At 45.3% G+C, this 72,089-nt stretch overlaps 1 protein-coding gene across 1 annotated transcript; it reads right to left on the reverse strand.

Annotated features, from left to right (window-relative positions):
- Positions 1–2,499: 2,499 nt before the first annotated feature.
- RYBP (RING1 and YY1 binding protein) lies at positions 2,500–44,413 on the reverse strand. The gene is made up of 5 exons (XM_030458702.1): positions 44,221–44,413; positions 43,124–43,249; positions 10,405–10,581; positions 10,199–10,297; positions 2,500–6,565 (listed from the first exon to the last, which is right to left on the reverse strand). Exons 1-5 carry the CDS (start codon positions 44,250–44,252, stop codon positions 6,313–6,315), a joined length of 687 nt encoding a protein of 228 aa, XP_030314562.1. The 5' UTR covers positions 44,253–44,413; the 3' UTR covers positions 2,500–6,312.
- Between the last annotated feature and the right edge of the window lie 27,676 nt (positions 44,414–72,089).

The following is a 72,089-nucleotide window of genomic DNA, read 5'->3' on the forward strand; positions in this document are numbered from 1 at the left end:
GTATTTTTTCCAGCATTTGAGAGCATCTGAGAGCAGCTTAAACACTTCAGACCTCCTCCATCCAGCTCCAGGAGCTGTGGGCCAATTAATACTCCCTAAAAGCTTTTGATGTGCTCTTTCCAAGTGTGGAATTTCATGGTCTTTCAGTGAATGGTATCAGAGCTCCAGGCTTTGAACACCTTGGCATCACCTGCTGGCAGGAGGATTGCCAAAGCAGGGCAGGCAGAGCAACAAGGGGAGATACTCACCCCATAACATCCTAGGAGTTACTACTGTGCAGTTTTAAGTCCTTCCCAGAATCGTTTTGGAGAGGAGGTGATGTGCATGCTGGAACAGACTCTCCAGTGTCAAGTTGGAAGAGCTTTGAGGATTCCTAATGCTGGAAAAAAAAGTTGGAAAAAATTAGAAATGTTAGAAAGTCATGAAAATTTCAGGATCCTGAGAATAATAAATAAGTCACTGTGGAGAGCAATTTCTCTCTTTTATTTTTGGGTATGAGGTTTTCTCTTTTTTTTTTTTTTTTATATGGAGACATAGAGAACAAAGAAGTGTTTGTTTCTTGATTCCTCATCTAGGAAGCACAACGGGCTCGTGCCTTCCTGCAGAGCCAAGGCTGCCAGATCATTTACAGCTCTGCACAGAACTAACCCCATTTGAGGAGCAACAGGGGACTTCAGGCAAATACTGCAAGACTTGCAGTGCAACAAGACCTGCAAAAAAATCCCCTCTTTCTACCTTCAATATTAATACCAAGAGAAGACCAGAGTTAGCTATGGGGTGTTCTTCACTGCTCCAGGCTCCCATGCTGAGCCATAGGACTCATTCCTGACTTCAGGAATTTCTGAAGTCTTTTGATGCTATTGGAGGTTTGTGCATTCTGCTTTCTTTGAGGAGACACCTAAACCAGCACTGAGAAAACCCTGCAGAAGTTTCTGTTGCCTTCCTATTAGGCAGCTCCAGCTGGGATCAGCCTGAGCCTCAACACTGCTGGGAAAAGGCTCCATCCAAATACCAACCCTCAGCATTGCCAAGGGCAGGCTGGGTGGGCTCCAGAGCTGCTCTGGGAATTCCCTGGCTCCATCCAAGGCTCCAGCAGGGGATGAGAGAGGTGGATGCTGATGGAGATGCAGTCAGTCACACCCCAGGCAGCTGTGGCTGGTGGCAGATGGAGCTCAGGGCCTGCAAAATCTTCAAGGCCAGGACTCTTTCTCTCCTCACTCATCCCACATGCCAAGCAAATGCTCTTCAGGTCTGTAGAACAACCACTGCCTTTCCTGTTTCTTCTTATTCTTGGCACAAAGAACTTTGAATTGTTTCCAGCCAAGGTTAAAAGCATTGCAGACTCTGTTTGCACAGTCAGTTTGGGTTGTTTTTTTTTTTTTTAAAACGATCTCCAGCTGTATCACCCCTTCCCCCCAATATGGAAAAATATCAAAACGGCCTTTTAGTAGCTGTCCTCAAATTCCTGAGGAAAAATTCAAGAGATTTAAGGTCTTTTTCTCCCCCCTTTGCATTTTACCTGTTGCTTGATTTTCAAATTCCAACTTAATATTTATCCCAACAGGTACATCCTGTCACCCATCTCAGGTGGGGGACAAAAATAAGAAATAGAAAGACCAAAATAATTTGTATCACCTTGTTTACTAGGCTGAGGATCAAAATACTGCTTACAAACTACCCGTATTTTTATGCTGCAAAAATATGATTAGGCTCTCAATTAAATTTTATTAATTTGACTCGTGGGAGTTTGCTGGCACAAGGCAGCTGAAGGAACTCCCAAGGGGTCTTGCTAAAATCCTCTGCATTAAACCCCACCATTCCTCCAGCTACAGAAAGGAGAAAAAAGCTTCTTTGGAAGTACCAGAACCCAAATTCTGCAGACATCCACCAAAAACCTCCTGTGTGTCTTTAGTCCCTGGAAACAAACTGGATTAACTCACTGGACTGAAGCTTTCCCTCTGCATCCCCATGTGCTTGCAGAAGTGGGGTGCTTGTGGGCAAGACATCCAGGCTGGCAAACCAACTTCTTCACCGGGCTGGTGAAGGGACTCCAGCACAGATCCTATGAGGAGAGGCTGAGGGAGCTGGGGGTGTTGAGGCTGGAGAAGGAGGCTCAGGGGAGACCTCATCACTCTCTACAACTCCCTGAAAGGAGGTTGGAGCCAGCGGGGGGTTGGGCTCTTTTCCCAGGCAACTCTCAGCAAGACAAGAGGGCAGGGTCGCAAGTTGTGCCAGGGGAGGTTTAGGTTGGATATTAGAAAGAATTTCTTTACGGAGAGGGTGATCAGACATTGGAATGGGCTGCCCAGGGAAGGAGTGGATTCTCCGTGTCTGGAGATATTTAAAAAGAGACTGGATGTGGCACTCAGTGCCATGGTCTAGCAACCGCAACGGTGGTTCAAGGGTTGGACTTGATGATCTCTGAGGTCCCTTCCAACCCAGCCAATTCTATGATTCTGAACCCTGCCACCTCCCAAAAAAGAGGGCTTTCAGATTGAATTAAATTTTACTATTTTATTTGTGAAAAAACTACAAGCAGAATTCATAAATAGACATTTCTATTTAAAGCAGGAAAATGATAAAGTGGCTTCTAATAACAGTCGTGCACATGCCAGTAACAGGAATATATTAACATCTTTTATTTGCTAGACAAAGAGCAGTGTCCAATATAAATTTCCCGAAAACATTTAAGACCTGTGAATTTCTGACCAGTTCACAAAACCACCATTGACACTTTAGCATGAAGATTAAAACAAACCTAACAGGACTGTCAGCTCTAAAGACTTTACAGAGCGGAAAAACTTTCCAAAGCGTTATACAAGCTGTCTTTCTGGGCAAATGAAAAATATAGCTCGTATAATACATTAACATAAAAATCCACAAGATAAGATTATGTTTTGACATACTTAAACAAGCATTCTATATTTGTCTCCAACAAACAAAGCTAAGGAAATAATGTAACCATCTTTACACAGTAAATTAAGGTTACAAGTCATACACAAGAACAGAACTGCTTGCGCATTAAAAACTGTTCAGCTCCATTGTCATACTCTAAATGTTGGCTCTTAAAACCATTCGGTTACATACAAGCAAAGGTTATTATATAGTCAGCAATTAATAAATTTTCAATAATTTAAGTTTATGGTAGAGCTTAAAAAAGTAGACTGAGAATGATCTTGGTAAGGCAGGTGAAAACATCTCAGTGGAAAAAGGAAAAAAAACAAACAAACACAAACCTGACGGAAGCTGCTGCCGAATTTTTAGATCTGTCCAATTTGGAAACAAGCAAAGTGTTCCAATTAAAAAATAAATAGCCTGGCTGTGTAAAACGCTGTCGTTTTTCCTTTGCAAAACTACCTCAAACTGAGCAAGTCAGGCAAGCTGTGTCGGTGTCTGTGTGTGTGTGTCTGTGTAAGAGTCGAAACTTTGCAAACGTTAACACTGTGCTTTACTTACCTGCTTTCTGTGCCACTGAACACCACGAATCTGCTCCTTCCCCTACAGCAGTGTTTTGCTTGGTTTGGTTTTTAAACACCCTCCCCAACCACAGCAGGATCACCCCGAGGGCATTGAGCCCGGGGAATCCCACCCATGGGGATACCAACTGGAGAAACTCAAGTGTAAAAGCAATCGCTAGCCTGGAGTCACAACACAACAGCTACGTGAGGCTGGGGGAGGTTCAGCACTGAGCTAGCAATTCCTAGTGAATGCAGAATTAACAGGTCATTTGTTCCAAAGAAATTTTGGTTTTTTTCCCCACTTCTTTATAGCAAGCTACTTCATCGAGGAGGCACGCCCAAAGAGACAAGATGTTACTGACTTCACCAGTAGCCATGAGTAGCTGGTTATGGCATTAAAGCTTTTTCAACTGACCATTTTCACTTTTTTTTTTTTTTTTCTTTTTTTGCACAAATTCCCAGATTCAGCCAAGAAGGTGAGCATGTGGTTTGACTTGAAGCACCAGAATTAGCCCCAGAGAGGGCAGAGGGACTCACCCCACACTCGCTCACACTCTTCACTGGATCACGGCCGAGATGCATGCAAGCCTAATTGATAATGGATCATTTATAAAGCAGTGCAAAATATACAAGTTCAGGGGCATCTTCAAAAAATCTCTCTTAAAAAATTATTCCAATACATTTCAGTAAAATAAATAAATATGGCTGACCAGTTTACCCTCCCTGAGACCCTTAAAGGAATAGTAAAAACTGGAAAAGGAATGTCTTTGCAATATCCCACTAATGTTAAAATGTGGACTGAGAAATTCATAGTATTTAAAACTATGTATAATAAATTGTCTTGATGCTCATAGGAAGCATCTGGTTTCCTTTGGTTCTTTAAGAAATACTTTAAAAATGCTTAAAAAGGTAAACACAGCCTATACTGTGAATATAAGCAGAATTAAGTCAGGGTGCCCATCTTAACATCTTCAGAATAAAACCACTGCTGCAAAGGCACTGCCACTGCACACACTTTCAAGCAGGGGCTGTAACAGATCCCTCACTCACACATTTCTGTCACCAGTGTGAAAGGAACCTACATCTGCTACTCAAAACCACAAAAGAAATCTTAAAATCAGTTGCCTCCACAAAGAGAAATTCCTCTTGCTAAGCAAGTAATTCACAATAGAATAAGCTGGCATAAAGTTGTCAAAATGTGGCCCTCTTTCATCATGCCCAAAAGTCATGCATCTGATGTCAAATGAAGCCACAGCCTCTGCATCTGAAATTACTGCAAAGCACCCTAGGGCCACAAAATAAAGATGGAAAGCCAAAGAGGTTTGGGGTTGTGTTGTTGGGTTTTTGTTTTTTTTTTATTTTTTTAAAAAAAAGTTTGCTTCACCTCTTCAGCCTAGTGTTTTAGCAGGATAATGCATGGAAGGTAAACTGTAAAGCAACACTAACAGGCCAGGAAAAGAAATTACAGTCTCAATAGCTTTAGAATAAGAATGAAGGTCATGAGCTGGTCATGAGCATGAGCCACACACGTTGCTCACTTGCCAGCACAAAAGCTTTTTCCCTACTTTTGCTTCCACAGCAGGACACCCAGAAGCATCCAAACACTGACAAGGCCAATGTCATCACTGGACGAGATGCTGTTCAGAAAACCACCCTTGGAATATGGATGGATTTCAAGGAGAAGAACCACCCCAACAACAGGGATGGGCCAGAGGGGAGGGGGCTGCCAAGGACTGACCCATCCTCCAGCAGCTGGGACAAGCACCAGCTCACTGCCTCAACCCACCCTGCCTCCCAGCTGCCTTCCAACCCAAAGCAAAGCACTCCAGTTCTGAAGTTACCTCCATCACTGACCCAGGGGGATGAAATTCATGAAATCTACCACCAACACCCGTGGGATTGGCCACACAGGGCAATGCTCAGATGAACAAAACACACAAATCCACGGCACGCTGACATCAGGCTGGTGGGGAATGCTTGCACCCCAGCCAGGCACCCACTTCCACAGCACCAATCCAAGTCACCCTCGTGAAAACACAAGCTACCTGGAGCAATCTCTTCTCCTTTCAAGATCTCAAGCTATAAATATCAAAACCGTGTGTCCAGTCTGTTCTAGCCATTGCTTAAGGAAGAAATGGGGAAGGAACAATAGAGAGAACGGGTCCCATCCAGGTTCAAACCTTCAGGAATACTTTTCACCTAAGACCAGTTCCATTTCAGTTTCAGTACTTTCACAGAAGGGGACTGTCCCAGATCTTGAACTGTTCAATTATTATTTTTTTTTTTTCACTTCACAGTGTTTCAAGCACCAGCGTTTCCATGTATTGGTTTCAAATAACCCTTTATATATATTTATTTATATATATATTTATATATAATTTATATCAAAACTGATAGTACACAGTATAACTGGAAGAAGAACTGAACTTAAAAAGGATATGTTGAAAGAGGATGGAGTTTGTGAATGCAATAAATAAAGCCCCCTTCCCTCCCCACCCGCTCCCTACCCCAAAACAAAAAGTTGTAATGTTCATGGAAAATTGTGCACAGCAGATATTATAAAAAAGTAGATTCAGGAGCACATCCAATTATAAATGATTGTTAGGAAAATCATATAAAACAATGGAATACATAAAAGTGTCAAGAGTAATCGTTAGGGTGAGAAATTCCTTGGTGGCCAGATGCCCACGGCAAGCAGAAATTATCCTGGTTGCATCAGTTAGAGGTCGATGTCCCAAGAAAAGTGTGTGTTCAAGCACAGAAGAGGCTCTCCAGGATTTGAACAGCATGGGCAGGTGGAGTGTTTGAATTTCATACCCTGATTTCATAGTTTCCACAACTCCATGTGCAATTTTCAGAAAGATTCATCGTTGACTGCCGACATGTCCCCCTTCGGCGTGGAGGAGCGGGATGAGCCCTTGTCTGTGCTCTCAGAGCCCGAGCTGCTCTGATTCTGTTGTTCTGATCCTGCACTGGAGGTCACTGTAGAAGATGATGTGGAAGAGGAACGAGTCTTTTCTTTAAAGTCTGTGATAATTACTGTGACATTTCCCACTGTGACTGCCAGCTGCTGCGCGGTACTTCTGTCCACATTTTTCAGTCTGGGTCTAGAATAAATGAGAAAACGTTTATATTTTTTAAAAAAAAGGTGAAAAATAAATGAGAAAGGGACAGTTTATTAGGAAAAGAATCTGAGAACACTCAGTGTGACTTGTCCTCCCCTCACAGTTTATTAGAAAAAGCATCTGAGAACACTCAGTGTGACTTATCCTCCCCTCATCTGCACAGCTGGCAGCGAGGGAAATTTGGGCACCAGTGAGTGCTGCACAGCAGAGGACAAAGGTTTGACCTTCTGCTCCCTGCGACAGCCCAAGCAGCAAAAGCTGCAGCAGCACTCTCAGCCCCAGAGGAAAAAAAAAACCTGTCTTGCAGAGCTCTGCAAAGGGTGCTCTGCTGTAGATTTATCCCTAATCCAACCCTGCCAGAAAGGAGGACACTCCAACAGAGCCAAGCGGCCAGGAGCCAGGCAGAGTGAAGGATCTCCTCCCCAAGGGGCAGATGAAAGGGTTCTCTTATCTAAATTCACCATCTCATCATGTGCCCCGATGTTATGAGACAAGGCTGTGACTCTGCAATACAAAACCACATGAAAGCATTTGACCACAGCTCTTTCATTCCCATATTGGAACTCTGCAGCTGCAAACAACACAGGCACCGGGACAACTCGGCTGCTCTTTCAACTGCTTTGAGCTTATACAAATCAGATGCCAAGTCAGCCAATGTATAAAATTGTTCAAATTGTTCCCTCTGGAACTGAGGCTATTGTAAATAAAATCCAGAATGTATAATGGTATTTTCTTGTGGATAATTCTTTTGGTTAGGGGAGGAGAAAAAAGGAAAAAAAAAAAAAATCACCAGAAAAGAACACACTGGTATTTATAGTTCAGGATTATCTCAGTAATTTGCATGCTGTGCTATCATTCAATTAGTAATGTAGCTAATAAGGGTCTAGACTCTAGGAAGCTAACATTCACACACATTTCAGGGTCTGGTTCAATGCTCTGATACAACAAACCTTGGACACTCCTCCTGCTAGCAGCAAATTCCAAGTCAGCTGCAGAGACTGCTGCAATTTACAGCTTTTGCTCCTAATTAAGGGTCAGGTTTAAGCAGCAGAATATTCCCAATGGGGAAATTAAAGAGGAGAGTCTTTATACATCAGTGAAAAGTAGCTTGCTGAGAACTGCCTTGATTCCAAGGGATGGGAGGGAAGGTTAGTTTACTTTGGGATCAAGCTCCAGCTTTTAAACCCATCTGCCTTTCCTCCTCCTCGTCTGCAGAACACAAGGTAAATGCAGCCAAAACCAAAAATAAAAAAAAATGAGGAAATTTAGCCATGCATACTCAATGGCTTGCAGTGGTTAAGTCAACAAAGGGAAAGTTCTTAAATAGTAGTTATCCAAGGGGTATTCCAGAACTGGGTGGAATAGAAAAGAAACCCAAAAACTTTTAAGAACAGGTGGTACAAGCTTAAAATAGAACAATGGCATTCCTGCAAATTTCCTTAACCAAAAATGAAGCTACTGCATCGAAAATAGTATGTTAATTTCTAACCTAGGAGGTCGTTTCAATTTTTAACTCTGGTTAAATCATTTCTGAGAGAAAACAGATTTAAAATACTGCTGTGGTGGGTCACCAGTCAGTAAAAACCTTTTTTAAACAGCCTTGTCATTTAGTGACCAGGCTTGTCAAAGCCTCAGCTGTGCTCAGTGGATTCCCACAGCAGACACACACCCACGCCTGTGCTGTGTACGTACGTGCTTGCAGGAGTTGGCAAATCCAACACGTAACCACGGGCTAGATGAAATGATGTCACCTTGTTTGTGGCTAAGAAGCCAGGCCAGCTAGCTCAGCAAGTTTTGGGGTTTCTGTCAGCTTTCAGTGAGTGTCTCAGCAGATGCAGGCTGCCCCCAAAGCATCAGCAGCAAACGTTCCCGGAAGCGTCGTGCGTGTGCGTATTTTCCTCCCTAAGCCCCAAGTTCCTCTAGGAAACCCTGTTCTTCCTGTAATTTGCCTGGGTCATTTGTTTTCTCTTGTACTCAGAAAACAAGCAAAAAAATACTGGCCCAGCTACCAGAACAGACTTTTACTGACCCCACCTTTCTACAGGGTTGAACATGTGCTCCTGCTATTGCCCGTCAAAAGGCAGCTCTGAGAGTCATACTTAGAAAAAAAAACAACCAAAGGTTCATCTGGTTTAAGCTCCAGCTACCAGCAGATTTTGGGATAAGCACCAAGCACCTGAATGGAACTGCCCATCCATCTTTAAATGCCATGAGGAAGTAACATGGAAGGACTGGGGGGGAAGCAGAGTTGGGGTGGAGGATTCCTCAGTCCCGCTCACAAACATATTCCCAATGCCCATTTTAGAACTGAGCCCTCCAAGCAATTCTGCAGGAGGTTTTCAGGGTCTCCTCCGTGCAAAGAGCTGATGAAGCACAGATGGAAACCTCCAGACAATCTCTTCAGCACATGCATAGAATTTTTGCTTCCTACAGAAAGCAAAGGGATTATCCCACTCATGTTATTTTGCAAAATTAAACACCCTGATGCTTCATGTCTGTAGGTAGAAAGGCTTAGGGCCAAATGAGAAATGTGTTTCAAAACAATCAAAGTGCACAAGAAGGCATGGAATAAAATAACTTTTATCAGAAACAGGCATTGTATTCAGGAAGCTCAGAAAGTATTTCTTAAAAAGACAACTTACAAAAAAAGACTCAAGAAATCTGAGCAGAAAAAAAAATCTGAACAGGTAACTTGTGACTTTGTGAAAATCAGATGCTTTAAAAAGACTCTCGACAATACTCCTGAGGGCAGTGAATTGCAACACAAGTTCCACTAAACTAAACACTTAAAAAGACACTTTAAGAACCAAAGAAGATGATGCCTCCCTTAAAAATATCCAGCTAGACCTGATACTATTAAGGATTAATTAGGAATTACAAAAGCTTGCAACAGAACTAAGACTACAGCAGACAGAGTGACTCCTTCAAGGAGTAAAAACAATGATTTGATGTCATCTATCAATTTAATGTTACAAGTTCAATAATACAAAAAGTGTTACTTGCTGAAGTTTTGATTTAAGAAATAAAAGCACAAGCTTAAAGAAAACCAGCAGGGAATATGAGTACAGGCAAGACTAGGAATAAACCTCCCTCCATGGACAGCTACTCATTTGAAACTTAGACAAATATGAAACCAATCATTTGTGCTTTTTGTTGACAGCAAGATTCTAGCAAATCTGTTAATGCAGCCTTTTAATTCCCATATACTTGGAAAACTACCTTGACGATTACAGTGACTGAATTACAGATAAGGAAGTAAAAATGTAACCTTTGTTACTGCTATCAAGTGATGATAAGAATTTGATAAAAACCACTTCAACTGCTGGTTAATATTTTTCCCTTGCTGTGTTTCACAGCCAAAAGCATTACTGCCCTATTGACAATAGGATTAATTTAGAAAAGAAACAAAAATTGTGTGGCCAAGAGAACAAATGCACCCTCCCCAGCTGAGTGAGTGCTTGTACATGGCTTGTGGCCACTGATGGTCTTGCCATACTAATGCTGGCAGACCCTGTAGGTTAGACAGCATTCTGGCTCTGTCTATTAAAAAAAAATAAATGTGTTGACTATTTAACACACTTCTCCAACAGAGCTCTAACTTTAGTGTGAAGTTACCTTGAAGTGTGATTCGGGTCGCTGGTCTTTGTTGTAGTATTCCCAGACTGTATACTGTTTGCTTCACTAGGAGGGTCTTTCACAATATCTGACTTTGGTCTGTAGGAATTGAAGGGAAGAGAGAGAGTATGATGTTAATTAAACTGCACATTTAATCAGTGCTACTGAAGTCACCCCACATTTAACTGTGGATCCTGCAAACTTACTTAGTCTTCTTGTTAGTGTTCTTCTTTGTAACACTTGGACTAATTTCCTTCTCTTTGTCAGGCTTTTCTTTGTCTTGTTTTTCCACTTTCTCCTTTTTCTCCTTCTTAGGTGGTGGTGGGGTTGCATATTGCTGGGCAACTTGTTGTGCCACCAACTGAGAGTTTATTCTAGGTTTTCTATAATGACAATAAAGAAAGAAAGAAAAAAAAAAAGAGATCTATAGTTAATTTTACACAGTAAAAATTACTTCACCAAAAGCACTATGAAGATTTGTTTCAGCAACCAGGGAAGAACAGTCCATTTATTAACACCCAAATGGATGTACTTATTTAATGTAAAATACTCCTGCTGCTACCAAAAAAGAAATATTACAACTAAGAAATACCCCAAAATGCTGTTTCATCAGTTTTTAGCCTCATCTAGCATTCTTAAGTATAATGCACCCTTTCTTCCATTCATGTAATGAAAACACAGCCAACTTTGGGGAGACAATAGTGAGAAAGCAGCTTTCAAGAAGCTGCCAGCCATGCAGTATGACTACACTCAAAAGAGAAGGAACAGAGTGATAAAACCAAGTTTCCTGATAAACATCCGTCTCCTTCCTATCTTTCCATTGAATTTTTCAAATGAGCTGCTGGTTCCCTGAAGGAGCAAACCTTGCACAAGCACCAGAGAACAAAACAAGGTAACTGAGATGACTTTGTCCTGAGGGCTGGGACCCAAGCTCAGTGGCAGGAGCAGAGGACAAGTGGGCAATTCAGGCATCCACAGGGAATGGCTGTGCCAGCCTCTGACACATCATCTTCACACAATTGTCTGCAGTCCCCAGTAGTGCACACAGGCAAGCTGTCTTTCAGAGAATTTAAAAAAAAAAAAATCCCCCACCCAAACCAATTCAGCTTTGCACGTATCCAGAACCTTAGTAACTGGTCCCCACAGATCTTGAAGAATTTGTACCTTCTGTCTCTCCTGCATTCCTCATGTCCTCTCAGCTTAACAACTCAAAACCTCTCCCTCCTGACCTGGCATGTCACAGGGCAGTTTATAGTCTGAAATGCTCTGACTGCTGGTGATTGATTAATGCCTTCATCACACCACAAAGATCTATGCTCCCTGGGTCCACACAGCTTGGGGACAGCAGAGGAAAACCAGCTTATCAGCTCCATTAGTTATCCATTGGATACTAATAGCAACAGTTGCTCCTGCTTGTCCATAGCCATTATATCGGTCATTAATTCAAGTTTTCTGCATACATAAGACTACAAAAAATAGCTAGTGAAAGGAATACACAAGTATCATTCGGTATACAACTGGAACACAGAAACCTGAGGGTTTCTCAGAGCTCTGTACTTGCATCAGGTTTTGTGCAAACCCACAAAAAAACCCCAACCAAACAAAAAACCCCAAACACAACCCCCCTCCCCACAAATTGCTCACATATAACATTTGCATTTAGAGATGACACAGATAATGGAACACCCAGAGAAGTTCTAGTCCCTGTTACAGGAAAACCCAAGTATCTAATAAAACTCTGTTGGCAGTAGTGTTGTCTAATGGTACCAAGATGTTCTTAATGAAGCCAGAAATACCCAAATATTTCATTTCACTATGACAGCTTATTATAAAGTCTATGCAAGAGGCTACAATCAAGCCACTGACCTGCCTCAACACCATGGCATTAGTTTTTCATCCAACATAGAAACTGCTTTTATGCTACAATCTGCACACACTTCTGAGTGAACACAGATGATCTGGTCTTCAGCTTTAAGTAACTATGATGCTGAAACTTTCTGCAGATGAGATCAAGCAGCTACCTGTTCCACAGAACAGTGAGGATATTCAACACCCTTGCATTTAAAGTCCCGTAAACAGCAATTTCTGTCTGGTATGACTGAGAACGTGAAGAACACTGAAGAAAAAGTGTTTTGGTAACATGGAGAAGATTTTCAGATTGATGTAACCACACTAAAAGCTGATAACAGCATCTTGTGTCAAGCAACCTGCTAAGTGCCCACTGAAAAAAAAAAGGGGGGGGAAGGAAAAAAAAAAAAAGCATCAAGAAATCTTCAAAGAGAGGGCAGATACCATCTCTCTGCATGATTATACATGATTAACCTCACTGCTTGAAGCTGCCATTCTGCCCAGACTTAGTTATTTGCTGTTTGCACAACCAGCTAAGTCAGAAACCCGAGCCATTCATAGGAAATCCCAACTCAAGGATCTGAGAGCACCTTTGAAGTTTTTACTCTGCAGAGCTCTGGTTATTTCCAGGCACAGTATCCAACCTCTGGCTGCTACTGAGCTGCCACTCCTCTTGCAGGAAGGTGCTTCATCTTGGATGAAGATACAAATTTTTAAATGGAAATCTCAACTCAACTGAAATATTAAAACAACAAAAATAATGACATAAATAAGTCACACTGCATTTCCTTCTGCTGCAATGCAAAAAGGACCAGCCTTAAAGTGCTCCCATGGAGACACTTCACCCTGTGCTCCTCTACTCCTTATCTGTGCCTGTGACAGCACAATTTATTAGGTTTTTAACATTTTCTGGCCAGTCACTGAAAACCATCATGACTTCTCCAAAATTCTTATTTGCATATTCCTTCTTACACGCCAGGAGGGCTCCCTGGTAAGGGCAAACCCAAACCTGAGCATGAAGAGAAGGCAGCAGGGCACATGGGGAATTTCTTCTGCCCCACCAAGGGAGTAAAATATTGTCAAACCCAAGCATGTTTCAAGATCTGTTGTACTACTAGAAGAGATTTATTTAAAATAATGCAAATAACCCAATAGCTTTTCCAACTCCTAATTCGGCGTTTTCACTCCCACTAGCAGCAAGCTTAAAAAAGTTAAAAAGCAGGTAAATTCAACAACTGGCATGCTAATAGTGATGATAATAGGAGTAATAAAATCCTTCAAATAAGGCCCACACTGCTACTAGAGCCAGGACACACTGGTTACACACCCTTCACACAAAAAGCCAAGCAAAGAGAGTAGAGCACCACAGATTCAACCACAGCAAACCATAACCATAGTAACCACAACTGACTACAGCAGCTGCAAGATCCAAAACTTGCTCCAAGCCTCCCTGCCGACCAAAAACACACTTAAAGCACTTTCCCTTAAAGCCTTGAGAGCAAACCCAGAGCAGTGATACCCAGGGAATTCCCCCACTCCACACATAACCCTTACAACTGGGCTCAGGAGTCAAGCAGTAAAACCACATCCAGCATGTGGTAGTTACACGGACCCAGATTTCAACAGGGATACAGGAGGATAAGCAGCACCGTATTTTTCATGTGGCCCTAATTTCTCTGTTTAGGTTTTCTTTTGGTTCAGCTGCCTCAGGAAAAGGGACCCAGCTCCTGCAGACACTGTGGGGAGGAGGCAGGAGCTGGCTACATCCTCACGGCAACGCACCGAGACCTGGAGGGACTCCAGCAATCCCCTGAAATGTGGAGTTAATTATGATGGCTCTGACTTTCCCACAGCTATGTTATCAGAAGAATGAAAGTGGCATCAAGTGGGATTTCAGAGTCAAAAGCTTCATGTAACGTGAAGTACTGAGGATTTGGGTAATTTCATGCTGTTCTGGCTTTGATGCAAGAGGAGATATCAGCAGACCTCTGCCTGGCTCACCATGTCTTGGAGAAAATGCATTTCATGCACTGCAGTGTGAAGCAGATGATTATTTTAATAATCCTACTCATGTTAATATACCTTTGCTCAAAGAAAAACTAGAAAACAAGACTTGAAATATTTACCTCTGTTAGTGCCAAAACAATAATACCATCAGCATGCTCCTGAGCAATACTGTAAAGCAAGGTTTAGAAACTAATCCATGAACATGCATTAAAAAAATGGCAATTCCTTAAAAGAACCACCAATGCTTTGGGGAAATTAAGGCATAAAGATGACAGGGTGAGCACTCGTTCTTGCATGTGTATTTCCCAGCTCATTTGTGATGACCACCATGGTCCTTTTTAGGAATAAGAAAAAGGATGAATGGATAAATTATCCTGAGTGTACAACTGCACAGAAGTACGGATGCTGTACACACCTATCTGAGAAGTTCTCCTTCTAATGCAAGGCCACAAGTCAATGATAGAACCAGTAAAAGACTGGTTACAAACAGCAAGAAACATGTGATTGAGCAATATTTTGTTGAAAGTACAGAATTTTCCTTTAACACTGACATGCTAATGCTGTGTTTTTATTTAGAAGATAGATGTTTAACAAACATCCACTTCTGGGCTGCAGGTTTTGCTATTTCACAGCATCACAAGCAGGACACTTATCTTTCAACTGAAAAAAAAAACAACAGCATTTGCTACTAACCTTGCACAGAAGGGCACAGCAATGTCTTTGGAAGCATTTGGGGAAAAAAACAGGGAAGAAAAGAACAGCCTCATACAGACCAAAAAACCTTGTTTGCCACAAAATAAACTAATGCCATTTAAAGTCTATGGCCACTTCCAGAAAACCTCCAAACTGTTCCAAATTCTCCTTGACCATCCATCCTACTGTCTCCCATCTCCTTGGAAGAGCCAAGAATAGGGAAGAGAGAGATAAAGGAGCCTCAGCTCTGTAATAACTATTCCTGGTCACAAAAACAAACCTTGAGCTGCTCAGATTTCAGACAAAGAGTATTTTAAACTTTGTTCATCCACTGTTTATAGCATTCAGGTGATTTCTCACAGTTTAACTTTAAAGAGTTTAAAATTATTAGCATTAATTAATAGTTGGTGGTCTTACAAAGCTGCCAGCTCCCCTGCCTTTTAGGGTGAAAACCTGCTGCTTCTTGACTTTTTTTCCACCCCTTTTTTAATCAAATTAAGAATGGGAAAGTTATTAAATAAAATGCAAGCTACCACCTCCTTTACCCAACTTGACAGGCACCACTGTTTGCTGGGAAGTGGCTCGTTGACTCTGTGCCACTACAGGGGAGCTATGTCCTCTCTGAATGATGCCTGCAAATGGAATACTCAATTCTTACTTGTTAAGGAGCCTTAGCATTGCTTATGTTTAGTTATTAGGGCATTTTTACAAACCAAAGCAGATAAATCAAAGAGCTGTATTCCCATTTTACCACACAGACTGTGCAGCCCACTTTTCTGATTTACTCTGTTTAGTAAAAATACACCAAGTATTGAAAATCCAGTGCTAACCAAGTTCCAGAATTGATCTATGAAACTATTTCAGTATGAGTGCTCAACAGCATAGTGTAATAGGTTTCTCAATACTTTCACAGCTTTCTTTTTTTAAAATATACGTTGTTTCATGTAATCTCATTGCAAAATAAACTAAAGCCAGGGCTGCAAGATGTTACAGATGAGTCTCATCAGAATTTTGCCATGCTGAAACTCTGTGTAGTCACCTAAGTTCTCAAAACACACATTCTAATACAGTACAGAGCTGAAAACTGCAAGGGACATTTCTTATAACTGGTCGCATAGGCACCACTGCAAATCCAAACATGAAAGTAAATTGGGATTATTAATCTCCTACCAAATGAAATAAAAACTATCTTAGATGGTGCTTCTTGCAGACTGGATTTAAGATCTGCTGGGCTGCCAGCAAGAAAGGAGCCTGGAGCCAGCTAATAATGCAATTTGGGAATTTGTTTGATATTCTTCAGTGGAGAAACACCATTGTTTACATTTTCACAAGTATACAGAACCTGCTCAAAACTTTTTTTTTTTTCCCCCAAGGGAAACTGAGAAACCATAAACAAGGCTTTCTGGTTAAAAAGTCCTGAGCCAGGGATTAATCATAAATTATGGGTCTTCCCCACCCAATCTCACAGACTCTGCTTAACTTAATGCTCTGGGTCTTTGTGTTCTTTTCCACAGACCCTTATAAAATAATTAAGAGATGACTAACACTGTACAGTGCACATGTTTGGGACTACAGCTTTATTCCAATGTGCCTCTTGGTTCATGATACTAAGTCGTGCATGACAGCAGCAAACAGAAAAATGAAGAGCCATCCCTCCAAAATCTCCTGCAAAACAGCACTTCTCAAGAGCAGCAACTCTCTCCTTTTTGCAGCTATTTATTTTGAAATCACAAAAAGCAAAAGGAAGAGCAAAACACAAGTTATTCTTCATGCTTCTTTGATAAGGGAGCATGGAGGGAAAATAGCAGTGATGGTGAATAACAGTACTGAGTCTCAGTTATTGGAAGAGAGCTTGAGGTTTACTTAACCACTAAGACCATAAAATTTAACTTACTGCTTTTTCCAGGAAGCAAACCAGAAGTAATGGTGAAGTTTTGGAAGAAGTACTCCTGTGTTTCTGCTTTCAGAGTAAGAGCCTGCCTGGGAGCACAGACACTGGCTGTGTCTCACCCATCCTCTCATCTGTAGCACCTGGGCTGCACCAGGAGATAATTTCCTATCTAATCTGCAGCACCTAAGGAGCCAACAAAAGCCCTGAGGCTGCTCAGCAGATACTCACCCTGTAGTTGTTTTCTCTACCTTGCCCAAATCCCTGACAAGAGAGCTGCTCCAACAGCAGCTACTCCCAGCCAGTCCCCCTGGAGCTCCATAGATATATAAAAATAAGATATATAAATATATATATACACACACACAATAGGAAGGCAGTGCTGAGGAGCTGGGTACACTGCTGATGTTGCACCTGCATTCATCTGCTGGAATGATTTCCAATCAGAACACCCCTGAAACACTTGGATTGGATAAGGTCTCAAGTAGTTTCTTCTGCTGCCATTCAAAAATAAAGTATGTTTCCTTAAATGAGGAGTTCAACACACTTGTAAATAAATGCAAAATGAGTTAATAATTAGCCAAACACCAAGCTTACCACATTTTAAGCACGTTTTGTCCTGCTTGATGGGGAAGCAGATCTAAATGATCACAACTTCATTATGCTTACAGATGTTATAAGGCTGCTTCTGATTCACAACTATGTATAAAATCTAAGACAGAAGTATAAAGCCAGAATTACAGTTTTTCACATGCTTTCTTGCTCCACTGTTTTAAATAAAACATCATTTTCTAAGATTTTTAATGGCCCATTTAAAAAAAATAATCAGAAATCAAAGAGCACAATACATCTCTTCTGCTTAAAACAGCATCTGTAATATGTAACAGAATGAAACAGCATCAATTTCCCATTGCAACATCACCCTAAATTCCAGTTGAATAAGAACAACTTCACAACTGCCCTTCTTGCTCTTCTTGTAAGCATTTGCTTACCACCAGTGGTATTTAGGTCCACAGCAGAGCATTCAGAAAAAAACACTGCCTTGTATTCATCTGCAGGGAACAAGTTCTGCAGCAGCAGAAAAATTGTGCTAATAAATATATATACAAAACCTACAATCAGGCAGTTATGAAATGTGATGCAACCCTAAACATAAAGATGACACCACGCCTGAACTTGAGAAGATAGCCTGGAAATTACTAAATCATTTTCCCTAGGTATGTGAATTTCTTTGGTCACCAATCATTTTAGTCATAAGTTGCAGGTGCTGTACAAGCTTCATTTCTTGAAACTGACTGCAATCACCCTCATCATGCTATTGACCCATTTGCTGATCCACTCAGAGCTTCAGGTTAATCTGTCACTGAAAATTCAAATCAGTACCTCAGCAGGCTGCACACTGAAATGGGGAAATTTCTTGTGCAGTTGTTCTCATCTCCAGACACACCTTACTGCAAAATATCAAATGTCCCATGAATTACAAGGACTTGCAAAAGTGTTATGGGAAATTTGCTGATCTCAGCACAAAATTTGCCTGCTACTAGCACCAGAATGATGATAAAACCAAGGCTGTTTCACTTGCTTGTCAAAAATAAGCTGCTCTCACCAGCAAAAATTTGAGAACAGTTCATAAAGCTGGCAGCACCCAAGATGTGCATAATAAAACACTCAGATTTACAACAAAACCAATTACTTGAATACTTCTTCCTATTTGACTGGTTATTAAGCCATGTATAATCCTGAGGAAAGTGAGCAGGCTCCAAACTTCCTGTTGAGTTACAAGGTGCAGTTGGCAGCAAGAGAGGATAAATGAGTCTGATGAAAATTTAACATGTAGATCCCTCAAAGCAACTGCTCATGGTTATTTTATTAGAAATTAAAATAATGGAAGTAATAGTTTTAGCAACTCTAACTAAAGCTAAAAATGAGGAATACCAGACTTAGTATTATAAAAGTGCTTTAACACTGCTGTTCATACACATATATTCCCATTTAAGAAACACCATCCAGCTTGACATGTCCCATCCTGGAACATCCAGGTGTTGGGATACTTTAGGTTCACACTTTAAAAATCACAGCAGGAGAGAGATCAAACTTGGAAAACAAGCCAGAAAAAGGGAGAGGTGCTGAGATGAAACAGTGAGCTCCCTCCCAAAAAGGAAACACATTTCCATCATCCATAATTTTTATTAGCAAGTGGAAGCTGAATTTTCAGGAGAGGTGAATTTCTATGACCCTGGAGACTGAAATTTTAAAAGTTGAGTCCAAGTTCTAAAATTGGCCCTAATGCAGAGAGATCAAGAGTAATTTTTTTGCATTTGCTGTTACCCTTTCAAATATTATCCTGACCAATACCAACAGGGCTGAAATATCCTACAGACACGTGAGTGATGGTCACTAGTAACAACTGTGTCAAGGGTTGGACTCGATGATCTCTGAGGTCCCTTCCAACCCAGCCAATTCTATGATTCTATGATAAGGGATTTTCAGTCACTTAAGCATAATGCTGAAATTCCCATAATACTATTTGAGAAATGCAGATAACCTGAACACCTAACCTGCAGATAGAGGCACACCAGCTCTCCTTAAAAACAACCAACAAATTTCCTCTGAGTAACTCTTTTGCAGAGTCTCCTGGCAATGCAGGGGGGGGGCTGCTTTATCTGAGTAAAATTTCACCATACTTATGACACAGAAACATTGTACACTTAAAAGGACTTAACTATCACTTACCAACCAGGCTAGGCTCCCACAGAAGCAAAACCAGAAACCAGCATTTCTACAACACTTGTATAGCCTCAACAGGCCCTAAATCTCTAGGGATGACAGAAAAAAAAAAAAAAGGCAGCAGCCAATTGAGCAAGGCAGTAATTTTAATTCAGCTACAGACACTGCAGGCTTTACCTAAATGGGAGAAACAGAGGTTTTTCCAGCAAGTAAAAAAAGGTGTCAATGATAGGATTTCCATTCATATGGAAGTAACATTTCAGGAGTCCAACGTTGCTTTGCAGACAAAGCTTCAGCCTGCAGCAGCTATGTCATTTAAGGGATGTCAGGGATGCTGCAAGGTGGCTTGGATGGAATTGGTACCCCACCTACTCCTTCATACCTCTGTCCAGCACAATCTGAGGTGAAACAGGCACTGTCAACAGTTTAGAAGGAGACCAAAGTGTTCAATAAATCAGTTTGCTTTGCTAAATGTGACAAGAAATGAAAGACACAGGCAGGCAGACGTGTTTTCAAAAGGCCATGTGCTCAGAGGAGCTCTTCTTCCCCACTGTCTTCTCCGAAGACAATCTGATAAATCAACACAGAAATATAAGTGACATTTCAGGGTGATCAGCTCCATCCAGGTGACATTAACAGAGCAATCCTGCATGTGCTGTTACCCAGGGGATTGGGCAGGCACTGAGCTACCACTGATGGTTGGGGGAACAAAACAGCCTGAGAGCACAGAAACTTTTGTTCTCAGAATTATTACTCCTGGGCATGAGGAATTGACCCAGATGGTTTCAAAGTTTGCCAGGAAGCAGTATTATCATATTTAACTGTGAAGCTTCCTCCCTCCAACAAGAAAGCCTTAGAAGACATCAGGATGCTGCTGGTTCTCTACTTGGAGTACCAATGAGTTATTTACACGTGCTATCTTACATTACAAAAAAGTCAGGAATAATTAATTAAAATAACACAACCATTTCTGAGCCCTTTGCAAGCCAACTTCTGATCTGCAGATAACAATTACTCATCCAGACAAAGCTGTCATTTTTGAAGAAAATTCTCAAATAAGGTAAACTTGAACCCAAAATACTCCTTGTAGCCTTGACTGCTACCACTGTTATCATCCTGATGGCCACTGCTGTGCAGTTTTGCACACACTTGCTTGTGTGGGTTGCATTTCTCTATACACATGCAGAAACAAAACTCTGAATTGCCACCATTCTGGTACTAGCCCCAAGGAGGGAAAGCAAGCAAATTCAGTTTAAAGATACATTTTTTTTATAATTCTTAAAAATAATCATGCTGCTCTATCCTGCAGAGATGGTTAGTCTCACTGAAAACTACCAGATCCACTGTGAACCTGTGCCAGCTGCAAATCACTCCAACCACCCTGGCACCATCATTTAAAGTCATTTTCCATTTAAAGAGCCTCACATCAGTGCCAGCACAGCCTTTCATTACCCATCCCACTTAATACCCACAATCTCTCCACAGCTCACTCGCTCGGTCTCCACTGACCAAGCAGCACACGGAGACTGATGTGTGGATTATTGGGATTCCTAATGCTTTTCCTCCCCGCTGGCTGAGCTCTTGGCAGCCTGCCTGGCCCACAACACGTGTGGCTTTGTCAGCCTAATGCACTATGTCATCTGGAGAGGCTCAGGATGAAGCAGGACCCAAAGGCATCTGCATAGCAACGACCAACAGCTCCCAAAACTTCCGGCTCCTACACACTCCAGCACTGGCAGAGAAATCTGGTAGACAAGTGAGTGGCTGGATGATGGACACTGCTTGCTTTCCAAGAGGCAAAAAAATGAAAGGAAAAGGCAACAAGGTTCAGCACAACCCTTTAACTGAAGGCTGGGAAGTCACAGAATCATTCGGGTTGGAAAGGACCTCTGAGATCAAGATCCTTGATCCACTACCCCCGTGGTTCCCAGCCCATGGCACTCAGTGCCACATTCAGTCTCTTCTTGAAAACCTCCAAGGATGGAGAATCCACCCCCTCCATGGGCAGCCCATTCCAATGCCTGATCACCCTCTCTCTTCCCAATATCCAACCTAACCCTCCCCTGGAAGAGCTTAAGCCCATGGCCTCCTGTCTGACTGGGAGCAGAGCCTGACCCCTCCCCCGGCTCCAACCTCCTTTCAGGGAGTTGTAGAGAGTGATGAGGTCTCCCCTGAGCCTCCTCCAGAGTGAACACCCCCAGCTCCCTCAGTCCTTCCTCACAGGAATTCTGCTGGATCCCTTCACAGCCTCCTTGCTCTTCTCTGGACCTGCTCCAGCACCTCAATCTCCTTCCTGAGCTGAGAGGCCCAGAACTGGACACAGGACTCAAGGTGAGCACAGGGGAAGAATCCTTTCCCTGGAGCTGCTGGCCATACTGTTCCTGATCCAGGCCAGGATGCCATTGGCCTTCTTGGCCACCTGGGCACACTGCTGCCTCATGTTCAGCTTCTTGTCCATCCAGACTCCCAGGTCCCTTTCTGCCACTCTGTGCCCAGCCTGGAGCTCCCCATGAGGTTGTTGTGTTGAACCTCATCCCATCGGAATCAGCCCAAATACAGGGCTTTCCCGTACAAAACATCCTCTTCACTTGCATGTTGTCTTGCAATGACTCAAAACCTGCAGACCAACACTCTGGATTTGAGTAACCCACCTCCTGTTAACTCAACAATGATGGTGAAAATTCAGAGAGACGCCTTCAAAAAATGAGTTGTGGCCAAGTCAGTCGTCACTCACCAGGTTAGGAGGTTGCTGTTAAACTGTACCCATGCCTGGCATTCAGTCAGGGCAGAAAGAAATGAGGTTTGGGCATTTTTTTTTATAGATAAGATACACTGAAATATTGTCAAGTGTGAAGCAATACACCAGCCCTGTAAACCCCGCTGTAATTTCATACAGGGTGAATGTACAGAAATTAAATGCCACACAACGTGCAAAAATCATAAATGTAAATTTAACATCATACCTAGATTAAAAACACGTAACAAAAGTGAAACTGGTTTGTAGATGAATGAAATACAGAAGCTGGCAGTGATTATACTTGGAAATGGAAGAATACGCAAATTACAGCTGAAGTTTCACTTCCCCCAGACAGCAAAACACAACCCATGGCACGTCCTCTACAACCTCCTCAGACACCACACTGTCCATACACACCCAGATCTTCTCCTTTCTATCTGATGGCAGATTACAGAAGTTTTGTGAATTATCATCATCTGAGCACAGAAAGATAAAGATTACCAACACCAGAAGTAAACGCAGGGATTTTTAGATAACTTATGATAAACCTATTTTGCTGCTCCAAATACTACTGATTATTTTCTAATTGCAAAACACAGTAACAGAACAACTAGAGAAAAGTCTGACTGTGGTGGGTTTGGTTTAAGTGTATCCTCCATCTCTCACCATCACAGCACTCCAGTCTCAGGTGTACTTATCAAGACATCCCCTGGTTAAGTTTATTCCCATTTAACTGTGGGGAAATTGTGACAAACAGCAACCTGCTTGCTTGAGGACTACTACAGCAGAAGAAAATTAATTTTGAGCCCTACAAAATATACATCTGGAGATATACATCTACCAGCTTAGAGAATTCCTTGCTTATAGAGACGTGCAAAAATTACTCTCCAAGATTCTACTATTTTATGCTGCTTCCTTCTCTAATTTTTTTCTGGATTTGTGTAGCCAAATCCAAGCTAAAGCAAGCTAAAAACATGACCTTGTTTTTACTCAAATGCATGGCAGTAAACAGCAGGGACTGAGTTGAAGAACCACCTCCTAAGGAGCTCATGCCCTCACTCTGCACCAAAACTGAGGAGTCAAACAGCAAAAGCTTTCAGGGTTGGCATAACTTTGTGAGCAATTACACAGATCCCAAAGGAAAAACCAGAAAATACTTGATCATCATCATCTCTTTCAATATTCTCTGGGACTACTTGCAGCAGCAGCAAGTGCCAGGATTCCAGCCATTGCAAAGCTTCCCTCTTCATTCTGCACTCTCCATATAAGAGAGCTCTGCCCTGGTTCTTTCCACCAGTTCTTCAAACCCACCTCTTCCCCCTCACCAGATCTCAGTGCAGCCACAAAATCAGCTGAGTTGACACTGGTGCAGCAGCAGCAGCTCCATTCCTCATGTCAAAAAGCTGCAAGGGAGGTTGTGAGTGCTTAAGCCCCAGCACAAGTATTTGCATCCTGACCCAGAACCCCAGAAGTCTATTTAACATCTTTAAAGACTGAGCAGCAACTTAGAAAAACAAGAAAATTTTTACTTCTGCTAAAAAACTTGGGGATAAGCAAGGTAGGAAAGCTTGGGGCAACTTTTTATGCTTTGGTAAGGCAAATGCTCAGGTTTCAAGCAAGCTTTCTCAGAATAAACTGAAAGGAATCAAATAAGACAGAAAAATGCATGGAGATTATCATTCTGGCACAAAAACAAAAGCAGAAAAGCTTTTAAGTGCCTGCTTTTAACAAAAGAAGGTCTAACTTTGAAACAGCTGCTTCACAGACTCAAGGCCACACCCCGAGGCAGGGGCTAGGTTTGGTTTTGTTTCTGTTTATTTCACAGTTTTCCTGTTTATTCAGCTTCTTTCCTCTCTCAGTGGCAGCCAGGGCAGCGCAGAGCAAGAGGCTTCATCCAAAACCAACAAGCTTCATGCTGCTCTTCAAAACTCAGGTAGCTACATCCTTCTGAACTTGGAAGAAGCTTCAAGTCTCTTCTAAAGGTTAATCCTCTCAGAGCTTGCTTGGAAAAAAAAAAATTAAAAAGTGGGTTTTTTTCCCCCAAGTGTCATATTGAGGCCAAAGGAGGTTGTTAAGTTAAAGAGGAATAAGCCAAGAAGTTGCAGCGTCTAAGATCAATGTAGTTTAAATGCTGCTGACAGAACTGGTCAGAAATCACTAGCATGAGTTGGAAGAGAAGTCTCTGCTCCTTCCCTGGAGGTTGCAGGTATTTCCTGGAGGTGCTGGTACAGTCACCAAAGGCTTGCAAAGCATAAGACTCCTGGTGGCGTTTCAGATGTTCCATCCTATGCCAAATATCACAACCAGGTCCTCACACCTGTAGTACCAGTGGTAGCAACAGCCAGAGTACAGGTGACAGACACACCAGCAGGCTGAGCACACCCAACACTCTCTGCAGGCTGTGTCCACACTCATGGTTGTTTTATACAGCAAAATAAAGCTGTAATCATCACATGGGGCAAAAAAAGCAGCGAGGACTTGATGGACAGGGATGCAGCCCAGGCTGAAATGGGAATCACACTGACAGGACATAAGGATCCTGTAAAGCTCCACCTTCAGCATCATCAAGAATTGTTCTACAGCCAGGTGTGCACTGGTTGTGTGGACACACCTTCAGCCTGAACAGCCCTCTTCCATCAACCCCTGCACCAACAGTCTCCCTCATCCTCTTTAGAAAGGTCTTTACAGGAGCTGCTAAAACACAAGTTTCACCAAAACAGCCAGGTTCCCAAAGTATCTGATAAAAAGAGGCCAGTCACCAAAAGAAAGTGTTTCTCAGAAAAATGGATTTTTAAATTAAACAGATGTTGTCTCTTAAAGGCTACCATTTCGATGACTGACACGCAGTGACATAAAATATCTCATAATAAGCTTATAAAAAGAACCCTAAATCATCAAGTCTAATGGAGCTGGTCCATCAACGAGCAGTGGCCAAAGCATGCCCACACACAGAGCCTTTCACAAATTATTTCTTCACTGCCTCAGAAACAAATAAAACTCCCACAGCAGCATCACAGGCACACTCATCTGCCACTTTTGTAAGACAGAGAATTTTGTTGCTGGAATCTTTCATATTTCTTCTTTTGTATTAGCAAGAACTTTGGGTCATTTATTCCCCTCTGGTCCATTCACAGAATAAAATCATTCATGTAACACAGAGCCTAAGGGTTGGTTTTCTTTCTTGCTTTTTTTTTTTTTTTTCTTTTAAGACTTTCACAGACCAGTGAAGTAAGTTCTTTGCAAGTTCTTTGTGCAGTTAAACTTTTTCAATCTATATGCACACACCCTCCATACTGTACCCAGCCACACAAATGCCTTGCCTTGCTTACAATGCTCAGCTATGAGCAAACCTTTGGATGCTGACATGTCTGTAACTGCATTTTACAGCAAACAGCAGTACTAGGGTCATGATGGTTTGCTGGTTTAAGTCCAACAATTTCTATAGGAAGATATAAGCTCAGTCTAAACCAACCCCATATAGTTAAAAAACCTGAGACTTGCAAGCCTGCTTTCAGGGCAACCATGCCCAACTTCTAATAACTTCACTAATCATGGCAATCACAGCATCCCTTGAATGTTTTTCACCTGGAAAAGATACTTTTACATCAGCTGGATTTATCTTCCCCCTTTTCACAACTGTTTGGAGCAGCCCACCCACTGGACAGGTCTCAGTGGGTAGGGATCATCCCTGATGCCTGGGGACAGAGGTGATGGGAGAAGGCTGGCAGGCAAACACCCCTGGAAAAGCAAGAGGCAGTGAAAAAACCCATGAATAAATAACACCTGCCTACCCACTGAAGTACACTAATTATCCAGGATAATTGAATGACTGCTTTCATGTACTCAGGGAACTGCAGATAAGAGGTATGGGTCTCCTCATACCTCGGATGCAGAGTTTAAAGCTCTCTCAGTTGGCAGCTAAGCACAGAAAAAAAGTCACTGGCTGTGACAATTAATAGATTCATTTTAAGTCTCTTTTGTTCAAGTGATTCAGACATACTACACACAGAACAACCCTGTCTCAACCCAACAGATACATTCAAGGCACACAGCTAAAAACTGACTGTGCTGTGTTTTGAGGTGGTAGAAGAACAGGGGCCTGCCTGCACCTAGAGGGTTATCCTACAACACCAGGAACACCCCTGCTTTTAGAAAACCTGATTTTCAGGGAAAGTCAAAACCAAGACCATACACCAGGCTGCTGAGGAAAAGGAGAGATGTCTGCAAAATGAGTGATTTCAGGACATGCACAGACATGTGAGAAAGGACCCAGAACTTAAGAGTAAGCAGTAAAACCTTAAGTGAGATGTTGGAAAGTAAGGTATGGGTAGATTTCACCTAAGATGTTATTAGAAATATTCCAGGAAAAGCATATTTCAGTTTAATAGACCTCTGTTGATTTTATCCACGACACAGTCTGTCCACTCAATCACCATTTCACAGAATTGGATTCATGGCAGGAATTAAATTTCTTTATGGAAACAGGGGTGATTCTTTGTTGGAGCTGTGCTCAGTTCTGCCTTACCTCTGTTATAAACAGAATACAACCTGCATTAAAACCTTTCTCCATTAAACCATCTCAGTTGCAAGGTTTATTTTATGCCACTTGCTGCCTGAATTAAAAAAAAAAAAAAAAAGGAATTACACTTTTCTCTATAATACGCTTTACACAGTGGCTGAAAAGAGACTGCTTGCATAACAAACATTATGCAATTTCCCAAATAAATAATAATACCCTTGCAGGGGGGAGATTACAAAGTCCCCAAGATTTTCAAAGCTGCAGATTTGGCTTCAAAAGCAAAGACCCTGTAAAAACCACATGCCAGCCCAAATCTTCCTGATCATGACTGACACTACTGCATCTGCACCCACAGATCCCATAAGGAGCAGTGCCCCACTGTGTGTTAACAAAGGACAATCTGTAAAAATACACAATTTACCAGCACAGTGCCATCTCTCAAGAATGTAGAGACGTTGACACCAGCTTTAAAAAGAAAATCAAGAATGGATGCAGCTGTCCTTATAAAGCTATGGTTTGGCTTGAATAGTTTCTTCTAGTCTGAAGACGGTGTTATTAAATCATTTTTTTTATAAAAATAATAAAACCTCCCCAAAATACAATTTTAACTTCATTAACCATCTTCAGCCTGGAGAACTTTGCCAGTACAAATACAGCAGTAAAGCATCCCAGGTGGAAAACTTATGCTAAAGAAGAAAGCCAATCAAAATACCATGCAATCCAGTGATGTACAAAACAAGGAAACAGCCCTCACACTGTAAAAAAAAAAAAAAAGAAAAAATGTATTTCAAGTAAAAAATGGTTCAAGTTATTCATAGGGACCCAACACAGATGTAAAAAAATTCCAAGTGGCAGTACAGAGAAAAATGAAGTAGGAAATCTGGTAAACAGATCTCAATGTCCACCAGTCCTCTACCTTCCAATTTCAACAAATTGCTTCCACAGGCCTGAAAAAATTTTGCTTCTCCTTGATTTTTTTTGTTGCTTTTGTGATTTGGCCTTTCCTCTCCACTGGAATTTCTCTAATCCCCACTCAGCCCCCAGCACTCTCCAGCTCTCAACACCCAACACTTGATACTGACCCTGTTCTGGGAAAGTCCACATGCACCAAGCCCTGCACCAGCTGGGAATCCCAATTTCCCACTCCCTGCACAACTGCAGCCTTGTATTTGCATTGGAAATAGGCTGAAAATGAAAAAGAAGTAAAAGAAGCCCATATACAAATTATTTTTCATTGAAAGTTGAAGAGGTTCTTTGCAAGTTTCAGCTCTGGAACAGTCCTGGGAGATTGGACTCGATGATCTCCGAGGTCCCTTCCAACCCAGCCAATTCTATGATTTTCACCAACAACTTCAACTGGATACAATAAAAAAAGAGGCATCAAATTCTTGCAAAGGAAACATCCATCCTGTCAGAAATTACAGCCACAAGCTTACACCTCACAACTGAGCTCATCAGCCATGTTTCAAACAAACTGCATTTATCTCCTTAAAACTTCGGACTTTTTCTTCATTATCCAAAGTCAATGGCAGTGAATACTGACCTGACATGCAGGGAAGCAATGTGGATGCAAACTGGAGGGCAGGCAGTCTCACATCTACTTGGCAGCAGTATCATATTTTAGTATAAAGTTGCTCTTTTGAGATGTGAGAATTACTTTGTAGTTAATCATCAATCGATAGGTCTGATAAGGTACTTTTTTAGAAACAAAGTTACGTACCAGCATAATTCTTCCTTTTTCAACTAGGAGAAAGAAGTATTTTTCATATGCTGGAGTTAGGTGTGTAAGGGTTTAGGACAACTGAAGCATCCACTCAACCCAGGGAATAATAATTACATTACTATTTTATCAAACTTGTCCAGAATTACAGAAACGCCCCAAAATTTTGGTCATCATCTCTGTGTGCTTAAGATATTCACAGAAATTCATACAAACATCCTGAAAGCATCAGCCCCCCTAGACTTCCACCTCCAAGATGGGAGGTCTCAGGCACACTGCCTGAAACACACAGCTTTTCCAGACAGGTTCCAGCTTGTCCCAAAACAGCAACTACTTTGGAAATTTCAGTAACTATTTCACCTTCCTTAAAACCCCACATGGTGAAGAGCTGAGAGTTCCACCAGTACTGTGTAACAGAAATGTATTGCACAATTTCCCCCAAATTTCTGTTCAAAAACCCAACAGCAAAAATGCCTATTTTTCTCCCAAGCTATTTCATGAAGCATCATTACACAGTAACTGAAGACTTCTGCAAGCAGAGAAGGAAAGAATAACTCCCTACAAACCTAAGCTGAGCAGGATTCTCAGTGTGACCCCGTCCTAATGCTAAAGTCATAAAAGAAAGAGGTTGGGGGGAAGGGGAAAGGTGTAGCTAGATGCTCCCATCTATCCTGTGATGGAATCAACAGCAACAAACCTGCCTTTACCAGACTGGTCCCAGGAAGAAACTCATCATCCTTCAAATGCAGGGTGGTGCCCAGGTGATGCAGGGGCTGTATTTCTCCCTGAGTTACATTCAGTTTGCTAAGCTTGTTGATGACTTCATCTAACTATTAATTATACCACCATTCAGCATGCTTCTGACTGCAATGATTCAAACTGCTTCCAGGAGCTCACTAATCCACAGCACAACCCTCTTGACAGCAAGTGACAGATTCAGAGTATTCAGTTCTAGCTGAAAGGAAGAAAAAAAAAAAATCCAACCCAGCAGATATCTGTCTGCTGATAAAACAGCCAATATTCCTGCTGCCCTGACTCACAGGCTGCTGACAGGACTCCCAGCCATGTGTTAATGCACTAAGCAGCTCCCTCAGCCCAACCAACAGCACATCAGCAGCAGCCCAGACCTACAGAGTGCTAAAACACAGAAGGTGGGTGAAATGAAGCTGCTGGGGTCAGCATCTTGGGGGGCTGGTTTTCCACCCTTCTGGCTGCAAAGTGAGACCCCAGCCAGATGCCTGCTCCTGTGCTTCAAGAGGTGATCCCCCGAAATCCCAACATCCACCTACTCAGGCAGTGTCAAGCTGTGCACAGCCAAGGGAGATGACTTCCCAAAGACCACCTTGGAATTTTAAGAGAAACAGAAAATTGGGTCTCTTTTGGGTCTTTGTTATCAGAGGGACTGAAAGGTTTCAATTTCAGACCCTCCTCATGCTCTGCCTTCACCTTTCCCATCCACTCTGCAAGCATGAACCTTCCTAGCACATTCCTGCACCATTCTGCATGCATTATTGATCCCTCTGGATAAGCCATGCAGTGGAATAATTACTTAATTATTGTAATGGCATTTTGCAATGGCTGCACTCTGTTCCTCTAATTGATTTTCATGGGATCACTTTTGGTGCATGTTTTGGGCACAAGAGAATATTTTCCTGCAGAATAAAAAACTAAGTTTGACATTAACTTTAAGCTTTTGAGCTGGATTTCAGAAGTCCATTTTTAAGACACATCCATATCTTTTTAATGAACACAATATTACTCAAATTTTGCTATCTCTGCTCTCAACCACTGAAGATGGTTTTTTTTTCATAACTCTTAATGAAATATAAAAATAGTTAACTATTTGTAAGTGCTAGTCACAAAGTTTTTCCTTCCGATATGATGTTGTTTTCCCTGTAAGACTCCTCCTTTTAAGGCCTCAGTCAGTGTAATTACCAAACATCTGAAAGGTGAGAGATCTGCAACATTTTTATTCACAAACTAAAAGCTAAGGTCAAACCATATTTGAACATCTTGCTTGCAACACTACATAAAATTTTACCAAGATAAATGTTCAGCTTAGAACTTGGAGAATTCCTACAATAAAACACTGAATAAAATCAGTCTTTTCCATTGACTCAATGTGATTTAAGCTACACCACAGAGCAGCCCAATTAAATAATTATTTATGTCTCCCTACCCCCAGGATAGTCTTCAGGCTATGCATGATTCAAGATGTAACAGTTTTGTGAAGCAATGAATAGAATTTCAAAAGAATACAATAGTCCCAGAAGTTCAAAACTGGTAAGAAAACTTATTCTGCCTCAAGCCAGAAATTCTTCCAGGAGGACCCTTACTTTATAAGCTGTTAAGAATAATACTCCAAACTAGAGCAGGCAGAATAAGCATCACACCACTGATAATCAACCCATCTTACCTACTAGTAATGTCCCAACTCGATGAGAAATAGCATGGACACAGCTCCATGGAGAAGGAACATCAACTTCTTGATCCAAGTGAGCACATAGGTAGCAGTAACAGATTCGTACAGCAACATTAAAACCAAGAATTTTAGCCAGTTGGCAGAAAAAGACTGAACTTCAGACAGATGAAACACATTGAGAACTACAGCCCTACAAAAATTGCAGGGTGTGTTGGACTCCCTGGGTATTTTGTTTCTTTCTGCTTACAAACAAGACAATGTTTGGTCACCATCTGGGACACTTACTTTAAAAATGAAAAACAGATCTGAAGTTTTATCAGTCTCAGCCTCTGTTCAAACTTTAGAGGTTTCAGGACAACTGGGAACAACAAGCAGTCTGAGGAGACCTCCACTTATGCTGACTGAGCTCTCCCCCTGAATCTCATTTAGGGCTTTATACATCTCATTTGTCAGTTCTTTTTTATCTATTAAAAAAAATCTCCCTGGAAAAAAACTAGACCTGGAGCAAAGCAAGATCACAAAAGATAACTGTGTTAAGTTCCACGTCAACTTATTCCCTTTCTTCTCGACGCATCCACCTCTGAGGCCTGATCCAGCCCTTCCAGCTGATAACGAAGTGCTGCACTGATTTCTGCAGCCTCTGGACACAATTCAGAAAAATCAATGCAAAGAGCAAAAGGTCACATTCTCCATGAGCATCAACTACCTGTAGAATCAAGATAGAATTGCAAATGCTAGCACACTCAGAAATAAACCAACCAGCTACTATTGAACTAATTTCAGCATCCATATTCCCACATCCATGACTGAGTAAACCTGTTCGTATGCCTTTAAGAAAAAACAAAACAAAACACACTCATGCTTGTGACAGGCTTTTAAAAACAAGTTAAGTGCAGTACACAGTTGTACAATTTCATTGCTTTGAATTCACAGTGCCAGTGGGAAAGACTGTCTGGCTTACAAGACCAGAAAGAAAGAAAAAAAAAAAAAAGGCAAGAAGGGAAAAGCTAAAGAGATGGAAAGAAAACTGAATTTCTGCTACGTGTTATCCCTCACCCTACCTGCACATTAGGAAGAACCCCTGAGAACTGGCATGGAACTTATTAATGACCTTTTTTCTTGGCTTGCTTGACATGCTGGACAAACACCCCTGCAGAGCACAAGCCATGAGACTGTCCTCACATTTTCAATCTTTATAAATGCACACACTGCACATGGAGGTGTTATCTCCCACGTTTTACAGAAGGATGCAGCATGCATGATGTCCTACCTCCTGTTTGTGGCTGATTTTTGCATCACTCCATTAATTTGTAATTGGAAAAAAAGTCATCCTCATCATCCAAACAGGGAAGCTTTTGTTTATTAGAAAATATCATTACTGCTCTTTGAATGCTGGTTGAATATTCTCTATAAAAACCAGAGAATCTCAGGGCAGCAGCATAAATTCCCAGCACACCCTTGCACATTCCCAGCCAATGCAACCCAGAAGCCTTAATGAGCCCTTCACGGATCTAAACTGAATGCAAATGCCTGGTCCCTGCTTGTCGAGGTGCTGTGAAGCTGTCGCTGTCAATAAACCATTTAATGAACCTCAAAATTTCACAGTTTGAGGTCTGGTATTACAGACTGTCCCTGTGGACAGCCCCAACATCCCACGGATGCTAATAACACTTGTCTCAGATGCACGAGATCTTTTTGACCTCAGAAGTTAAGCAACTTACAACTAACTTGAGTCACATCCGGCAATAAGTACTTTTAATTAATGACTCTTAATTTCTGCCAGAGCACAGTATTCCCACACCCATGATCAAGCATGCTCCTTATTCTGCTAACCTACATGTAAAATTGTGCAACTCAAACAAACCCCTGCCTTTAGTACCCATGCAGCACACAGCTGGGCCAGTCCTTTGGTGCTTTAGGAGCAAAGATATCACTGCACACAGCAGGGAAACAACTTGTATAAAGTCAACCCACCACTCAATTCCAGCAGCTGTATCATCATTTGTTTTCTTGCTCTCATTTTAAAATTATTATCTATACAGGGCAGAGAAAGGAAGATAAAGATTGGGGGGGGTTTAAGTCTGAATTCATGAGCAGCTTTGGAGAAGACATTTCAGGGTTTTGGTGTGTTTTCCAAAAATTAACATAACTTCCTATAATCCATATGTTGTAGGGGCTTCTTATTCCATTTGCTTCACTAACAGTTAAACCTACACACAGGAGTTGCCAAACTGACCAGAGGCACAGTGAGTTAATAGAGAGGAGAAAAAAAAATGTTCTCCCTGACAAGCAGCACCCCAGCTGCCACCCCCCTATTCATATCACCAGCAGGTACACAGAGACACCCACCAACCACCCAGAGTAATCCTTTTCTGCCAACACTGATAGTTTTATTGTGTGCCAAGTGGGAATTCACCATCCCCAGACACCAAGATGCTGCCTGGGCAAGGTTTGCAGCCCTGTATCCATCACAGGAGTGCTCCTGCCCACTCAGGAGAAAGCCCACACTCATTCTTAATGGGACCACCTCCACGGAGAGGGAAGAGCCCCAAAAGGAGCAAAGCAGCCATGAAGGAATAGCCACTTGAAGGTTAATTTGTCCTCCCTGGACAAAGTCAGATGATGCCTGCCATCTGGAGCACACCAAGTGATCTTTAAGTGATCCATCACCCAGACACTATGAGAGGAACTTCTACATCCCACCAGCTTCACTTTCAACACTTCTCCTCTGATTAGGACACACCATCCTTCAAATCCCACGCTGGCACTGGGCAGCTGGAAGTCTTCCCTACACAAATCAAACTCCCTTGTGGGTAAAACCAATACAAACACACGTTTTCCCCCCAAATAATCCACAATTTTTAGGACAAGCAGTTTTAGGCGACAGGGGTTTACAAACTGCCAACACCACACTGAACTGGAAACATTACCTAGAGATTATTAAATATTTTTGTTAAATTAATCCACACATAACTGCTGGAGATAACAGACGAAAATGGTTTTTGTTCTCTGTAAGGCACCTGAAATATCAGCAACAGCAGCAAACAGGCACCAACCAGAGCTCCCTCAGTGTGCTGGCATTGAGGAAAACCTCCCCTTCTGCTGCTAATGATGTGCTCTGCCCTGGATCCCCAGGAGACAAATGACTGCACTGGCTGATTGACTCCATCACAGGGCCATCGTCCATCAATGTATTGCCTCTCTTCCTGAAATCTCATCTCAGGAGGAGAAAGTGCTCAGAACCACTTCTGAAAACACAGTGAAAGCACTTTCAGAATAAGAGCTCCAAGATATATAATTAGAGCTGAACGTTTCAGCAGAAACACACATTTCCAGCATCCTGAAAATATATATGCATGCCTCGTCCAACAAGGACAAGGAAGATTTAGATCCTTCTGCTCATCCAGATGATTTTTTTTTAAGACAGGAATTAAATACCTACCAGAAACATAAATTTATTGATCAAATTAATAACACAGTGACTACCATCATATGGATTAAATGGCAACTTGAGGATATTTTGCTAGCTTATTTGATAAAGGGTGAAGAATTCCAGCCTCTTTCACAGAGGCTCAAATCATACCAACACCATATTATCCGCACTGACACCTGCAAGAAAATACAAATCTTCCCATTTATTTATTTAGTACATAGATAATGAAAATCTGAAAAGGTAATAACTCTACTCAATTAAGAACTGCCCCCATAAATCAAAAAATACTGCACATTTGGGAGCAGGGCACAGGTGGTAACCTGTGTTCAACACTCCTTGGGCAGCATTCTGGTCAACTTTACATCATTGAAGCTACTGAATTCTCCCAGTTCCACAGCCTCCATCCACCTCCCTGATTTGACCGGGTTAAGTTGCACATGAATTACTCATAGTTCCACCTGTACAAAAATAATTTAGTTCAGGAACAGTATTGCAGATTATAATCAGTCTCACGTCTGTCAGCTCAACAATATAAATCTAAAGAAGGCAGCTTCATCTCAGGCAAGATATTCTGTTTCACTTAGTACCTCTGCATGTTACACACAATCCATCATAACTCTGAAATCCCAAAGAACAATCTGCTTGAGAAAACACGTCTAAACATTTATTCCTTGTTTACCCCTAAACAGAATCCAAAACTGACTTGTTTTGCTTCCATTTTATTTCAAGACAACCAATCTGATGAGATCCTCAAACCTAAGTTTCTAGAACTCCTGAACATATTCCTATGCAAGTTGTAAATATAGTTTCTGGAAGCTTGCACCTTCATATAGCAACTGACATAAAGCATGCACAGTTCTGACTTAAATATGGAACATTTCAGCTCTCCACAAATTGCCATAAAATGTATGCTTCAAAATGTTTTTCTGTCACAAGGTTAAAATCAGTTTGACTATTACAAGACTTCTGCTTCTGCAGTAAAGAACATAATTACAAATTTTAAGTGTTTTTCTCCTTACAGCACAGGGGTTACCCTACAATCCCAGGCACACGTCTCAAATGAGACCACATATGGCTCACAATCAGCTCTCCTGGTTTCATAATCCATACTGTAGATCCCTACAACCTCTTTTGCTTATGCATTTCCAGTATTACTTCACAAGAAGATTGGCCACAGGTGTTTCAGAAACACTGTATTTAAGTACTAAAATTCTATCAAAACAGTGCCCAGTTTTAGCCAGTTAGCTTTATTTTTTCTAGGAAGGAACAGAGATCCACCTGACTCTGAAGATACTGAGCTACCGAGCAGTCAGACAAAACCCACTCAGTCAGCAAGGAGCAGTGATGCTTTCCCCTCTCATTTATACTAAAGCCAGTCAGAATTAAATCTTTCCAATGTTTAACAGGCAGAGGATTTGTTGATGTACCAATTAGCACTCTGCTACAAAGAACACACACCTCATTAATAGCTGGGTTATGGGAAGAGACACTTTAAGGATTTAGTTGTACCTCCAGACATACCAAAAAATGGGAAAGAAGCTTTGGCTGATGTAAAGAAAATCTGTCAGAAAGAGACAATCAGTGTATTTAGCATGTGTCAGCTGTAAAAGGAACTTATATAAATGTAATGGAGGCATTTCCACGTTGTTTCTGCCATATCATGTAATCCAGGGCAACTGCTAAGGGCAGCAGGGAGAGGTTACTCTCTATTCACGGGCTGCTTTTTTTGCTGTGACCTCAACAAACACGAAGTGGCAATAAAGATCATTTGCCCTGACCTGCCTGAAATATGCACACTTGAAATAAATACTCACAAACCCTTTTGTAAGACCCTTTCCCTCTGGAAAGGCCCAAAGTTCTCCTTTTACCTGCTGAAGAAGGAGGTGAGTGCAAAGGGAGACGGAACGTTCAGCTGCGAGACAGCCACTGAGTTTGTGTGAATCTTATTTCAGGTCAGAGCTACACACAACAAAACTTCAGCAACACCTTGTGAGTGACCTACATTGTGAGACTGGAACCCACTAACCTACAGAACCACCCGAAATCCCACAAAATAGGTCAATGGGTTTCTCTGTAAGAAGAATTACGTCGACAAGGAGAGACGCGATGAAGGACACACAGAGTGCATCCTCTGCATGCTGCGAGCTGTTATCCTGTCCTGCTGTTATCCTGCCCTGCTGCCATGCTCCTGGACACCAGGAGGGCTCCCCAGAAGTGCCATGAACTTCTGTGGTTCTCAAGGGACCCTGGAAGGACTCATCTGCTCCTTCAAGCTCAAGGGAGCAGGAGGAAAAGGAGCAGGAGGAAAAGGAGCAGGAGGAAAAGGAGCAGGAGGAAAAGGAGCAGGAGGAAAAGGAGCAGGAGGAAAAGGAGCACAGCATGGAATGGTGAGCCTACCAACAGCAAAACCATGGAATTCACACTGTCAGTGCCAAGCAGGTCTCACAGCAGCCAAAGTACAAGTGACACCTAACTCACCATCAGCCTGGAGTTGCAGCAGGGTTATCCAGGCTGTAGGACAGAAAGCTGGATGTGGCCAAAATAATCCACCCTGTCCACATCACATTACCTGCCAACCTTCATCTCTCACTGGTCTTGGGTTTGTGTTGTTTTCAGGGACCTGAAGAGCCCCACAGGACTACAAGTTGGTGGGGACACTAATGCTCAGCACAGGCCAGCAAGCCAAGATCCCATAGGAGGATCCCACGATCCACAGTGGCCGCAGGGATCCATGCTTCACATCCACCACCTCCCTGCTCTCAGCTATTAAGCCAGCACACTTTTTAATTCCTAGCTGCACACTTTTTAATTCCGAGTTCATACACTGCTCTGTTTGCTGGAGGAACCCACACCAGGGTGCAAACACACACACCAGCCATGCAGCAGCCTCTCTACAGCCAGCTGATGGGAACATGAAACAACCAGGGCAGTTAAGAAAGGCACCCAGAGAAGGTTGCTTGACATTCCTCTGCCTACCAGTTCCCCGAGAGCCAGGGCCATTATCCCAGTGGATGCAAGGTCTGTTTACAGCAAGAGAACAAAGATGCATGCCCTCTCCTCCTACACACACAGACATGCTTTGATTTAGATTCCCATCTCCCAAAAAAAGCAGCGTATGGAGGGAGGGAAAAAATTAATAATATCCATATTGCATATTATCTGTGGTAGATAAACATGCTCATTTTTGCAGCTTATCAATCAGATCTTTACACAGTCTCCAACAGAAATCAGAGATGGACCTTTAAACCTTACTATCCACAATCACTTAACCCACATAGTTAATTCACATGGCCACTGAAACACACCTTACCCACACTAAGAATTTTACTATGTTATTTATCATAAAGACTTCCCCCTCCCTCCCATTAAAAAAAAAGAAAAAAAGCACTCCAAAGGGTATAGCTATCATTCCTTAACAGGATCTTATCCAAATGGTAGAAGCAGAGGGAGCCACAGCAGCCACCACAGTACCCACAGTGTTTTTCACCTACAGCATCTCAGGCACCCAAATCTGGCAACCACAGCACAGGGGGATTGCCAAGGAGCTGCACATCAATACTGAAGATCCTTCCTGCTGACAGTGATTTCCCAGAGGTGCTGAGACACTAGAGAAATCCTGGGGTGATGGTAATGAGATCATTAATACAAGAGCCAAACACCAGCAAAGAGCAAATCAGGACACAACTCTAATTTCTCTCAAACAGCTCAAGTAGGAGACACAGATCTTACGCCAGTTGCACCAGGATGACAGATAATAGCTGAGCTGAAGCTGAACAGCTTCATCTGCTCAGATGAAATCTCTCAGACTAACTCTCTGCTAGTTAAAAAAAATAAGTGTGGCATGAATCTGTACCAGGAGGCAATTCATAATGGATCCATACCTCAAAGCCATGTGGCTGAGGCACCTGGGGCCTAGCAATAGGAGTAATGAATTTAAACTTTGTGTATTGCCAAACCACAGCTCCAGAATCCAGGGCCTGCCATGAACCACCAGCATTGTCTGCAAAATGCCAGGTCTGCAAAAGGCTCCTCCTGTCCTTAGATCCCATGCCCCAAGGGGTTTGCCAGGCCTAGGAAAAGTTCTCATCTATAAATTCAGAAAGTAACAGCTAATTCCTTTACAAGGCATGAGACAACAGAGGTCTGAAGAATTCATTACATGTGGGCAAACATTTTGCAGACAGGTTTAGTGCACTCAAGTACTCACAAGTACCTAGGCAGAGTTACTGTTCTCATCACCCATTTCCAACAAAGTAGTTCCTGAGGGAACAACACATCCTCAGGATCTTGATGGTCCTGTGGAACACCTGCGTGACTCCAGGCTGGTCCTGACCACGCTCCGCTCCACTCCACCTCATCCACCTCATGCTATTTAACTTCAGCAATTATAGGAAAAATAGGGATGATTTAACCATGCATAAATGGTCAATTAGCAAAATAAATATTTCAGCTTAAAGGCACTAATATTCCCCCCCCCCAAAAAAAAGCTTTTTCCAGGTAAGTCACATACTCCATTTTTATAGAAAATAACCCACCTATGATGCTAAATAAAACCCACCTTGATGCAGGTGAAAGGTATTTCACTTGAAAGCATAGAATGAAACCACCTTGCTTCTAACCTACACACCCAAGCAAGCATTTTTAGAAGAACAGTCTGCAAATAGATGGCAAATAAGCAGCACATGTATTAGTTGTATGGAGGTCAGGATCATGAGCCTGACTCCTCATTCCAAGAATAATAGGACTGTCTGGTGTCTATTCTGGCCAGCCAAGCTTGGATGCTGAACAAGAAAATACTTCTCAACATTGACATGGACAGTAGTTTGTGTCCTTCAAGGTGCTAATTTAGATCCTGCCAACATGGAAGAAGTGTTTTCTGGAAAAGTGATGGGGAACAAAGGGCAGTATGTATGCAAGATACCTGTTCCATAGAAAAGAAACTTCATTTTAAAATTATGATGAGTGGTTTTACTTGACCTTCCCTCAAAAGAATGTCAGGAGAGTGAAACATTGCTGACCTACACTCCTTGAGCCCTCCACAACGTTGAAATCACTTGATACAATCTCCAGACCAGGCATTTTGGCTATATAGGTGTTACCAACAAATATAACAGAAATACTTATTAAGTGCATGCCTTGTAGAGAACATACACACTACAAATTACTAATTTTGTATTATAAAGTCCCACTGTTCTGTTAATTTGCACGTCAGGGCACCCAGCTGTTGCTCTTGCACCTTTCACTGATTTTTTTTTAGTGCATTTCTCTGTAATCAAGGTACATTCATGATAGAGAGGGCGAAGTTCAGACAAGGAAAGCACTCAGGCTAAAGTCAGAGAAAAATTACCATCAGAGAAGCTGCATGCACCACTTGCCCATTTATTCAAAAGGAAAGGTTGAGAAAATAATCACTATTTCTGTGAAATCAGAGGAAGGGAAGGAATATTCTCCTACACAATGATGTCTGAAAGCAATCCCAAGCACTCTGCCTGGCTGTGCCTGGGAGGAGGGAGGAAGCTACAAGAGGTGTACAAGAACATAACAAATACAAACCAGAAAAGAATGAAAAGGGAAAGAGGAGCAAAAATACCATTAATAAAAACAAATGGAAGCAGGGAACCACCATCTACCCTCAAACTGGAACACACAGCTCCCTGTAACAGGAAATACAAGGCCAAATTCTTCCTGCAGAGTCCTAGGAAATCCAAAGTAAACTTTCCTTCCACCTTTGAAGAAGGAATTGATATTGGAAGGGAACACGTGTGTGTGGAGCAAACTTCCCAGCACAAGTTTTAATTCAGGTTTTTTCCTGCATTCCAGAAGCTGGTGTGTGGCTATGCTGGAGCAAACCACCAGAAGAGCTGCAGGATGCAAGTGGAAGTGGTGGCCAACACCAGGGCCCTGCACTGTTACACCAACACCAAAACCTCCAGAAAAGGGAGGAAATAAAAATAAAAAAAAGCATCGTACACCCCTACACCCCAGCAAATACATTACCATTGCTCACTCCCAAGCTAGCAAATTAAATCATCATCCTGTCCAAGTGAATTTTGTGTTGAACAGAGGTTTTATCTTTGCCATAGCTGCCAGGGAAGGAAAACAGTGGAAAAAACTCAAAACCCTTGCCTAAATAAAAGGTAATAAAGTTTGGCCATAAAACAGTAAGAATGAAGTTGAAGACAAGGAGTTAGTGACACACTGTAACAAATCCAGCATTGAAGTACAGGTTTAATGTAATCTTTGCACAACAACTCCCAATTCTCTTGAGATGGATTTGACCTCATTTTTATTTAAAAGTGCAACTGAAATATTTATAAACAGCCCCTTGAAGAAGTATTCAGGTGCAATTTAACTGTTTAGCACCTACAGTGATATTGACTTGGCAGGTCAACTCAAGCTCACCATCTTTTAAGCTCCTTTTACAAGATCCTAGGAAAAGGGGATAGCTGGATCTGACAAAGTAAAACTCCTAACTGCTGCCAGCCACCCCTCCCACACACCAAGAGAGTACACAGAGTCTGAAAAAATAGACACACAGTAAGAATTAGCTGAAGCTCTCAAATCAGAGAATATTTATCAGCCAAAGTAAATTCTACAGCAAGTAACTGGCTTCATCAGTCAAATGGCAGGGGGCAGAAAGTAGGTCATACCAGATCTTAATAAAAAAACCTGGGCATACTGTAATTGCACACACTAATTTGATGAAAGCCAGTTGCTTTACATCTACAATGTTTGTCTTTCACTACTTTGTTGAGCTTTTAAAAAGGCGACTTTGATATATTTCCGATAAGTGTTACCCAAGTAAACCTTAACAAACCAAGGCAGCTTTAAATGTGGAGAAGTGTCATCGACTTGTCAAACTGCAACTTAAAAGTCAAGCTCATCCAACACCTTATATTTCAAGTAATAAATTATCCATCAGAACTCGTTAAGGATCTTTGCATCAGTTATGTATTTTAAAAATTCTGAAGAATTTCCCCAGCACTGACTCGTACTTTAACACTCAAAGCAACACCACCACCAAGAACTCTGACCTCCCAGCTCTTCCCAGCTCACTCACAACCTTCAGTCACTCATGCTTTCAGTTATACTTATTCAAAAATTATATAAATATGCAAGCAGACATGATGGTCCATTGAATATTTTAAATACTTTTGCAAATTCTACAAACAAAAGCAATTTTAAAAGCAGCAAAAATGAATAGGAAGCTGATGAATTAAATGAATTAAAATTAGAAGCCATTCAGAAGGGTCCATTAAAAGCTAAACAGAAGTACAATGTTCTAAACCCGAGGATCACATCTGCAAGTAAGGCTACAGCTCTTAACCTGAATTCATCAACTGCTTTCCCTCTGAATGGCCCTTTAAAAGACAAAACATCCTACTGCCTCAATAAACAGTTTGAAAATTATCATTTTTTTAAATTAAAAAAAAAAAAAGTAAGAGCATGCAAGAGAAAGCTGGTGCTCTCAAAATGAATGTCAGTATGCTGGCCAAATAAATGATAGAATTTGATACATGAGACAACATACATGGGCTCCTGCATCTCCTTGATGCTCTCTTGCCAACAACCATGCACTGGAGCAGCACAGTTAAAGCCCAGGCAACTGCAGGGTCACCATGCTTCACCTGAGCCAAGGGGGAAGCCAAGGAAAAAATGACAGAAAACACAGAAATCCACAGGTTTATGCACATGACAAACGAAAACTGAACAGAATGAGAAGAATCAGCTCCAGGTGCCTGGAGAAGGTTATCATCCCAAAAGCTCAGAATTATCCAGTGCTGTAATTACACTGTTTAAACCTGAACACCTCAGTATGTTTGGTAAATAGTGTGGAGATCCTTGTAAGGGACACGCATCACCAGACACACAGTGAAGCACTACAGCACTGTTGCTCTGACTCAGTTTCAATGGCCCAAAAGCTGGCTCCCCATTAAAAATGTAGGCACTTCACATTGTCTAAGTGTGAACAATAACCAACTGAACACAGTTTCACCTCCTTTGTCAATCAAGTCAAGACAGCCAACTCATGCAAACCACCGCCTGATGAGAGCATCTTCACTCAAAGGAGGAAAATTATGCCTTTCACAATGGGTATCTTACAGATTGCTTCCTTGGCAGAGCAAAGCAACGGGAACTCGGAATTTTTAAGGCACAATATGAGCAAAATCAGAAGTCAATAAGGTAGCACAGATCAGAAGAAAGAAAAATCAGAGGACCTCATGCCTGTTTTAGCACCAACTGGTATTTCCAGGACAAACCTCCTCAACCCACTAACTGGCAGAGTTTAAGTGTCTGGGTTGTTTTTTGGGTTGGTTTTTTTTTTTAATTAAATTAACTATGCCAGCTGCCATCTCATAAAGACGTCCACAGCTACTCTGCACAAGACCTGACAGTTCAAGCTTACAGAAATCCGCACCATTCCCACACAGAGCACAAAGCCAATTCCTTTCAGATGACAACCAAGCCAAAAGATCAACATCTCAGGGAGGGAGTTGTTCTCGTGGCATCTTTAGTTTCAGCTGTTTGCTCTCTCACTCCCTAACCCTCAGTAATTTCTACTCCTAATAGAAAACACAGGTAAATCTCCACTCAAACCACAAAAAAGGCATCTGCCCCAAACCACAGTCAGAACATTTCTGGCTGGCTGCAAATCTCCAAGAGGTCCTCCATACACCAGTGACAAAAAAGCACAGCACAACAAAAAGATTCAGGTCGCTGCCACATCCACAGAACATGTCTTCCAATTAAACGCTTGAAAGAGAATTTTTAAGTTCCACAAGCTTTTGAATGGGGACAGAAGGGAGGAAGAGGAGGTCGAATCCAGCCAACACCCGGGCAACAGGGAAAAATAAAATAAATAATAAAAAAATCAACAAGTCAACGCAACCCGGCGTGGAGCGAGAGCCCCGTGGAGAGCTGCGGACGTACCTGGTGGAGGTGCCTTTCCTGACATCGCAGATGCTGCATTTGAAGGCTTCGGCGCTGTTCCTAAAGGTGCAGACGCTACAATCCCAAAAGCCTTCGTCGGCTGCAGGTTTGGCTTGCCTCTTCGGCCTTGAGGAGGGAGAAGGGGAAGCGCGTGTGGTGCGTACGTGTGTGTTTGGGGAGGAGGAGAGAGGCGGCGGAGGAGGAGGAGGGAGAGGAGGAGAGAAAGAAAACACACACATGAGAAACCATGTTACAGTGCCCCGAATCCCAGCCCCTTGCTCCCACCGCCCCTTTTCCCCCCCGCACCCGGGAACAGCCGACAAACACCTACCCGGGCCGGCTCCCGGAGAGGTGCGGTGGGGATCCGCGCTCCGCCCCCGCGCCGCGGGAGGGCCCAGCCGGGCCGGGCCGAGCCCAACCGGGCCGGGCCGGCCACCTCCCCCGGCACCCCCCGAACCGCGGCGGGGGCCGCCTCCCTCCCTCTCGGAGAAGAGGGTGGGAGGGTGGGTGGGAGAGTTTGAAGGCTGGGAGGCGCGTTCCCTCCTCCACCTTGTTAAACCTCCCTTTGTCTGGGAGCAGCGAGTGCGCGGAGCGGGAGTGCAAGCGAGCGGAGCCGCCATGGTTGCTCTCACACCAGACCAGCCCTGGCACCGGCGGCAGGCAGGGAGACACCGGCACTCCTCCTCCTCCTGCTGCCCTTCCACGCTCCCTCCATCTTAGCAGCCTCCTTCTCTCTATCTCTCTCTCTCTCTCCCTCCCTCCCGGCCCGCAGCCCCCACCCCCCCCGCCCCGGCCCCCCGCGTACCTGCCGGGGCGGTCGCGGGCACACCGCCCCCCTCCCCGCGGGTTCCCTCCATCTTAGGAGCCCCTCTCCGCCGCGGCCCCCCCGTTCCCCCGCGGCTGAGCACACGCACGCAACTACCAGCCAGGGGCCTACCCACCGCCATCCCCTCCCGCCGCGCCAGCGCCGAGCCGGGCCGGGCCCTCGGCCGCCGGCGGGGCAGGAGTAAGGGCAGGCAGGGGCGGCCCCCAACACGCTCCCTCCATCTTAGGTTCCTCTCCCAGCCCGCCCCCGCGCCCCCCGTGCCCTCGCTCACCTGGTCGGGCTCTTCTTGTCGCCCATGACCATGGATCGGGGCCGCCCCTGCCCTGCGCACAAAGAAAGAGGCGAGGGGGAGGGGAGGGGGACGGGGCTGCCTCCGTCCAGCAGGCTCCGGCTGCTCCTCACCCCCGCGCCGCCGCTCCTGCCGCTGCCAGGCTCCGCTCCAGACTACCAGCGCAGCGCAGCGCAGCCCGGCGCCCTCCCTCCTCCTCCTCTTCTCTCCCTCCCCGCGCCGCTCCGGCGGGCGGAGCTCGTCGCCGCGCCGCGGCCAATGGGGGCGGCCCCGCCGATAGCCCCGCCGGGGAGGAGAGCGGAGAGGAGAGCGGGGAGTGCCCCCCGCGCCGCGCTGCTCCCCCGCCGGGTCCCACCCCTGCCCCGCACCAGCCCCCCTTGCCTTCCCCCCCCCCCCCGCCTCCCGAGCCCGGCCCGCAGCTCCTTCGGGGCCGCCTCCCTCTCCTCAGCGCGGCGGGCGCTGCGCCCCGCACCGGGACCCCGGCGCGGCGGGAGGGCGGGCTCCTCTCCGGCGGCGGTGGCGGGTGGCCCCTTCCTTTCCCGTCCCTTCCCCCTCAGAGGGCTCGTCGCCTGCCCAGAGGCGTCCCCTCCGCGGCCTGCCGCGGGCGGGAGCCCGTCAGGGGAGAGCGGTGCCGTGGGGCCCGTCCTGCCCGCGGGAAGGGAGCGGGAGGGGCCGCAGGTACCGGCGGAGCCGGGGGATGCGTAGGCCCGATCCGTGAGGGAACGGCGACCAGAACCGGCCTCGCCTCGCCCCTTCCTTGGGGCGGTTGCTCTGGAAGTTGGGTTGGGCAGCCGGCAGCAAACTCCGGCTCCGTGCCCCGTCCTTAGGCACGGGCTCCCCGTGCCTTTCGCGAATGCTTCGGCTGCCGTCTGTCACCGGCTGCCGCTTTGGGTCAGGTCACCAGCCAAAGGCATCCCCACCGCGCTGCTGTATTCCTCGGAAATGTTCCCACCTATCCCTCGGTGATCCATCAACACCAAAAGCTGGAAAAAAACTTCCAACCTGGCAAAAAGAAAAAAGTGGCGTTTCCCCCCTTCCTCCCCTAAAAAAAAAGCATATCAGCCCTGCACCGAGCTTGGTCCTTCTCCCCCTTGCATCTTAGAGGTGATGGAAACCTTGAAGCTGGCATGGAGGGCGGGATGAGCCGAGGACAAGCCATCTTTGCTGAGCCACTTGTCACACAGGGCTGGCAGCAGTGTGAGGAGATAAGGGCAATGAACAGCTTGGGAAGGGAAGGGGTAATGAGGGGCAAATAAATAAAGACAGAAGTTGGTTCATCCCCTCCCAGCCACACGGGTGCAAACCTGACATCTTTTCATCGTGCTTTCCCAGTTTCTCAGTGGTGAGGAAGCCATGCGAGTGGATCCCACCAGGGAAGAGCAAAATTCCATCCCCAGGCAAGAAACGGCAGGAACAGGAGGGATGAATGCAGGGTGATGGACGGGGCTGTGAGTTGGAGCAGGGCTGCAGGGCCAGGGTGAAGGCAGTCTGAACAAAGTTAACCTGTGGCTGAATACAAGAAAAAAAAAATGAAGAAAATTGATACTTAAAAGCAAAGAAGTGAAAGTGGGTTAAGGTGAGATACACTCCTACCATGACAGGAGGAAAACATCACCGTGCTCTGTGCTTTAAAGCCTTTAGTGATCAGGAGTCACTCAGAAGCCACTGAGCTTTCTCCCCCTCCACCAGTGCCCATTTTAACACTCAAATCATGCTGACAGAGCCACCACTCTGCCTTTAATAGCTGCATGTAATCCACTTACCCTACCCAGCCCCCCAGAGGTAATTTAACCCTTGCTGGCACCACTGCCAACCCCTTTCCCTGCCATTTGTACAGACAAAAGGCTTCCAGTGACTTTTTTTTTCTATGCCACACAAGTTCCCGAACAATACGGCGAGAAGCAGACATACTCTAAGGGCAGTGTTAAGGTTGAGCAATTATCACACGTAGGAAGTGTCATTTTCCCATTGCATCTGCTGTTTTCCAAACATTTTTGCTCTTTTGGATGACGGCAGTAACGTTTGCTTTGGGAATCTGTGTGGGAACAGTAACTCAGCACTGCTCATGGGGTCTGCTAAGCCCAGAGTCCTGGTGTGCAATCACTGCCTGAGTTTTATGGCAACTATGTTTTGGGGGGGCAACAAGTGCACTGTGTTTGGGGACAAGGTCAGTGGAGAACCTGAGAAGGAGCACAGAAAGGACCAAAATTTTGGCTCTGAAGGAGATCCAGGCACAGCCTGACTCTTGTTTTCTGCCACAGCTGCTTCCCTTGGCTCCTTGCTACCACATTAAACAAAGCACCAGGCACAGAGAAAGTTATTGTGGAAACACCAAGGAGCAACAGCCCAGTTTTAGAAAGCAATTTATGTCCTCAAAAAAAGTTTCAGGGTTGCTGTTTTATTTTAATAGAAAAAGTTGTTTTCTTTCCAAAAACCTACTACATCCTTTATTATCCATTCCCCTGGAAACTTTTCCTCCTCGTCAAATAAGGCTTTCAACATCACGTTAAAAGCTTGGCAACCCAAGCCTAGCATGACTTCATTCAATCATGTTCATGCAACAGAAGGTGATCATTCCCAGGTTGTGATCATTCCCAGAGCTTTTGGGATGTTGCATTCCCTCTTGACCCCTCCAGCCACTGATGCACCAAGACAGGAACCATTGGCAGGGCTGAAGATACAGCCAAACTAAATGAAAGCTACTTTGGTAGGGTGTTTCTTTCACAGCACAGTGTCAGCAAGTTATCCTGTTTGTCTCAAATTCATCAAGGTGGCATGGAAAGTGCACCCCACTGAGCATTTGGGGACTTTTAATGGAGTTTGGGCTCTTATGTGCTCAAGAGGAAGCCACGGGCAGGGCACTTTTCCTCATTAGCTCCAGCAATCTGGAACTGAGAAGTGAAAAAAAAAAAAAAAGAGTGAATTTCTAGGCTCACACCTGAACATATCTTCACACCAAACTCATTCCAGCTGAACGTTTTAAACTCCATGGTGCTTGTTCAGTTGGTGGCAAATCTACCTGAAGAAATTTCTACCCTTGCCTCCATAAGATGCCACTTTCTCAGCAGTGCCAGCTGCGTGCAGCTCCTTATTTGAGAACACTCTCAAGTGCAACAGGGTCCTGTTAACCTACTTCTTTCCACCTCTCCTGGTCCCCCACCATGTGCATTTTTAACAACAAAAACTTTGTAAAAAAACCACAGCACTGGGGCAAGCAAGCTCACAGCAGCTGGGAGAACAGGGTGTGATGGCTGTGACTCTGATCTTAATGGTTTTTTTCCAAACTAAATGAGCCTGTGAACCTCCCAGACTAACCTGGCTGCCACTGTTCACACAGGGAACTCATTCCCAGCAAAGACTGGGCTGCAATCAGCACATCCTTTGTGTCAGGTACGGAGATGTTGGGATGAGACAGATCATGGTTACCTCTCTGCACCAGCTCAGCATCCCCATCCCTCTCTCCTGAACCATCCCACACCCCAGCAGTGCTGCAGCTGCTCCTGCTTCTTGGTTTCAACCCCAAAACCAGGTAATAGTCCACACCTCTGGTCCATACCCTCCATGGAGCAGCTGGCCAGGGATTCTGGGAGGAACATCCCAAGCTGAGCCTCTCCAGTCAGGTGAGACCACCAAAACCTGGTGTGATGAGAGCAGAGAGATGTTTCCCTGCACCTGGACCATCAGGATAAACAGATTTTAAAATAAACCAGGATGCTACGAGTGCAGCCAAAGTCAGTATTTGTGCATAGGATTCAATGCCAAACATAAACAAGAACTTGAGCTGCTTGGCCCCGTTGGTCCCTGTGGTAAATACACATTTTTGTAATTTTGCATTGGATGTGCATAACTTCTGAGAAGTGACTACGTCCTGAACTGCCTGAGGTCTAGCCACTGGTAAATTACTTTTCTGTGGATTTAATAAGGAATTTGTTGCACAGGATTTGGAATCAGGCTCAGGACACAGGTCCCACTATTAATTTAACCAGAGCTGAAAGGATGAGAAGTGATACTGGTGTCTCTGGGGCAGGGAAGTTGTGTATCACCACACGATTAGCACCTTTTAGGAGAAGTGGGTGGAAAGGGAAATTAGCAATTGAGGGTAGAAATGGTGAACCAGCTACCCCAGAGCACATTAACAGCCAGCATTCATTTCACTCTGTCCTGTTGAAGGGGAGCTGAATGTGTTTGGCCTCCTCTGAGAAGACATCAAGGGATGGAAGAAAAAGAAGCTGTGTGAAAGCCAGCAGACTTCACACAAAGCAGAGTAATGTTTGCCCTACCATGAGAGCATCCTTGGCAAGGGAAGCAGGAGCCTATGCTCAGAAGCCTGGAAGTCTTCACCACAAAATAAATACCAAACCAGAAAGCATGCAATGGGCTGAAGCTGGTGGCCAGCTCACCACACCCTCTCTTGCTTTCAAAGCATTAAATGCTGTCATCTTCAGGTGCCAAGGCCAGCAAGAAGTCAGGAGGAAACTCCCCTTTCAGTCTCACTTAGCACTTGACAGCATCCTTAAAAGCCTGGCTCAGGTTGAGTTTGTAGGCTTTTGGGGAAAAGGGTTCTGCTAGAGACTGTGTAAATGCTGACCTGGCTGATGGATGGCCCTGGTGAGAGGTCTAGACCTAGAGAGGTCTTTACACACTCCAGCAAAACATCCTGAATTATCAAGCATCTCAGATTCATGCAGGGACACTAAGAGACTTCACTGATAATTGTGGGGGATCCATGAATTTGGATTGATGTTCAGATGGGACATTTTTAGCTGAACAGGTATAGCAAAGTAGGCAAGGGATGAAGTGAGGGCCACAGAGCTGGAGAAAGAGCATCAGAAGAGCTGCTCAAGACAGCAGCCTTGGGATGAACATTTCTTGGTATTTTCTGTAGTGACCCCAGTAGAAAAAGGAGAGACTGTGCTAATAAATAGAAGATGAGAAGCAGAATGTTGCATCCAAGGAAGAGAATGACTGAGAGAGAGCAAAATGGAAATGGGGTGAAATATCCAGTGTTACTGACTTTGGCAGCTGGTGGCTCATAAAACTTTCTGACTTAGCTCCTGAAAAGGCCAGTGTCAAGCAGAGGACATCAGAAGGACTAAGAAACAGAGACAGGGAAAAGTAGAATAGCACTATGCAATACACAGGCAAGATCTTTTTGGAACTACCATTCTCCAGACAGTTCTTCAGTTGAAGAAAAAAAATGTTTTAAGCTGGGACAAGCAAGGAGAAGAGCTTCTAAGATGATTAGAGGAGTGGAAAGCCTGTTTTATCAGAGGAGTCTTTACAAACTCAACTTGCTCAGCCTAGGGAAAAAAAAAAAAGCTGTGAGGGGGATATGAACACTCAAAAAAATACACCAGAGAAGGAGGCAGCACATCAGAGCAATGAAAGAGATAAGAGGCAGCAAAAAAGAGCACAACTGATCCGTGCTGGACACATGGGCTGGAAACTAGAACTCTGTTTCTAACCTTCAGGGGAGCAGGGAACAGAAACAGCCTCAGAATGGGAGGAGCAAAGGCAGTAAATGTAAAGATGGACCTTGGTCACTTGGAGAGGGACTCCCAGAGCAGAGCAGCCCACACAGCCCCTCCTGCCCCTGCCATCCCACTGAGGTCAGACCCTGCTGCTGTCAGCAGAGTCCTGGCTCTCCCTCCTCACCCACCCACACCAAATAATCTCATCTGACTTGCTTCCTGCCAACAGATCTCAGTAGACTCTCTCTCTCTCGGGAAGAGAAGAGGCACAGAGAGAAGAAAACCCTTCATCCAGCTTTTGTTCCTAGCAATGGATTTCTCATGCACCCAGGGATTTCCAATTTGCATCTACATTTGCTACGCATGTTTTTTCCTCCCAGAAAACTTCAAACTTCCTCTATTCAGCAAAGGAAGGGTATTTTAAAAGTGGGGGGATTTTTTTTTTCCTATCTTTTTCATTGTGATCTATTTATAGATCTATTTTTATAGTCTTTGGGCCCTTTGGAAAATAGTTTTAGGACTGTATTAGTAAGCGATCAAACGCCGACTATCAGGAACTTCAAACAGCAAGCCTAAAACTTTCTATCAGAAACAGCCTGCAGAAGAACAACGTAATAGAAAAAGGATCTGAAAGATGAGGAGCAATATGCAAGCAACAGCCAGTGCCAAGAATCTCCAGGGTCTGCAAACCCTTAAAATGCCAGAGAGACAGGAGTACAAAACAGCCCAATAAGGTAGAGAGGCATAAAAACTCTGTGTGCAACAGCATTAAATAAAAAACTCAGCTGAGGGGGAAAAAAAGCCAACAAAAAGTAGAGGTCCTAGCTAAGCATCCTGCATGCTGTATTCTACAGATAGCAAAGGCTGCACAATTTAAATCTGTAATCCCTTCCCAAGCAAAGAGGCTTTTGCAATAGCACAATCTGGATGTCACCAGCATATGAATAGGCATCTTGGGACTGCTCTGGAGAGCAGAGGTCAAAGTTTAGTGATGTATGTAGTTGTCTCCGTTGTGGCTCTTATTGATTATTATCCACAGAAACAAGCAACATCTCCAAAACTGTCCCCCCCCTTCCCCTTTGTGCTAGCAGCAAGAAAAAAGCACCTCAATCTTCTAGCCCCGTGCAGTTTGTAGGACCTTGAAGCCTGGGATGAGGAAAGATGCAAAGTTCCTGAACAGACTGAAGAAACACAACGAGTAGAAAATGGTAACTAGAGCTGTGTAACATCTGCATAGCAATCGTGCATGGCAGCACAGTGCCAAACAATTATATGTAATAAAATACAGAAATAAATTTAAGATAGTATGGCTGGGGGGCAAAAGGGGAGGAAGGAAAACCAAAATCCAACATTGAAATTCAAGCACCTCGGTACATTTTGTGTCATGGAAGGGACAGTACAGATAGAGCCAAATCACACTTGTTTAACCACAGGGATTCCAGGAAAGCATCTTAAATATTGCAGGGAAGTTGTCATATCTGTGAGACAAAACAATGGTGATACACTGGTATCCTGACAGCACAGGCACAGTTCTGTTGTGGCCACTTCAACGGGAGAGCAAAAATAGAATAAGCACCAGAAGGACTGGACTGAAAGCACCAATGCTATTTTTTCCTCTTCTAGCCGGCACTGCCAGCAGGCAGGGTCCTGAGACCAGAGCCATGTCAGGGAGGGCATTGGGAACCCCTCTGGGGGAAGAGTTAACTGATAAGGAAGGAAGGGGAAGGATGATTATCAGATCTCCTCAAACTTTTGGAGTTTGCAAGGCAGAGCCAGAGAAAGCACTCTTGAGACTTTGGTACTTCCACTTCTGGATGCTGCTAGAAAGTGGGAAAATAAAATTAAAGAAAAATAACCAACCTTGTCTACAGTATTTCAGAATCTCAGAAGAAATCCCATCTAGGTGTAGAGTTAGGAAACATCTCAGGTGGCAGGAAGGTCTGCACACCTGAAAGAGAACAAAAGCATGTGAGTATAAAGCAAAGTACAGACTGTGTCCTCAGCACTGAGCCCAGGTCAGCAGTAATGCCATTTACACCACTGGAACTGGAACAACATGATCCCAGATCCTGCCAGGGATGTTACTCGAGGCACAGAACAACAACCTTGCTGCACACTCAGTTTTCTTACAGGTACAGCACGTTTTGCTTGCTCTGGGCAACCTGAGGTGCTGTGCCCTGGCATTAGGATCAGCAGCATCTGGTGGGAGTGAAGCCACCCAGGATTCACCAAAACAACAGAAAAACCTCTTGGCTTGTAGAGTACAGCTGAATTCCCTTACTCCTGTAACAGATGTCAGAAAAAACATGCATGGCTGCAGTTCTGTGCTTGACTCACAGCTTTCACACTTTGGCAGAGCTGGCCCAGTGTTTCTGAACCCAGTTTTGGAAGGTGTTGCTTTTTCAAAAGAAATAATATCTAGAAAAAAAAAAAAACAACCCAAAGCCTTAAACACTTAATAGTAAACTCCTTCAAAAGAAAACTTGCTTCAAGCCAAAAAGCATTTGCCAAGTTTCAGCTAAGCGGGAATTTTCATGATGCTGTAATAAACACCTCAATATGGAGGTTTCAAAATGAGATTGCTGAGACAACTTTGCTCCAAGCAGTTCAAAAATATATATAATATATGACTTTTTTTTAAAGGAAAAGCAAACTACCCCCAGGGAGACATTTTATGGTGCTTCAGTGATGTATATATATATATAAATACATATCTTAAAAAAAAAATCCCAAACCAAAACACGAAGAAAGCAAAATGAAAAACCATGGATTCATCTGTTGCCACCATCCCAGTCATGCAAGAGGTCACAGGCAGGAGCAGAACTCTCTCCCCAGAACCAGATCACAGGTCTGGGTGCTATTGCAGCAGATTAACCCAGAAGCAATAGGAGAAGGAAGCATTTCCAGGAGGGAGAAGTAACCCACTGCAGAAATGCTCTTGCAGAACCTACCTGCCCATTTTATCTTCTCTGGGCTCCAGCCAGGGTTCCCGTGGACACTGCACCACACAGTGCTAATTTCTGAGCCCAAGGTTTCCTTCCCTGAGTACCAGGAGTGTCCAGTGGCTCCAGCAAGGCTCTCCTGATAGTGATAGCATGAACCAAAAAACATTCCATGGGCTGGAAGAGTCGAAGGTCCTGACTGCTCAGATGTTGAATGGCTTTTCTTCTGCTTAGGCTGGAGAGTAAGGTGAGATCCTGAGAAAGCAGAGCTCTGGATGAGAAGTGTGAGCACATCCATCTTTCCTCAGGGCCAAGGCTGGCTGCCTGCTTTGAAGACAGCTGATGATTTGTTTTGGAACATAGCAAAAAGCCCTTAAATCTAATTTGGGCACTAAGTGGGTAAAACCCTTGAGTGCTGGATGGTGGCTTTGCAGCCTGAAGGCTTCCAACAGCTCCTGAGGGGACAGGGCTGCTGCTGTCACCCATCCAAAACCAGTGAGGGGCTGCCAGCTCCAGCATCCTTGCAGAGATGAGCCCTGGGGCTCTGCTGCCAGGAGGAACAACAGCCTCTGTCCATCTCCCTTGTGCCATCAAACACAGGATGTACTGGGAAAGCTGCAGCAAGAGGACAACCCCCATTTCTGCAGGGGGACAAAGCACGTTTGGGACTGCAGCCACGAGTTTTAGCTGAACTTGTCCAAATAAAGGGGGAAAGCAAGCTACTTATGTTGTTTCCCCAGCCTCAGGGCAGTGTGTTTCCCTAAGATGAATTCAAACATAACAGGTTGCTGTGTTCAGAGCTAAAATTAATCTTGCACCAGGAGAGCGAATTAAAGAGAACGGGCTTGCTGCATTCATCACTTAAAAGAAAAATTAATCTTGGGAGGAGAGCTTCCTTTTCTACTCTACAACTGGCCACCTTGCTCTCATGCAAGGAAAACCCGAGTGCAAATGCAAAACTGTTTCCAGGTGGTTTTGGTTAAAGCAAACAAAGAGCTGGGAATTGTGTCAGTGCCTGGTTTCAGGCATGGCAGAAGGTGGAGGGGTTGGCCAGAAAAAGAGAACCACTGCTGCTGAGGTACAGCCACGGACCTAATTAGGTGGAATCAGTAGTAGTGATTCCACCTAATTAGATAATTAGATTAATTATCTAATTAACTGAGATTGTTGTTAGACAAAGGCAGGTAGAGCCTCAGAGGTGATAAGGAAGATATCAGGGCAAGGTTACCCTGTGATTTATATTGATTTCCTTAACAGTTCAAGAAGTCCCCTGGTTCCCACATTTATTTACCCTACTCTGGCTCCTCTAGGGTTGTTTTAAAGTGATTAAAGCAGGGGAGGAGAGGGAGGGCTGGCTGGTTTTAAAAAGAAAAATAAAAGAAATTTTACTGCAAGTTTCCTTCCACACTCTTGGAGAATCAAGACTTGGTGGAGGGGAGAACCAGACTGGGCAGGCGATCATGGAATAGTTTGGGTTGGAAGGGTACCCTAAAGATCATCTGCTTCCAAACCCCTGCATGGGCAGGGACACCTTCCAATAAATCAGGTTGCCCAGGGCCCCAAGGGGATGCTTTGGGGATAAGGACCCTCACTTCTCTTGCTCTGATCTTGCAGCACATCCCTCCCCACAGAGCTTTTTGGCTCCGCAGCTTGTTTGTCTTTGGGGAGAGAGACAACACGTGAATTAAGGATGCACCAACACGGAACAGTGGCTGTGGTGCTGGCAGGCTTCTCTCCTGGTTTTCCCTGGCAGGTTTCTCTCCATGGCTGGCTGTTTGCTTGCAGTGCTGGTGGGAACCACAAGCCAATTAAGGAAGCTTCGTTGCGGTAGACGTGGCGTAAAAGTAGCATTAGAGCATCCTACCCCCGAGACCTGGCAGTCCTAAATACCCAAGGGCTGAAGCAAGGCAGGTTTGCAAGTTTAATAAGCCAAGTCCTCCTCAGTCAGGCATGAAGCTAATATTATGCCAGGCAGGCCCGGGTGGAGAAGGCTCAGCCGGCAGCTCTGAGGATTCCACGATTTCAGCCGCCTGCTTTGAATTTCACCATGACAGAGTCAAGCCCAGAGCAGAGCCCAGATTTCAGGAGGCACTGGAGGGTGTGCAACCAGACTGACCCTGCTTTTCCCACCCTACATCTATTGTTAGACACATCAAGGAATTTGACCCACTTTGGGAGTTTCTGGTGGCTTTTCACATTCCGTTTGTCCCTTCTGACGAACGTTTCACGCTCGTGTGTCACAGCCCCGGCTCTGTTCCCTGTGGTGGATGCTCAGATTGCTGGAAAAAGATCCAGCTTCTGTATCCCACTGTGTTTAGAGCTTCTAAGCACTGAGTGAATCCAATACTACCCACACTTGGTTTTGAGGGATCCTCTCCATGTGCCAGCTCCACCTAGCATCCTCCCTTCTCACCAAGCTTCCCTCCTCCAGCTGAATTCAGACCTTGCAGGCTTTGCATGCTCACTCACACCCAGTACACAGGCTTTGCAGACCAAAACATAATGTTTGCCCATAACAAGTGTAACCACAGGCAGGCTCCTCCCTGAGTTTCAGAGCTCAACTGCTCTCTGCTCATGCCACAGAGCATTTGGAGACCTGGTGAGCAGTTCATCATCAGGGTGGGTCCAGGTATGGCAGAGGAAAATGGTTTACACACCTTGTCAAGAGCTCAGAGGTGACTTATGGTTTATCTTCTCTAGCCTAGGTCGGTCCCACAGCTGAACACCCCCCTTCCTGCTCTACATGCCCCACTATCACTTCCCCCAACTTCTCTGCACCTCTGAGGTTTCTCTTTCATACGCCCTCATAACGCTCGACTTCTCCACTCAGCCTTAATACCTGTATGTAATAATAGCTTAATAACTTTATAATAGCTCCAGCCTGTCTCCTGAGAGGTACAGAAATAAACCTGCCTTTCCTAGTTGCAGAGACTACATTAACAGATCCCTTATTGGTCAAACCAGAATCATTAAAATTCTTAGCACCCTATTTCCCTGCTCTGGTGAACATGCCTTGGCACCCTTTGCAGCGAGATGCTGCATCCTACAGAAGAACTGCAGAGTATAAATGTCACACCAGTGCCTTGGGGTTGGGCAGGTTGTGTCACATTGGCCACAGGGCATGGGGTTCCCACTCTCCTGCCTGCAGCCTCCATGCTCCAGAGGCCACAGCCATGATTTCAGGAAGAATTTGCTCCTTTCTAACAAAACCTTTATGTCTCCACAGCAGCTAAAGGGTTGCAAGTGCAGCCCAGCCACAGAGCTGTGAGCAGCCCTCCATCTGTTAAGAGTATTGGAGAAAGCAACTCTCAAAGCCAACAGACACTTTTTTTTGCAGAGTTTTTCCACTGTAGAGAATGTCACACACACACACACAAAAAATCTGTCTATTTTGTTGTGTCTCAATACTGGTAACTAAGAGAGATTTTTATCATTTTCAACAGACTCTGAAACCCAGCCCAGCCCTTGGGGAGGGAGCTCCCTCTTCAACCAGGCTGCCCAGAGAGGAAAAGACCAGAAGCCCTGGAGAGTCACCTTACCTCTGGAAAAATCTTTCCCCAGCAGTTTTGACCTCCTTGGAAATCTGTCACCAGTGCACTGAGGCTGTCCCCTCATTACCCAGCAGGATGGAGGGAGACCCCAAGCCAAGGTGAATGAATTTAAATCCTGCCCAACAGCAGACTTTTAATCTCTATCTCCAAATCTGCTCCTGTTTTCATCTGCTTCAACTACTTAGCAGGAATCAGGCTGCAAGAAATCAGGAGATTTAACTCAAAGCTGGTGGCTGATCATCCTCAGAATCTCTTGGTGTTAATGTGCTGATCTCATTGGGTGCCAAAGGGCCCAGGTGGGCACTTATTTCATTTTGGGGGCTTGGAAATCAAGCAGCACATCTCACTGCAGCCCCAGAGTTCAAACCCCTCAGGACAGTAAACCAGGGATGGGTGAACAGGCAGCCCAGGGATGCTCCTCAGCATAAATATCAATTTTCACACTGAGGTCAGGTTCTGTAAGTGTGGGGAATTGGTGTGGCAAAGGGATTTTAACGAGGTCTGGTGGAGATTAAACCCTTTTTAGGCAGTTTCTGTGAACCACTTGATTCCTTAAGATCACTCAGTAATTATGAGACTAAAGCAAACTGTAAGGGGCCACCATGAACACACACATTGAACTGCCCAAGGCTGAAAAGCAAAGTTACTTGCTGGGAATTATTAGAATAACACAAGACCGCAGAATTTACCCCAAATAGGGTATGGTATATTGGAACAAGTTAGAAATATCATGCTGCAATTAATGCTGGATAGGACACTACAGCAGGATGGAGCCAGTCTGTCAAAGAGCATTGCAGTGTTGGAGCAACACCCACAGCTGAGCTGTGGGGCAGCCTGTGCAGAGATGCTCCCAGCCATGCTGCCATGGAGGGGGGACATGGGGACAACCCCCAAGCAGGGGGACATTGGAAGCAGCAGCCCTGTCAGGACAAGATAAAGCAGCAACTGCATCCACTCAAGTTCCTGCTCTTACATCATCCATCCTCTTGCTTTTACCCCTGTGGTGGAGAAGATTCCCTGCCCAGAAGGCAACTCAGCCACTGCTTGGAGAAGGCTGGGAAGAGGGAGAGGGAGTTTGCTTTGCAGGGGAAGCAGCCTTCTTCCTCCAGCCCATCCCCATCGCTCCTTATCTGCCCACAGCTGCTGGCAATCTGTCCCTGCAGATAAGGCAGGGAGCTCTTCCCAGCCCTCCCATCCCATCCCTCCAGCCCCAGAGCTCTGGCAGCTCCGCGGTTTCTGGAGCCGGGGACAGCAGCAGCAGCAGGCAAGCGCCTGGCCAAGTCCCACAGCTTTGGCCCGGGAGGTGCCGTGGTGTGGCAGCCAGCCACGGGGACAGCACACATCTGCTCCCACCCCACAGCCTGTGCTCCAGCTGCTCTGGATCCTTCTGCTCCTTTCCAGCCCCATCCCTCCCCTCTCCATCCTTTTCACCACCCCTTCCCCGGCTGTCGCGGGAACTCGCTGCCCTCCTTCCTTCCAGCCCAGCAGCACGGCTCTGTCAAGAGCATCCACAGTAAAAAGGCCAAATTCCTCCCAGGTGTCCATGGAAAGGCTGAACCGAAGGGACACTTGGGATGGATTTAGCCCATTACACAGTGTGTTAATCATATTACTGCAGAAACCCAACGCAGCTCCCAAAGCGCGAGCAGACGAATCCTCCCGGAGCCCGCCGGGCCTCGGAGCCTCGTTCCAGCCTGCCAGAGGTTCTTTTATTCATTAATCATATTTGCTTAATAACCTTGTATCTCTCCAGTGGAGGGAACTGCCAGGCTCACATAAGGTAATTGTGGGATGGCTCTTCTGGAGAGCTGGAAGCTCCAGAATTTTCAGCCGGCGCGTGTGGCACAGCTCCGGGGTTGTTTCTCTCCCAGGCCTCGGTGACAAGGGCACAGGGAGGGACACAAAGCCCTGCAGGTGCCACCTCCCCTTCCTACAGGCCTTCTCCTTCAGGCTGGCAGCAAAGTCTGTGACAGTGGATTTATGATCCTCTAGGTCTGAGCTGCCTCTTGACTGACAAGCCCCCGCGCCGCAGCAACATCTTTAGTGCAGGTAATTACTGATGATGGCAAGGAAAAGATTGCTGAGAAGATCCTGCACGCAGCTTCTTAATTGTACCTGTTCCTTCTGCTAAAAGTTTTGATAGGTGTAATCCATCAAATGTGCTTTATGCAACTTTGCAGTGGTTGACAAAAGGCCAAGTCGACTGCTCGAGAAATCAATGGGAGCAGCATTGCTGGGAGCAGAAGGTCCTGTTGGTGTTTCCCATCTCCTGGCTCAGCACTTGGGGTGCAAGAAGAAATCCCAGACCCTGTTTAGCTCTGCTGCTCCTTCTCTATGTGCTGTGTCTGCTGTTGTGGTCCCGGGAGCATTTTTTGCTCTTGTACTCTATTAAAGCCTCTGAGATTAGTGCTCATGTTGTTACAGCATGGGGTCTCACTTTGTAGCTGAGGTTCAGGAACTTCCCTTTGATTAGGCTCATTGAGAAGCAAGCTTTTTAAATATCCTGTGATTATATCACTGAAAAATCCCTAACTGGCACATTTGTTGAACTCTGCATTTTATGTGATGTTTATCAATCAGCCTGTGGTTCTCCACCCCCCTGCAACACCCATTTCCATACAACACCTGGGTGCCAGTCCCAGGGCTAGGTTTTCTCTGCACAGATAGATCAGGGAAGTCACTTGTGCCTGGAGCTGTGCCACTCTTCTTTCCAAAATGCTCAATCCGAGTCCCCATTCTGGAAACAGAAAATCAGGGATCTGCTGGTACTAAAGTATGGTGGGGAAGAACTTAGGAAATTCACCTGAAATGCTTTTAAAAAAAAGAAAGGAAAAGCAGACACCTTCCCAAGACAAGGAGACTAAAAGTGCCTCAGCTACTGAGAACAGCAATAAATTCAGGCAGGCAGGTTCTGCCAGGGCCATGATGTTGTTTAATAACATTGCTGGAAGTCTAATTGCAATAGTTTTAAAGCAAACTTAATAAGTAGCAACTATGAAAATGTTAGTTCTGAAGTTAAAGGATTATAAGAAAGCAGCCTCGTCAGTGCTGTATGTTAATGGGTGGATCAATGTATTAGAGCAATAATCTGCACTTGGTCTGGCTGTATAAACCTGCTCAATATTTCAGCAGTGAGATATTTTTGCCTTGGTTCTCACAGAGAAAAAATACACTCATTTATTTCCCTGAAATAGCATATTATGATGGATGCAACTGCCAAGCTCTAGCTAATGGATGTAACATGATGGAAAACATCATTATTTAGGTGTGGGAAATTGTTCTTTAGGAATCCAGTGTCTGTAGCAAACCTGCACTCCTTGAACCTCAATTCCACAACGTGTTTCAGATGTGGATTTTAAGTGACTGTTTCTAATTATCCCATCACAGACCCCTGTCAAAAAGCCTTGTGGTGAATGGCAGTACCTGGTGCAGAGGGTTTCAAACCCCATCTAGAGAGCAGCTGGGTAACTCACTGCCTGGCTGAGCAGCAAGAAGACAAACGTGGTGACAGACCCCAGTGCTGGTGGGTGTCCCTGGTCCTCTGGCACTTGTCTCCTGAGTCCTCCTCCAGGGAAAGCACCTGGGGAGATGATGCAGCCAGCAGTGCTAACCAAGCCAGCATCACTACAGCTACAAGAGGCTGCTCCTGAGGGCTCTGCACCAGCTCCCAGGGGCCATGCACCATCTCCTGGGGGTCGAGTATCCCCCAGGGGCTGTGCAGCTCCTGCCTACCACAGCACAGGTACCAGAGGGCCATGCTGCAGGGGTGAGATGCCTGGCCCTGCTCAGGGATGTTCTCAGCTGCACAGGGAAATTGTAAGCTCCCCAGTGAGACATAGTGCAGGAGGAAGGCTTTTCTTTTTTTTTCCCTTCCATTTCCTACAGGAAAATGAAAAGGAAGGATCAAAGCATGTAAGTGCTGGGTACAGCACAATGTGCCCAGCTGCTCTAGGGAATATTCATTCTCAGTATGGGATTTTTGAGCTATTTATTCACAGTCCAGCACTGACACACTGGACTCTTCCCCATACCCCTCAACCCTCCCCAGCAACCCCAACCCAAAGGACTTCCTTGCAGCTCACACAGCACTTCTTGCAGGGGAGGAAAACCTTCTCTGCTCCCCCAGCAAGGGCAGGAGCATAAACATTGGCAGCTGGCTCCCATCAGCCAGGCAGAGGAGTGTGCTTCAGGTGCCTGATAAACCTTCCTTGCTTTCTGTGAATGCTTCTGCTGTGTATCAAAAAAGGCATTAAACTGCTTCTCCAGGCTTAGCAGGGGCAATCCTGAGGGTTTCAGCTGTGCTGGAATAAGATGCTTTGCTATTCCAGCTCTCATCTGTGCTGCTGGAGGTGTACAAGCAACTCCCATCACATCCTGTCTGCTCCAGGGATGAGGCTACAAGCACACCGTGGGTGCCTTGGTCACAGCACCCAAAGGTTGGGTGCTTTGGGATGCTGCCAGCTCATCGCTGTGCTCAGACAGGAGGGAAACTCCAGATGATGTGGGCTGAGCCCACAGACTGACCACCAGACCTGGCTCTTACCAAGGCTGCTGGCATGGAACAGGCACTACTATCATTAGCTCTCATTAGCTGATTGGGAAATTAGTGATAATCAACTTCTACAAAGCCTCCCTCTCCAGCAGTTGTGTGACTGCCACTCTGGCATAGAGAGTCCTCTCTTGCTTCTCCAAATTGCCCCCAAAAGCCTGCTCCCTGCATAGCCTGAGTGACAAGAAACCAAGCAACAAACAGATAGTACCTAGAATCTCAATCTTGAGATTCCTAGCCCCCACTGCATGTTTTTAAGCTCTCCAACCTGAGGAGGGGAGGCTGCAGCAGCTCCCAGGCATCCAGTGCATCTGGGTACAGCTGGGGATGGAGGAGGGGGGGTTGGAAAGAATTTGGCTTCTTTTTTTCTTCTTCTTTCTCTCTTAGCTGGGAGCTTATTGTGTATTTCCAACAGCAGCCGAGTGACCCAGGTGATAATTCAGCTGCCACTTGGGCTGGCACCAGGACAACTTGGACACATTTCAAACACCTGGCATCAGGAGAGGAGGGAGGGATGGAGGGGAGGGGAAGGAGATCGATCTCCTCTGCCCCAAAGGCAAACAAATGGCATCGATTGTCTCCAGAAGCCACAGAGGCTCCGAAGAATGCTCTGGGTTTCTCACCGAGACAAACTCCTCCACGTGTTTCTCTCCTTTGGGAGGTGGCACCTCCATCCCCAAGGATTTCTGTTTGCTTCATCTCTCCCATCTCCAAGGCCAAACCCTCCAGGAGCACACACACACACAGGGAAGGGGAAAAAGGACTCAGAAACCAGGGATCACTCCTGGGCGGAGACAAACACTCGGTATAAAACACATTTCTTCACCACAGCCTAAATATGAGGGGTGCAGTTGCAAGGTTTGGGGACAGATGTGCAGAGGCAGAAGGGATCTGTGCCTGCAGCTGCCAACACTCCATTGCAGCTCCAAAGCATCCCAGGCTTCTGCTCAGGCTCTCTCCCCTCCACCCTCTCCTTCCCCACAGCTCCTCCCAGAATTTCCTGCAATTCACAGCTCCAGGCTGGATGGAGGTCAGGATTCAACACTTTTCTCCAAACTGGGCACTCCAAACTAAAGCTTGGAGGTGCTGGCTCCCAGCCTGGCAATCAGCAAAAATCCCCCAAATCCTGCAAACTCCTTCAGGGGTGAAGCATTTAGCAGAAAATCCCATTCTTGCCAGAACCAACATCTTCACCAGGCCAGGAAAATGATGAGCAACCCTTACACCAGCCCAGGGGCACCACTCTGAGCACACCCCAAAATGATGCTGGGCAGCAGGGGCTGTGGACCACAGGACCAAATCGCTGCCCACTCTCTGGGGGTGCCCAGGGCTTTCCCAAAGAGCTCCTCCTGCCTTTCCCTCTCCTCTCCCTTCACCTCATGCTGCTCTTCTGGCTGCCCAGCTTGATACTCAGCCAGTGAGGACATGAGCCACTAATAAAAGGAGAGAGGCTTTTATTTATTATTCAGACATCTCCAGGGTTTTGGTGCCACAATGCACTATCCTGCTTCCCATATACATTATTTATTTCCTGGTTCAGCACAGGTAGAGCTAAAGTGAATGAGAAAGATGTTTGAAGCCCATACACAAAAGACTAATCCAGCCCAGCTTCCCCGAGCTGAAATCCCTTCCCTGCTCAAAACCCAGCCGAGAGATGAAATCCTCCTCTTGCTGAAGTCAAAGAGAGTTTTTAATAATGAATTTCAAGGGCTCAAAGTCTTAACAGATGTCTGAAGGAGGAAGCAGAACTGCCCAAGCAGCCACCCATTCTGGGGCAGGGCTGCCCCTACCACCACAAATGGTTACAGGATCCCAGTGACACCAGTGCTGAAAAACCAAAACATCTTGAGATCTTGCTGCTTTTTTTTTCCTTTTTTTTTTTTTTTTTCCTTTTTTTTTTTTTTCTGGATTGGTTTGGTTTGGGTTTTTTTTTTTGGCATTGAGTGTTTGAAGGGAAGTAAATTCAGGAACCAGAGATGCCCCTGAGCCTTTGGGCTCAGGAAGCAATCAAGTTTCACCTCAATGCTGGTGCATCCCAGGCCCAGCAGTGGCAGGAAGACCCTTGGGACAAGATTTCCAGGAGGGCAGCTTGTCCCACCTCCCCAGGCCATGCAGGACCCACACCAGTTCTGCTCATGAGTCCTAAGTTCCTTGGACTCCATTTCTTTAGAGAACAATGGGATTTCTTCAGGTATCAACAGGATTTCTTTGGATAAGCTGTGTTTCCAGGAAGGATGGTGAGGAATCTGATCCTCCACACCTCAGTCCTGAGAGGGAAAAATATCAGTGGAGATTATTCAAGTATTTACTTTTGAATGAAAGGCAGTACTCACCTATAGTCACCTTGCAGAGGAAAAGCTCTTTTTTTTTTTTTTATTGCTGTCCTTGCTGTGAAGGATTGACAAAGTCAGACAGGGTCTGCTTGCAACACCCAGCAAGGTGCTTTGCCACCCCTTCATGTACACACAGGGACATGCTGCTCTTCTCCCCCTCTCCAGCTTCTTTCCTACCTCCTGTCCCACCCAGCCCTGGCCCCCTGATGGTAATTAGCACAGCACCTTGATTAAATCTCAGCTTTAAAGACTACTTAGCCTCCTCCTGGCAGGTAAATGAGCCCCTTAGCTCAGCCTGGGACTTGTCCCATGCTATGGGGGCTCCCTGGGCCATGTCACCTCACCTCCCAATTCCACTTCCAGACCTCATCCTGTCCCTGTCCCCTCCTTCCTCTCTTTAGCACTGGATTTTGAATTCAGCTTTGCCCAGAAGCAGCAGGATCCAGGGACATGGCCCACACACGTGTCCTCTCCTGCCAGGGCCAGCTCAGAGGTGAGATGCCCTTCAGAGGGGCTGGGTGATGCTCTGCAGGGCTCAAACCTCTCAGGTCCCAGGCCCTGTGTCCCCCTCTGCTGCTGCTCAGCCAGGACTTGCTGAAGAATGGTGGTGGTGGAGGATGAAGTCTTGCTGAGCATCCTCCCTCACTCTGCAAGAGCCAGGGCAAGAGGGGACATTGTCCCTGCCCCTCATCTAACCCATGACAAAACATCCACACAAGAGCCAAATCTCTGACCCTGGAACCATCTCCAGAGGGCTGAAACCCTCCTTAGATATACAAGATCTCCCAGCCACCAGTGTTGATACAATGATTACCATGTTTATTATGTTAAATACCACTACTTAAACAAGTGGTGCCCTTAAGCATGGTGTTTGGGAGCCCGTGTCAATATTAGCTTGTGAGCAGCAGTCAGCAGATAAGCTGGAGAGGGTGAGGACATGGTCTCCCATGGGCTGCACAAGTAATGCCTTTGCCTTAACTTTCAAACCTTCTTTGATCACTTCCCACAATTGTCTTGTCGTCAGAAAAGGGAATGTGGCTCTGTATAAATAACACTTGCTTTGATGTAATATCTCTACATTTTCTGCTAATAAAACAGCCTTGATCCAGCCCAGCGTCGAGTAAAGCCCATAAATATTGCTTTTTTCCTTCTTAAGAGCATGCTTAAGTCCCTGGGACAGCAAGGGAAGGTGCACAGATGCTGCCACACTGGTCTGAACATGGGGAGGCTTCATCACATGCTGCAATTTTAACCCTGCACTTCAGTGATTTGCTGAACTGGAGCATCAAACGTGGGGCAGTGATTCCTTTTAACTGCCTATAAATACCATAACTTCTTCTCATAGCTGGAGCTATTTTTTAATGACTGGTGCTTAGCTACATTAAAGTTTAAAACACTGTGGAAGAAGAGAAAGAGAGAAAAAAAAAATAAATTAAAAAAAAAAGCCCTACTCCAGCACATGGCTAACACAAAAGCAACATTTCTTGTCCATATGGGGAACATATTGGCTGAACTCAGCTCCGAAGCGACCTTTTTCTCTGCTGATGAGATGAGACCAATTAAGTTGGTGGTGGCAATGCTGCTGGTGAGTTATTGCTCTCCTTCCTCAGACAGCTAAAGGTCAGGCACAAGGAGATGCTCACTGGGTGGCAGCTCGCTCTGGTACCTGTTGCCCTGCAACAACTGCCTGTGCACAGGGGCTGCAGCTCCTTGTGTGGCCCAAAGGATCATTTCCAGCTAATTTGGGAGATTTTGGACCCCCCCCCTCCAAGCACACCTGGAGTGGCACGCTGGGGAGGGGGTCTTCAGGTGCATGCATGTATTATTTTTTTTTAATATATAAATACAGATATACATGTATACATCCACCCTGGCACTCTGCCTGGCAGAGCTCCAAGCTGAGCAGCTCAAACCAAGCCCCTTCTGCAGTTTTCCCCCCATCCCCATCCCACCCTGGAGCACCCAGTGGCCTTGGAGCCATCTATCAGACACTCAGGTATCATGGTCAGGGTGCAGGGCAGCTGCCTCCCTCGGGGGATGAATGATGGAGCAATAAACCACGCTGGTCTCAGCAGGAGGGTTTTATGCCCACAATCAATCAGGAGACACAAACAGCTCTGTGGACTGGCAGAAAGTGAGGCAGAAACGGGTGCTCAGGATTCTTTAGGGGTTTATGAGGGAGTGGGGGGGTCATGGACAGGGTGGGGGAGATGAGCAGCTCAGCACACCCCAGTCCCAGTGCCTGGGACTACCAGGATGTGGTAGTGACTCCCTGATCACCCCTCCAGGCTCTCTTAGTGCCTGGGAGGGGAGCAGGAGGAGGCAGTGGCTGTGGCCGTGGTGTCCTGGCCACCATCAGTTAATTTAAGCCACTCATCTTTAACCTTAAGTGCCAACAAGCCCAGGAGCTCCCAGACTGGAAGGTCCTGGAGCTTGTGGTCTGACAGCTGCCCAGTTCAAAATTCAAATCCCAGAGGGAAAGCCCTGAGGAACCAGGGAGGTTTTGGGGGCTGAGTCTGAGGGTGGTTGAGGAGGATGCTGGCAGCAGCTTGCCAGAAGCAGAGGTTTTGCAGGAACACTTTTGGCAGCAGACACCTGGTTTGAGCTCTAATTGATAAAAGAACACCAGGTGAAAAAAAAAAAAACAACCCAAACATCCTCCTTGTAGAGACTTTGGAGGAAGGGAGTTGAAGATTTACTCTTGGGGCTTGTAAACTGTGCATCAGTAGTTAGATACCTAAATGCCTCACTGAATATGGCCCTTAACATCTGCTTTCCCATTACTTACAATTAGGAGAGAGAGCAAAACCCAAGCCAGCACATCCAAATGACTGCATCCTAAGCATTAAACACCTGGACAAAGAGAATATCTCTCACCTGATACCTGCTCTCTGGTGAATTTCCATTTTCCATTTCACCAGAGGAGGGGAGATGCTTTCCAAAGCCCCCTGAGCAACCCCTGGCAGCATTCTGGGGTAGGCAGCTACAAAGCAGCCTTTTGTCAAGACCTCTATCAGGATGAAAAGTCCATAAAACCTCAGACCCTGGTTCACCCTTGAAGAGAAGAGCTCAGATCCCAGCAGCAGAATGACTGCAAAGCTGTTTCACCATGGGGCAAAGGAGCCACAGCAGTGCAGAGTCACATCTGAACCTCAAACCTTCTCAGGATGTGCTCCCTGACATTTCTTGGGCCAGGAAAGCTGCCTCACACACCCAGACAAGGAGCAGCCCAACCCCTCTCCTCCCATACTCCAGAGTCAGATGCTCAAAACATCCTCCCAGCCAGAGCCCATTGCCCCTGCACCAGCAGCACCAGTTCCACTCTGCTCCCTGGAATCCCAACATGAACTTTTTTCCCCTGCAGGAGATACCTCAAGGACATGAATAATATGGGATAACAAGACAACAAAATGCCATTCATGGATCTATGTAAGGTCTTTTCCCTATACATCATTTTGTTGTTAATCTAATATTGCAGGATCTGATATCTTTTCCTTGCTCTGCTATGAAAGTTTTCCTTGCTGTTGTATAGATGTTTTTCCAAGCTAAAAATAGGATTATCTTTTACCAATCAAGCCTTATTGGGATTATGTATTCAAAGAGTGTGACATAGAGACGTGCAATAAAGGTTTAATGAATCACAAAATTGAATTCTTTAGGGGCTGGCAGCATTTTTCTGAATAAAACAACAACTTAGTGTTCTACGTGTTGTACTTCACAAACTGGGACCTAAACTTATCTTGTACAAAGGAAATTACAGAGGCAATCATGGGAGGTCTTTTATTAGTGTTTCTTCTCTCCCCAGCACAGAGTAGAATATGAATTGATTGTCAGAGATTTTTTAAGTGCCTTTGATTGAAGAGATGATCTCTGATAAGCTGCTGGAGGAAAATAGAAGGCAACAGCTGCTCCATTTAACATCAGTTAGCCTCCAGTTCTGGCGGGTTGCTAAATAACTATTTTACATTCAGAAACACATCTCGGTGTCCTGGCCAGGCTTGCACACACCTCCTTGTTCCTGCAGAGCTCTGGGTGATGCCAGCTTTTCAGGGGGGCTGTAGAAGTTAAGTTGTGACACTGAAAACACAGGCAGGTTGTCCCTCACCTTACCAGCCTGGGCACAGGCATTTCAAAATTCCCTGGGTGTTTCTGACAGTGCTCTATCCATCCCTTCTTAAAGTGAGGGGGAGGTCATCATCCACGTAGGGAAGCTAAGGAGAGAAAAGAAGTCAATTCTTGTCTGTGTGGCAGTGTGTCTAGCAGACAATTGAGACATAAACATCAAAGCTTTGACATTAATCACTTCTGAGGGGGCTTGCTGGTCCCTGGATAACTCTGCCATGCTCTCCCCCAGCTTGCAGCACATTCCATCAAACCATCATCAGCCCATTTCATAACTCTGGTAGCTGCTTATTGCCCTAAACCACCTTCACCCACACCATGCAGATTGTCTGTGTTTTAACACCAGCACAGCCAGGGTCTGCTCCTTTCCCTACCCTAGAGAGACCTTTTCCTAGAGGAGATTCCATCTCCAGGGTGGAGAGACAGAGCATCAAACAGCACCAAACGCACTGCTGAACATCTGCACTGCCTCTGCATGCAAGAGCAGCCCCACAGGAGCACAGCTATAGGATAAAAACCCTTCCAGACACCACTTTTGGGGAGCAGGGGGGTTGTTCCCCAGCCCGGTCCCATGTCTAAGGTGCCTCAGGTGACCCTGCAGGTATGGGAGCAGGATCAGAGGGGTGCTCTGGAGCTGCAGCCTGCCCCATGCTCCCCCCTCGCTGGGCTGCAAAGCCTGACCTGACAGAGGAATTTATGTCCTACAGCTCCCCGGGGAGCAGTGCCCCAAGGCACCAAGAAATGAATCCCTCGCTACAGTTTTACGACCCAGTTCAAGGTGAAGTCGAAAGATGTTGCCCGACGCAGCTGTGCTTCCCTCCTCCCTCCTTGGAAAGGAGAGGATGCAAATCAAGTTGCTGGGTGCTGTCAGCACCTTCCCTGCCCTGAGTGCTCCCTTCCACGCGTGTTTCAGCCTGGGTTATTGGCAACCTGCATTCGGTGCTCGCCTGGGAAGGCTCCGAGAAGCTCTCAGGCTCTGTGTTTTGCATGAGTAAAGCCTTCTCCAAAGGAACCATTTAGCGGGTTTTATGCAGGAACAAAGCTAAAGGAGCTTGTAATTGTTTAGAGCCGGGCAGGGGCTCAATCAGCCGAGCAGAGAGTCATTACCCCCTTCAGATCTTCACTGGAAGGCAGGGAGAGGATGGAGAACTTCTGGAGCTACACAGATGGATGATTTGGCAGCATCCTTCAGCCCAGGAAACTTTTGGTCTCCCAAAGCGAGAGCAGATGGAAACCACCGGCTCTGCAGAGCAGCCACCTTTGCATTGCTGTAGCAGAGAGGAGGAGCTGATGCTCAGCAGGTAAAACTTGCTCCAAACCCCCCTGCCCTGGCCTGCCCAGGTGTTGCAGAGAGTTTTAATGTCCCCCGATCCCTCTCACAGCTGGCTGACCCTGCTGGGCTGGAGGGGAGTGGAACCACTGATAAACTTTGGGGTGCAGCAGCCCTGGGGTGACTTTGTAGGCTTCCTGCCTCCCTCCCTCCTCCAGCCCCAGATTGCTGTGGCTGAAAAAGCCAGGGGGAGGGGATGGCAGCTTTTGGCCCTCACTCCTGATGAAGCTATGACTGAGGCAGAATCAGCTTCTTCCTTCCCCTGGGAAATACCCTCTGGTGTTGCTGTCATGGAAAACCACCTGGAGCAGCCTGGATGGGAGTCAGACCCCATTGCTGAGGTCCCCGGGCAGGCACAGCAGTGGCAGGGACTGGCAGGGGGTTTTTGGGGTGTTCAGGAAGGACATACAGGCAGAGAAGAGGCAGAAGGAGGGGTGGGACTGTCCCCTGAGGTGAGGTCTGCACTTACCATGTCCTCCTAATAGGAGAGCAGCTGTATTCATACCAGGGAGCTTATGGCAGAGATGGAGGGGAAACTGAGGCAGCACTTTCCTCAATAGGAATGGCTCTCAAGGTACTGGAAGACCATTGCTTTTGTGCCCAGGTTCAGGGAATGAACCTGCCTGGTGCTGGAGACCAGATCTATGGCTTGTGGAGACACTGACCAGGGTCTGGGGCTGCAGGACCCCATCCCCACTTTGCCAGCAGCCTGAGCTCTGGAGATCCAGGCTCTCCCAGTGTCTCTGAAACACAGAAACCAAATGGCAGACTTTGCTTTTGAGACACAATTTCACCCTAACGGGTGTGATAAAGAGGAAAGCCAAGAAACCCTTCTGCACCCAGCCATGCCGGGAGCGCTGCCGGCAAGAAGCGGCTGCGGAAGCTCAGGCTGAATTTCTGAGCACTGTAGTTATAGCAACAGGCACTGCCATTTCTCGGCAGCAGCTCCCTAACTCCCAGCTGCTCCTGGAAAAGTGCAACTGACTGAACAAAGCCTGGGAGCAGCAACAAGGACCAAATCCCTGCGGGGATGGGTGAGGAGGGCAGCTCTAGGGCAGCGTACCAGCCTCTGGCTGCATCATCCCAGTTTAGGGCACCCTGCAAGCTCCTCAGCCACCTTTGCACCGTGAGCTGTGGGCACAGACCCACAGGAAAAGAAGCCCCGTGTGTCTCCTTTGCTCACACAGCCCTCCAAGTGTTCAGCTGATGTTATACAGCAACACCACGGCCTCCTGCTGCTGCCCCAAGTCAAGATTTCTTTGGCACCCAGGGTGTGTGGGGTCAGTCAGGAACGCTGGCGTCTTTAAGTGATACTTTGCTGGTTTTCTCTTCTTCACAACATGTGGCCAGGCTAAAGAACTGTTCTTTTGCCTGCAACTCAGACACCCTGCTAGAAAATCCATAGTCATTTGGTGATACCCTGGCACTTGGCTCGATACATTGCAATGCCTCCGGAGGAGCAGCTCATCCAGAGTAAGCAAAAACCATTCAGGAAAAACCTTTCAGGACTGGCTTGGGCAGATATTCTTGGGCCATTTCAGCAGCAAAACCTGATAAATCCACCCAAAACTTCACCACCTCCATCCAAGGGACTGACCTTGGATTTCTGAGTCAGCACCAGACCAGGCTAAAGCAATGTTGCTTCTGTTCCCCAGCTTGAGGAGGGAGCAGTGGGCACAGCAAGCACCAGTTAAGGTTTGAAACTATCAGAAAGTTTAAAACAGAGCCAGTTTAAACCTACAAAAAGGAAAGCTGATGGCACCTTTGTTTAATGAAGGACAGAAATTGTTGTTTTTGGTGAATTAAGGAGCAGGGCTGGATTTCAGCAGGTTTCAAAGGGCAGCAGACGTCTTATTTTTAAATGAGAAACAAAATGCAACAGCCCAGCCTCAGGAAGAAAAAAAAAAAAACAACTGCTTTCAATGCACTCCTTCTTTCTTTAGTTCTTCTCCATCAGCACAGATATATGAACTGCCCCAAATCCCTGCCACCACCCCATCTATGTGCATTACAGCCTGAAGCACAGGACCTGCTCTGGGTTACAACCTGACTGGGGAGCAAATCCCTCTTGGAGAGCAAGAGGGGAAGGACATGACTCTTTCCCTTGGATGCTGTCTGTGATAAGAGGAGAATTAAGACCTCCAATCTATTTCTAATGGAGAGGTTACAGGAGGGCATTTTGGAAGCAATTGAAAGGTTGGTAAAGGAACTCAGCCAGGAAATGTATGGAGTCTCATTACCTTTTATCTTCTGAGCACATAAAGTTTGTAGAATCTCTGTTTAGGTTAGCAGGAAACCTCTGCAAGAATTATATATGCTGCCTGCATGCTTATCAAGGGAGAGGGAGCTGTGCTCTATCAGCCAGCTGTGAGGCTCAGAGGAGATAGAGATATCCCCCTGCCCAGCCCTGACTGGGGATAAATCATCCTGTCCTCACACTGCCATCATGCCTAACCCCTGCTTGGCCCCTTCCAATCCTCACACAACTCAGCTGCAAGAGCCAGACTGAAGGATTGTGGCTGGGTTTTGTTTTTTTTTTTTTTTCCAGTGTCTTAGTGCTCTCTCTGCAGTGTGAGAAGGAAGGCAGAGCTTCATTCAAAACTGGGCTACAAATGCAGCTTTAACACCTGCCCAGCAAAACAAGGTTTAGATCTGGTTGGTTTTTAGGCTGGATCCCATGTCTGGAGGGTGCCTACACTCTCCTTTTTCTGCAAACTCTCACCAGCTCCAGGGGTGTCACCATCCCTTTGTGCCTCCGGTCCTGGCTGCCTGTCAAGTCCCAGGGGAGGCCAAATCAACGCTGCTGCTGCCCCCCTGCCCACAGACCCCCCCGAAACACCTGGTTCCATGGCACACATTCCATCCCTGAGACCTTCAACTTCCCCACCGTGGCTCAATAGACAACCAGGTGTCCCAAAGCTCAGCTCTGCCCTCTTGTAATGGCAAAGAGGGTTTGTCACAGCCCAAATGGCATCAGCAGGTGTGGCAGGATCAGGACTGCAGGGATGCAGCAGCACCTCAGGGGACCAGCCAGGCTGCTGAGCCCACGGGTGACTTCCCTGCTAGCACTTGGGGACCATCACAGCTGGGAAGGCAGCACTGAGATGTCCTCAGGTGGGAGAAATTGGTGCAAATCTCTTTTTGGTGCAAAAAGAGAGAGACAGCTGCTGCCTGCAGCTCTTGTGAGCACTGGGCATGGGCAGTGGACAGTGCTAAAGGGGCCTCAGAGCTGCCACGGCCACCCAGGGAAATCTGTCCCTTCCAATTGATTCAGCAATGGTTACAAGGCACGCAACATTCAGGAGGCTGCAAGCAGAGCAGACTGGGCACAGAGACAGAGTGGAAGGTCTGTGATATTTGCTGTCAGCCAATGCCACCAAGTCATGAAAAGCAGTGATGCATATAACTAAAATCCCAGAAGACTCATTGTTTTATGTAAGCACCATATATAAAGCAGGAAAATAAAACTGCATGTGTGAAGGAGAACAAATTAAAATTCAATTTCATCTGCACCAAATAGATGCTATCATCAGTGGGAGGATGTTAGAGATAT

The sequence above is a fragment of the Calypte anna genome, chromosome 12 (assembly GCF_003957555.1).
Source record: "Calypte anna isolate BGI_N300 chromosome 12, bCalAnn1_v1.p, whole genome shotgun sequence".
NCBI lineage: Eukaryota > Metazoa > Chordata > Aves > Apodiformes > Trochilidae > Calypte > Calypte anna.

Coding starts and splice junctions, on each gene's coding strand:
- RYBP (XM_030458702.1), bottom strand. CDS start 44,252: ATGGTCATGGGCGACAAGAAGAGCCCGACCAG. Junction 43,250..44,220: donor GACAAGAAGAGCCCGACCAG/GTGAGCGAGGGC, acceptor TCCCTCCTCAAG/GCCGAAGAGGCAAGCCAAAC. Junction 10,582..43,123: donor AGGAAAGGCACCTCCACCAG/GTACGTCCGCAG, acceptor TTGTCATTATAG/AAAACCTAGAATAAACTCTC.